At 38.7% G+C, this 72,089-nt stretch overlaps 3 protein-coding genes across 3 annotated transcripts; all 3 read right to left on the reverse strand.

Annotated features, from left to right (window-relative positions):
* Positions 1-12,813: 12,813 nt before the first annotated feature.
* Positions 12,814-13,368, reverse strand: LOC113324791. The gene has a single exon (XM_026573079.1). It carries the CDS (start codon positions 13,366-13,368, stop codon positions 12,814-12,816), a length of 555 nt encoding a protein of 184 aa, XP_026428864.1.
* Positions 13,369-50,278: 36,910 nt separating this feature from the next.
* LOC113324792 lies at positions 50,279-50,824 on the reverse strand. The gene has a single exon (XM_026573080.1). It carries the CDS (start codon positions 50,822-50,824, stop codon positions 50,279-50,281), a length of 546 nt encoding a protein of 181 aa, XP_026428865.1.
* Positions 50,825-51,243: 419 nt separating this feature from the next.
* On the reverse strand, positions 51,244-52,008 carry LOC113324793. The gene has a single exon (XM_026573082.1). The coding sequence runs from the start codon at positions 52,006-52,008 to the stop codon at positions 51,244-51,246; it is 765 nt and encodes a 254-aa protein (XP_026428867.1).
* Positions 52,009-72,089: the final 20,081 nt, after the last annotated feature.

A 72,089-nucleotide genomic window follows, 5' to 3' on the forward strand; every position in this document is an offset into this window, starting at 1 on the left:
TTGTTCAATACATGTGTAAAGAAAGAGGTTTGAGCACTCGTTATTTTCAAGTGGCCATCATTCCTTTGCAGGATCACGACACTAAATATAGGGTTTTACGATCTTGACCCTGAACTAAAAACCACCATCAACACCAGTGTATTCTCTTTAATGAGAAACCAAACCTTTGTAGAAATTCAAACAAGAATTTCCAACTGATGGAATCAAAAGCTTGAGTTATACCAATTTTGAAACCTACATTTCCTCCTCTCCTTTTGATATCCATTTCATTCACAAGTTCAGATGCTAAAACAATTTTTTCCTGAATGTTTCTTCCTTTAATGAATGCACTTTGTTGAATAGAAACCATTTTATCAATAATTATACTGATTCTTGTTGTAATTTTTCTTGTTATGATTTTGAAGTTGAAGTTTGCTAGTCCAATGGGCCTGAAATGTTCAGCTCCTTTTGCTCCTTGTAGTTTTGGAAGTAGAAATAGGAAGTTGGAGGTGAAACCTTTAGGAATGTAGTTGTTCCTCCATCAGAATTGTATGGCTTCTATCAGTTTTGTCCCAATTACATCCCATGAAAACTTGTAGAAGCATCCTGGAAATCCATTAGGTCCTGGTGCACTGTTAGCATTCATTTCAAAAACTGCATTTTTAATTTCAACCGATGAAGGAATAGCCTCTAGAAGTAAATTGTCTTCCTCAGTTAGTATTTTTGGTATTGATGCAAAGAGTTCTTCATGAAATGCAACACTTCTTTCTTCAAAATTATTTTGATATGATCGACTAATACTTCAGAAATCTGTTTTTGATCAGTTATTAAGTTTCCTTCATCATTCTCTATCTCAGCAATGTTGTTATGTGCTCTCCTAATTCTCATGTTTGTATGAAAGAAAGTAGTATTGGATCCACCTTATTTCACCCATTTAATTCTATATTTGTTCATTATCATTTCATTATATTGTTGATCCACAAGCTCATGCTTCCCTCTTGCAGTTATTAGTTTATCAAGCAACTCAATATTCTCAGGTGCTACATCAGAATCTAAGGCTGCAACCAAAACCTCATCTTCAATAGATTTTAGCTTTATTTTGAGGTCACCAAAAACTTCCCAATTCCATTTTTTTTTTAAATGTTCTTCAATCTTTTAATTTTGCTGATAAGTTGAAATGCAGGATTTCCATCACATACTTCTTCCCATGAGTCTGTTATCACTTTTAAGAATCCTGGATGAGTTGTCCATACTGATTGATATCTGAAGGGAGTGTTTATTGGTTTTGGAATAGAATTAACACCTCCTATCAAAGCACCATGATCAGAAGTCCCCCTAACTCCCACTTTATAACACCATCTTTCATATTTGTCTAGCCACTTAATATTGAAGAAAGCTTTATCCAGATCACATAATATCCTTCTTCTTCCCACTCTGTTATTGCACCAAGAAAATTTGATTCCAGTTCTTGTAGCTTGAATTAGATTACAGAATTCTAAACAGCCTCTGAATTCTTGCATTGGTATTCTAAGAGGATTTCTTCCTCCCTTCTTTTCATCATTAGATAACACAACATTGAAATCACCTATCACCAGCCAAGGTGCATTCCAAGAGTTAATTTGAACTAACTCATCCCATAAAGATCTTCTGTCAATAGTGAGACATTATGCATGTATTCCAGTAACCATTACATCTCCAACTTGTACTGTGATAGCTTGTCTTGTTGATGAAATCACATGAGGAGTTAGGGCTGAACATGGTATCAGTTAACCGTTGGAAACCGACCGAACCAGACCAATAAGCAAGAAACCGAACCAAACCATTTAGATTTGGATTGGTTTGGTAAAAAAAGTTGAAAAACCGACATTACTGGTTTGGTTTTGGTTTGACCTGAAAACCGAACCAAAAACCATTGGGGAACCGATTAATTTTTAAACTTAGTTTCTACCGTCGATTTAAAAGTATTAGATTCTACCCATTGATTTAGAGGATAAATAGAAACCCTAAATCTAATATTTCATTATGATACTCTCCCTCTTTCTCTTTCTCCTTCTCTCAGCCGCCTCCCTTCTCCACCCCCAACAACAGCTGCTGCTACTCGACTTTTTTCTTCCCGTCTTCCTTCTTTTTTATTTGTCAATAACTAAATTAAGATATATTATATATCTTCTTTTGATCTCTAGAATTAGAGTAAGCTTTAACTATTCTTGATTTATTTTTTTTGTCTGTATGTTTGTGTAAACCAATACTATCGGCAACTACGATTTTTTTATCTGTAAATTTGTGTATTTTTTTTTTGATTTGACATAATTATTGGTTAACCAAAAACCACTGGGACAAACCGAAACCAACTGGAACCATTTGGAAACCGAACCAATGGTTAATGGATTGGTTTGGTTTAGATTTTTAGAAACCAATAATATTGGTTTCGGTTTTGGTTTGGATAGAAACCGAACCAAAACCGACCATGAACAGCCCTATGAGGAGTAGATAAAGATGCATGCCACATTGACCAAATTTTTCCCTTCCTTCCTTGAGTGGAATTATGTATTAATAAATACTACTAGAAGCCTTTACTTTAGGCTCAGAGATCCAAAGCAAAGATGGACTGAAACTAGATACTAAATTTCTGAGTTTATCCTGAGCCTGAGTTCTCCTCACACCCTTAATATTCCAGTATAGAACTCTCATTGGGATTGAGAAGTGTTGAGACTTCCCACTCCAGTTTTAACTATATTGCTAGCATGTTTTCTTGTAGTGACATTGGGAATACCTTTAGTGCTCTTCCCTTTGACAGGTTTGCTGATAACTTTAGTGAAAGATTGATCTTGTTTTTCCACAACTTCAATTAGTGCATTAAATTTGCTTGGAGATATTAGTTTACTTCTATTTGCATTGTCTTCTGCTGAATTAAGTCTTCTGTTTTTGACAGCTTTTCCACCTACTTACTTCCAACTTAAATTGTCTTCATCACCTGAGTTTATATTAGATAAAACTTCTGCTGATAATGCTTCTTCTTCTGAAATAACTTTCTCAGCCACTTGAGTTAATGGTGGAATACTGGTTCCAATTTCTATGATTTTCTCTAATGATAAAGTTGGAAATTCTTTATGAGAATTTAGGATACCAGTAAAACCAATATCATTCTGAGAAGAATTCTTCAAAGTGAAATCCACCACTTCCTCTTGAATTTTATTTTGATTATCACCAAGGATGACAATTTCACCTTCTTCTATTTCATGAGACTGTGAAGTTCCTTCATTAGATGGAGTGTTACAAATATCAAAACCAATCACAGAATGTTGTTGAAATTTTTTAGGATTGTATCTCCATTTTTGTTGCTTAGTAGCAACTTCTTGTGTTTTCCTTTTTCTAGAAGTTCTACATTCTGCTACATTGTGTCCAATAGTTTTGCAGTGAATGCAGAATTTGGGAATATTAGAAGCTCTCACCTCCTGATCAAACTTACCATATTTAGATTCCACCCATACCTTGTTTGGAACTACATTTGTTAAATCTACTTCAACTAGGATGCTTGCATAATACCCAATTTATTTCTTCAGTGTTGTTTCATCTATTCTGATTGGTATGCCAATAGCATTTCCCATTGCCATTAAAATAGCTTCTTTCCAATATTCAATGCTTAGACCTGGAAATGTTATCCATGCAAAAGCAGTAAAAGATTTTTGAAGTTCTGGTTTGAAATCACTTTCCCAAAATCTCAATCTTAAAGCTTGGGATTCAATCTCCCAGTAACCCTCATATATATATTTCATATCATCACCATGATCAAGTTTAATAATAAAGAATCCCTTACCAATAGGTTTGAACTGACAGTTACCTTTGAGAGTCCATTGTTTTCTCAAATTTGCTTCAGCAACAGATAACTTGAGATTTACTAAATTCAAACGACCTATTAAGCTGAATCTCCATTCATTTAGACTTACATCAATTACTTCATCAGGAATAAAACTGAAGTGCTAAATTTATTGAGTCCGAAGAATTTTCCGATCTGAGATTTCGGTTCATCTCATTATCAAAGTTTTTTGGTTTTTCCAGACATATTTCTCAGATTTTAGATATAAGAAATCATCATTACTAAAATTATAAATCTCCTGAAGAGAAATTTTATGTAAGAACTGATTTGAATTTTCACCTGAGATGATGAATTCGACAAACTACTCACTAAAATCGAGAAGAAAAAATTCTCCGTTTTGATCGCAGGTTTGCAGAGCTTGACTCAGCCAATCCAAAAATCGACTCACTTCCAAAAATCACCAACAAAGATTCAAACTGACTCAGAGCAAAATACAAGAAAGATTCACCATATATCAACAACCTAAAGAGTTGAGGATCAACCCAAAAGAAGATACACAGAGACATCGACAGTCTTACACATGCACAACATGAGAGTGCATCTGCAGATGTACACGAGTTACCCCCAAACCAGAAATTTTCTACATATATGCTTTTGGACACAAGATCTCGCAACTGTAAGGGTACATCATGAACAAGGTCTAGTTCAAAGTGAACTATGTTAGGAACGGGCAGTGACACACATTCCAATTGTGGCTCCTTAAAGATGTTATATTTAGATGAAAAATGGTCTAAAAGAAATCGAGAAGCACACAGTTCTAGTCCTAGATTAAGTATTCTCAGAAAAGATGGTTTTACAATTTTGTTACAAACCAAATCTAGGTTGGGTGGAAGAGTCTCAGTTTGTGACTTAAGCAGGGATGTAGGAATATCTAAGTTGTTTTCATGTATAAGACCATCAGTACCATCACATACTCTCCCTAAGTCGGAAACATGAATAGCAGTATCATGCTCATAGTCATTGAATAAATCATCAAACCTCAATTCAGAATCATCATCGTCCAGAAATTTAGTCTCATGCATGGAAAAATCATGCGAAACTTCATATCGTGACCTAGGAACGGAATCAGACACAACAATTATATCATTAGTGTCGACAGACAATTCAACCTTCCCTAAGTCAGTCACAAGTTGTGTGTCATTCTCCAATAACCATATCACCCAAAAATTCATTGTTACAAATAAGAAAATCAGAAGAATCATTAATAGAATCTAATGCCTCAGAAACATGGGACTTCGTAAGAACATTCTCAGAGTATTCATGCTCTTCCAACATTAACTTATTATCATCATCATCATCATCCTCATCATCGTAACATGAATAGTTTATCCCATAAAAAAGCATAGTATTTCCAGTCCATTCATTTGTTTCTAAAACAGGTTCATATTTAATATCAAGTGCATGAGTAAGACTAGAGACACTATTTTCACAATTTATTTCATTAGGACAAACAAAAATTTTATCTTGAAATTCCACCCTTGCCTCATTTTGTAAATGAATCAGATTCAATTTTAAAAGCATATTAAGTTGTTCAAGGGGAGTACAAGATTGGTCAATTTCCCATTGTGGTGATTGGTCCATGTGTGCATAGCCATTAGGGTATGTATATGGAAGTTCAGAACCTTGAAAAGGTTGGTAATAATCCCTATAGTTATTGACATCATGATCTACTGGAAACTCATAACGTGAAGCATGATCTTGTGCAAGTTCTCTGATTGATATATGTGATGATTTTTCATCCCTAACACCAGTCCTAAATCCTGACATGTTTCTCTTTTTTAAGACAGAACATCAATCAGCTTTTTATAACAATTAGATAACCATGAAATTTGCATTACATGGAACACAATGCTTATGAGAATTCAAAAGTTGGTCTTTGGAAGTTATGCACACTGATTTAATACAGGACCAAGATGTTGTAATGATCTGGCAATCAACAATGCGTAAATCAGGAGATAACAACCTGTTGGGTTGTGTGTGCAGAAAAGTATGTTTCAGAAAATCGATAACCCACAATACACGCAGATTCAGCAGGTAAACATGCTTTCAAGTATCACAAATTCATGCACACAAATGCCAAGGCAATTAGTTCAAAAGACAGTTATGGCATGTCGCAGATTAATGCTTAAGAAAATGTCAATCAGTTCAGGGGCGAATGCACAGGATCTACCGAGATCAAGAGAACAGTCAGTGAGATAAAAAATTTAACAAGTAAATGTGTTATTCAAATTCACAGTAGTATGGATAGTGTTCAGTCAGGGGACTAGTTCATCATGACATTCAAGACAGATTGCTAAGAGTTCAGTGATTCGATGCTAAGCAATGAGGCTACAGTTTTAACATGCAAATATGGAAGTTTATCAGAGATAAGGTTCGAGACTGATACCGCCGGTATAAACCGGGTTTAGGCACTCCACAGATTGTGTTCTACTTCTCCTGTCCTTCCCTTCCTGGGTTCGCAGAGATATATTGCAGGTACTTCCGGTACAGGATCAAGTGTATACACGACAGACAAATGTGTTCTGCTCCTTTTCCTCCTTTTCCTTTTTTCTGCAACAGTATTGCAGGTACCTGGATACTCAAAAGAGAATATCAGTACAAAGAATTTTGCAGGTCAACAAATATAGGGAGTATCAATACTGCTTATAAACAACTCATAGGATTCTACAGCGTAATAAAAATTTGAATTACCATTCTGATTTGCTAACCAGAACAGACCAAGTTACCAGTGACAGGACAGTCCCAACGGAACCTGATGAAACTAACACAGACTACAATGGGTTTCAGAAAAATTTCAAAAGGAATAAAGATGCAGTACAATATGCTCACACACTGAGGTAGTTTGATGGAATTTGAAAACGTCAGCTAGGTAACACCTACTGCTATGCAAGAATCATCTAGTACAATGAGGATTTCAACAATATTAGAATGGATGCTACAACGAAACTGATATGGGAGTAAATCAGACTTCGCAGGCTTGAGTCAAAAGCTGTTAACTGAATTCTACAAATTGTAACTAAACTAAGAACTGAGTAAAGCAACAGGTGTTAACAAAGAAGCAGCACACAACACTTATAAAGAAAGACTTGGTTCCTGATGCATGACTGAGTATACTTTTTTTTTTAAAGATAAAGATGAACTACAAAACAAGTATTTGAACTGGTATTTGCAGGGATATGATGATTACACTACTACAGGGTTATGTGAATGAGAACTAAACACGAAATGCAGTTACAAACACGAATGAGATGTGAGAATGAGAGGACGGATATATCACAAGGAATGAAAGTCTAAACTAACAGTTAACCCAACAAAACCAGATTATGTTCTTAACCTACAAATACAAATTACATACAATAAGACTCAAAATTTAAGTTATGCTACAATATGCTCAACTAACTGAAGTAATTCAAGTGGGCTGGAAAGCTACAGATGCATACTAATATGATATGCAAACTAACAACGAGGTACAAATTAAACTGACCAAAACTAAAATTGACTTGCAGTAATGGTCTGATGCAGAACAACGATGCAAAGTTGACTAACTAACGGAAAATACTGAAAGAATGCAGGTATGTGACTGATATATAATGACTGAAACTACCAGAGTGTAGAGCAAATATGCATCTAAGAATGGGATGACTGAAAATTCACAAGCTACAGAAACTGATAAACAAACTAAGATACAACTAGCACTACATGAAAAGTATATATAGATGTATCAAAACAACTAAGTTATAACAATGACATATTAAAACAATACTTACGGACTCCTATATGCCTAAGTAACTGGAAAAAAAATTAACAAACAAAATACATGAATGAAATAGTTACAAGTGAAACTGACTCAGACTCTAAATGCAATTAACTGATTCAATTATCAGGGAAAACTAATGATCTACTACAACATATGTTTAATACAAATGAAAATCAATTGACTAATATAGAGATTATACTGAGATGCAGAGATTAAACATGAAAATAAGAGCTATTCTTTACCACTAGCATGAACATGCACAAACTCTAATTATGCTATAACTGATATGGTGAAAGATATAACAAACCTAACAAATATAAACGTTTACTAAACTATAGATATAGTATGATGCAGGATAATGATGCAAATGATTATGACAGAAGACTGAGGGAAGCCTAACTAGATGCAGTTATCTGAATGAAATTAAAAAGGGAAGAACAATATCTACAAAATCTAAACTAAAGAGATATGATAGGAAATGGTTCAAGGTGCAATGTTAGAATGCAAGCGCTATATAATACAATGACAGAAAGTTGTAAATGGAACAAGATGCAATAAACATGAAGATGCAGGCGACTGAAAAATTAAAACTACAACTAATACTAACAACATGATATAGATTACATAACAGATGGGTCACAGAGCAGAAAACAATAATCTAACACATATATACAAACACTAAACTAAGAATCGGTAAAGTAGAGATAGAAAACTTCAGCTACATCGCTACCGAGTCCCCGGCAGTTGCGCCAAAAACTTGGTAGGCTAGGAAAGATACCTACAATATTAAACTGCAAGTCCACATTGTCGATATGCAACACAGGGCAATCACTGGTCGATCCACAGGGACTTGGTGGATGTAGAGTTGAAGCTAGAGGAAAAATAAACTTGCTCCGGCCACTCCGGGATTGATTTCTTCATCACAATCCCCTCCCCATTTATACTCCAATTTCCCCAATTTCAATCCCAGTTTCAGTACAGCACAATAGAAAATTAGGGATGGGACATTTTATAAAGTACCCCTGTTTTGAAATGTACACTTCAAAAGTACCCCCGTTTTTTACAAATTTTCTAAAGTACCCCGTTTTATTCAAAAGGAAAATTTCATCCAGTTAAGTGCTAGGCGGCAGTTATCTTTCCTATTAAAAGTCCTATTTACCCCTGAACTACATCTCCTTGGTAGAGAGGATAATGATTCAACGATCCTGAAAGAGGGTGTAACGATCCTGAACTAGGCTCTACGAACCTGAAAGTGCTGCAACGACCCTGAACCGGGCTCGACTAATCAAGAAAATATTGTAGAAGATTGATTCTCCACCAACCAAAAACCCCAAGACACTTGGGAATGATGAACCCTTTCCGGGAATGATGAAACGAACCTGAAAATGATGACACAAATTGAAAAAATGATGTAGAAGGTAAACGTACTAACAAGTAAAGGGTAAAGAAGTAAACTTTAAAGAAAGTAAACTAGTGTTGACTAACTAGGATGAAAAAGTAAACAGTTGGGGCACTTTAAAAAATTTCTAAAAAGCAGGGGTAACAAAAAAACGAGGTCAATAAAACGGGGGTATTTTCTAAATTCTCCCTATAGGGATTTAGTATTCTTGGAAATCACCACTGATGGATTCTTAGTTTACAACCACCCTATTGTCTGACGATGTTGATGTTATAGAGAACAAGAAATTCAGACCTTCCCTTCGCCATTCTCACTGCTGTTGGAAACAAAGTCGCCACCCTATTGTTCCTTAAGTAACAACTATTGATATCTAGAGAAAGCTTGAAATGGATAAAAATAGTATGAGTACGAATTCGACATTTAATTGATTATGGGAAAGATGGATAAAATATGGGTTTGGGAGCTTCAGAGAGAAAGACAGGCGGTGCTGGTGGTTTAGCAATAGGGAAGAGGTACTGTTGTCGGGTAGAGACTAAGAAAGAAGATGAGTGTTGGTGCTGATCTTGGAAATGTTGATGGGAAGAATGATAAGGGGCAAGTTTTGGTGTTCAACAACAATACCCATCATAGGTATATGAGAGCTCAATACACACTTTCTTTTACAGTTCAGTCAATTTAGCCCATTAACCATAAATCACCACAGCTTCTTTATTCCACTCTTTTGATACTATTGTTTGATCCATCGACTCAGCCAATCCACTGATATTGTTGTCTGCATTCTGCTCATAGATTTCGCGCTTCATGGTGTACCATTCCACTCTCCGTAATGCCAATCAAACTCTCTTTATTTTCCTACGAATGCAAACAAACACCAATTATCAATATTTACAACAAAACAAAGATTATTGATACCTAGAGACGCAAACTACACAACTTGACTTAAAATATGACATTAAAGCACTTGAGATGTGATAAAAGACAACAAAATAATCTAGAAATATGAATTATTAGGCACCGATCAGTAACCTTATAAGCTAGGGTTGAGAGAGATAAGGCTAGGATTATTTTCAATGGAAAACGCAAACATCAAATCAATAGTTGCAGAGATGAATTAGAGTAGGCGTCTATCAGAAATCGTAATTTGAGTGAGTGGGTATTCTCTAATTTTCGAATTCATGAGATTGAGAAGAAACTGAGGTATAAATTGGGTTCTCGGTAATTTGTGTAATCATCCAATTCTAGCTGGATCAAATATCTTAATACAATTGTGTTTTAATCATCTTCATAATGTTCTAAATTAATCTGCTAGGGTGTATATGAAACCCTGGATTATGCTAAGTTAGTCAATTTCCTGTTTTTGTTTTTGTTGTGCTTCATTGCTTTAGGAATGATAGTTAGCTAATGGATCAAATTAGCCTATGATTAGTTGTACTGTAAGAAGACAGCTAATACTAGGGGTGAGTTAGTGAAATTAGTTGATAATTTATCCATCTGAGACCTTCAAGGAAAGGGACAAGAACATAACTTGAGTTTGTATTTCCTTAGTATAGGATTAGGACGTGGATTCAATCACCCTAGTGCCTCTCAGTCAGTTGTTTACAATCTTTTTATTGTATCTTTAAGTTGCAATCTGTTTACTTTTTGTTCACTACCAATATCTTGTAGTATCGACACCCAAAATAACTCTTTTTGTAACTTCATATTTGAATCAGTTTAGTAAAAACCTTAGAATCAACTCTACACCCACCTTGTCTCTTTGGGATCGACCTGTATTTTCTATGTCTCCAATAGATGTTGTGCACTTGCAGTTTGACATAGTCGTAGGTACTGTTTATAAGCCTACCACTTTGCAAAAGAAAATTTTGAAACGGCTCAATCTGAACTAGTTAAACAACAGGGGCGGACCAGTTACTTCGAGGGGTTTTCTGGTACTTAGGACGTGACCATGAAGGAATCCTCTAAAGAGGTGGAGCGTCTGAAGTCTTTGTTGACGAAGTATGAGATTAAGATCAATGTTATCACCGCCGAAGCTCATCGCCAGTTGGCCTTGGAAGTTAATAAAACTTTGGCTCAGATTGAGCAAGGGCTTTTGAAGGAGGGCATCACCAACAAGTACAAGCGTCGTCCTGTTCCGGAACCCTTCGTGACCACCTCTGATCCGTCATCTGGGAAAGCGTTCATTCGTCCCAAAAGGAGCGTCGTGACGATCATCCCGAAACTGAACCTTCGTTATAGAAGTAGGGACCTTGGCCTTCGTTACAGAATAGAGATTTGATCGCTGGTGATGACATAGCTTTGGGATATTTAATGTATTTTTTTTGGTAGTTTTTGTTTATTCTCCCCAAACTTGTAATCAACTTTATAAAATGGATCAACAGTCTTTTGGTATGTACAACTTTGATTTTCCTGTAATGTTACTTTATGCATTTTAATTTACTTGTGAAAAATAAAAATAAAATAGGAAAAGAGTGTGTAGAATAACGAAATTGTGTACCTTCCTTATTAATTTTGGACTTGTCACCCCGTCGTTCAGTCCTGGGCCAGAGGACTACCTGACGTTGGGGATTGAGCAGCGTTCTCGGATACGTGGTGCGTTATTGAATATTTACATACACCCGTTCCGCCGAACCACTGCCTGGTATTATGTTGGGCATCTCTTTCTACTGGAATCCTTCCCCCTGGTCATACACTCATAGACGCTGACAGGGGAGTCCTGAGAGATGGCATGCGGGTGCTTTCCCCAATATGAATGCGTAGGTGAGGGATCGTAACCAGATATCCCAGCTTTATGACTAGTATTTGAAAATTGTAACAAAAAGTTACTTCTTGATTGATGTAGTGAGGTCTGTTACTCCTCGTCCAGAGATAGAAACATGTCGAGGGGGTGCGCTCCCTTCTTCTCCTGGTGTTCTTCACGCAGATGCAGAACTGCGTTGCTTTCAAGGATAGTATGTTTTGAGGTATTTTGCATTCCACAGGTGCCTAAGGACTTCTCCTTTTAAATTCCGCAGGTAGTATGAGCCTTTCCCTGCAACGTCATGTATCATATATGGTCCTCCCAATGTTGGTGCAGGGTTTTTCCATTTCTTTTCTCGTTGATATTGTGGTATGGTCCATAACACATACCGTCCCGCTACAAAATTCCTAAGTTTGACCTTCTTATTATATTTTCTTGCTAGCCTTCGGTAGTAATTCTTCATCCTTTGTAACGCAATTTCCCTTCTTTCTTCGAGATCATCAAGTCTTTCGTGCATCATGTATGTGGTAAAATTCTTCTCCCATGCCTCAGTCTTTGCGGTAGGCATGATTATCTCCGTTGGGATTACTGCTTTTGCCCCATAAGTGAGTAGGAATAGAGATTCCCCGGTTGCCGATCTTCCTGTGGATCGGTACGACCATAGGATATTGTGCAACTGCTAGCACAAGCGTTTTCTTGAGGGTGAGAACGATGGTCTTGTTGGTAGCTTCGGCTTGTCCGTTACTCTGGGGGTAGATGGGTGTGGATTTGTTCTTCCTGATTTTGAAGGTATCGAAGAGCATGTCAATGTTTTTCCCTTGCAGCTGCTTGCCATTGTCAGAAACAATTTCTGTAGGTATACCAAATCTGCATATGATGTCTTGAAAAATGAAAGTGAATACATCTACATCTCTGATTCTTTCAGAGCTTTGGATTCTACCCATTTGCTGAAGTAATTCGTTGCTACTATAAAAATTCGTCTTTTTTTCTGTGGCTTCAACTAGTGGTTCGACGATATCAATTCCCAATTTTGCAAATGTCCAAGGGATTCCTACTGAATTTAGCTATGTTTCCGGCGCATGAATCCTCTTGGCGAAGCGCTGACATTCTTCACATCTTCTAGTCATCATATCAGCGTCCCATATCATTTGCGGCCAGTAATATCCTTGCATTTTGTCTTTGTCCGCCAACGACCTCATTCCGCTATGATTCCCAGCGTCTCCATAGTGGATGTCTTTTAGTATACGATTTCTTAGTAGTGACACAAGGAATGATTTCTTATATAGAATTCCACCACGAAGTTGGTATCTCCCCGCCTTTGGTTGTACTTTTCTTGCTTGCTTAACATCTGCGGGTAATGCACCTTGTTCGAGGAAAATATGGACTTCGGTCCGCCAATTTTCTTCGTTGCTGAAATCTTCATCTTCGTTTTCCCTTGATAGGATGTCATCTTCGGCAAAATCTTCGGCAGTGTCTTCCCCTACATCGTCTTCATGATCTATTATAGCGAAGTCTTGTTGTGGTATGCCCGAAGGTTGGTATACTCTCCCTACCTTGATGGCCTTGACGTTCTCGTCTTTTAGCATTGATGATATGTAGGCTAGAGCCTCGGCATACATGTTGTCTTTCCTAAATAGGTGTCAGAACTTGATATTTGGCACTTGTGACGCTAGACTTTGGACCAGACTCATGTATGCTGAAAGGGTTTCATCATAGGTGTTATACTCCAGTTTTATTTGTCAGATGACAAGTTGTGAATCGCTTGTTAGGCATACATCAGTTATTCCCAGTGAAAAAGCGAGGGTCTAACAACCACACCAAATATTTCGATTAGCAATCTGTATGGACTAACTCCAATATACTTTTAAGAGAATCAACTAGACAGTCAGACTCAATCTTAATAAAAGTATATCAAAGAGTTATATCTCTCTTTCTCGATTCAGTACTTACTCAAGCAAATAGAAATCTGCGAGTCTAATTGAATACAAGAGAAGCCACTTGAACGGTACCAAAGACCAATGTTCAAGTATCAATCAATTTTCATCAATTTCAATCAACAACCAAAGCTTGGATTTCCCAATTGATTGATTCAACGCACAACCTGTGATATTTCAATTATATAACAAAATATAATGCGGAAAAGAAATAACACAGATACCAGAAGTTTTGTTAACAAGGAAGCCGCAAATACAGAACAACCCCGGGACCTAGTCCAGATTGAACACACACTGTATTAAGCCGCTACACACACTAGACTACTACAAACTAACTTCGTTCTGGACTGTAGTTGAACCCCAATCAATCTCACACTGATCCAAGGTACAGTTGCGCTCCTTACGTATCTGATACCAGCATGATACTGTACACTTGATTCCCTTAGCTGATCTCACCCACAACTAAGAGTTGCTACGACCCAAAGTCGAACACTTTAATAAACAAATCTATATCACACTGAAAGATCTACGGTAATATATAAATCTGTCTCCCATAGAAATACCTACTAGTTTTGTTCCGTGTTTTGATAAATCAAGGTGAACATGAACCAATTGATAACCCGGACTTATATTCCCGAAGAATAGCCTAGTATTATAAGTCACCTCACATTAATCTTAATCGACTAGCGAAAGAATATATTGCGGAATCACAAACGATGAGACGAAGATGTTTGTGACTTCTTTTATATCTTGCCTATCGGAGAAATCAATCTCAAGCCAATCTTACGATTGTACTTAGTACGATAGAAACAGCAAGATCAGATCACACAACTACAAGAAAAGTAGTATCGATCTGGCTTCACAATTCCAATGAAGTCTTCAAGTCGTTAACCTACAGGGTCTCTGTAGAAACCTAAGGTTAAAGGAGAATCGACTCTAGATAATATAACTAGTATCACACAAGAGGTGTGGGGATTAGGTTTCCCAGTTGTTAGATTTCTCCCTTATATAGTTTTTCAAATCAGGGTTTGCAATCAATGTTAGCTTAGTAACAAAGCATTCTATATTCACCATTAGATGAAAACCTGATTAGATTTAGGCTAATATATTTGAACCTTTAGATCGAAACTTAGATTGTTACACGCAAATGAAATGCACGTTTATCTAGGTTTGTGTAACCGTATCCAAACATGTACATCTAGTTGGTTCAACAGTAGTTAACCAAATGGTTAGCCATATGAGTACTTTCATATCAACCATATTCTTCTTTACCATAACTAGTTCAAATGACTCAAATGAACTAGTTAGAGAGTTGTTCAATTGCTTAGATCTTTATAATAGACACAATTGAAACAAAAATGATTTGATTCACTCGAATCGGTTCATGAACTTTATAGCTACGGTTTGCAAACTTGCATTCTTTAGTTTATATAAGTTTAAGTTCACGAAGTTTTTAGGAAATAACCAACTTAAATATGCGGACTTGTACACGGACTTAAGTACCCGGAATAAGTTTGTTTTCAATTCACAAGCTCCAGCAGAAATTCTCGGGATGGGAACCTTCGACAGTAAGCTGACTTGGTACGCCGACTCTACTTCCGGTTTTCCTGAGCAGCAAAGTACGCATACTTTGGTTCAAGGTGTAACGACCCTCAATCACGTCAACGCTATTAGACTAGTCAAGAGACGATATAACCGCTAAAGACTTGATTAATTAGAAACAAGCGTTAATTAATAAAAATTAATCTAACAACGACATAAATACGAAATTAGTACCATTGAATAGATCTCGAATAGTTATTCGAAGTGGACTACTCAAACGCGTAAATCGGATACCGGACGATAAAGATACGAGACTCAGAAAATGAAGTAGGATTAAGTCAAACTGTGTTGACTCGCCGTTGACCTTGCTGATGACCGGTACCTTGGCCTTACCGTAACTTTTGACTATAGTTGACCGTACCTCTATATTTGATTGAACCTTTCACTAGTAAAGAGTTAACCCTTAGTAGACTATTAGACATGAAATATCGGAGCCCTTTTATATATTTGAACTTTGGAAACTAGTTTATCAGGAAGCTTATTTTCCCTCTTCTTTGCTTTGATTCAAGTAGGATCTGTGGTTCGTTGAGCTGGTCGAGATGAGTGATTAGAAGGTGGTGGTGTAATTGTGTAGGATTTAGTTAGAAGTTATATATGGAACTAGGAAGAAGAATTAGGGAGTGGAAATACCTTATGAGAACCTTAAGAAGAAAAATGGTAGTTGTAATAGATGATGATGTTAGAAATTAATAATAGCTCTGGGAGAGAAAAGAATTCCATTAGTAACTTAGAAAGGAAGACTACAAATACAAGAGACTAGAAGATGTGATAGATAGATGAGTTGATAATGAAAAATAAGTTTAATTAATGGTGGTGATGATTGATGGTTTTGTGTTGATGTCGCAAACTAGCTAAACCAACCAAGGTAAACCCTTTAATTGATTTCTAGTATGTTTATTTTAATTGAGTAGCTCTTAGATATGAAAAATAGTTAGAATTCAATAAAGTTATTATTATATGATAATCATGATTCTATGTAATTATTGTTTTCACTTATTTCTGATTTCTAGACATCCTATAGATTGAGTTGATCATGGTTTATACTTGTGAATTGTAGTATTTTGAATTACCGATCCATAAGAACTTAGTTTGTTCATTTTGGAGTTGATTTGAGTAAGTTATGTTGATTTTGGTGATGAGTATGAAATCTGGAAAATACTTGTTGTTGCGGTGAGTAGCCATGTTCATGAACGTATTAAGGTATGATAGAAACAGATTTAACTCTAGATCTAAACTAGAAAGTTGTAGTAGAAGATGTTATCTTCTGTTAAAGCCAACAACTACTTAATTTGGATAAGAAACGAATAACTTAAAGACCTCCAAAGTTAGACCCTCGTGCTGTTTACAAGGTGCCAGAGGTTGAAGATGAAGTGGGTTGACTCAGTGAGTCAGTCCGAGTCAGGTGAGTTGACTCAACGTTCCAATGAGTCAGATTAGCTGATTCATGAGTCAGACAAGTCAGACCAAGTGGGTAGTGGGTCGGGTCATGGGTTGATCCGATGGATTAGTAAATGGGTTAGTGGGATGGTTTAGTGGGCCGTGCCGGATTAGGCCCAATGGGATTGGGTTTAGGGCCAGAAACCTTGTTTTGTATTTTTGAACCACTTATGGTCCGAATTAGCTTCCGGTTTCTTCTGAAAAGTTGTAGGGCTTTCCGATGATACCCAATGTGACCCTATTTGGATAAGTATATATTGTTTTATACCACAATTACTTATTACCAGGTTATAGAACCATTAATAAAACGTAGAACCATTAGCTATTTCACTTAGTCTATAACTAAATAATTGTATGAGATTGTGTTATGAGCCTTGTATGAGCCTATTGGATAAATTCTTAGAGTTCTTGTGTGATTAACAGTTAGTCTTTATTAACAACGATCGATACAAAGGATGAACCAGTGGATTGAGGATCTCGAGGTAGGCGTGGCTTATCATCAATTCAGGTGGGAACTCTATAACCTTCTTGTAATCATTGATAATTCTTTATATTGCGAGCATGAAGAGTCTTTATTACTTTTAGCATGTTTGTGTGATTACTATCTATGTAAATGTTTGTATGCATCTTGATGTGCGTGTAATATGCGTTGTATGATTTCCCCGCAAGGAGTGTCTGTGATTACCCACGGCTCTTTGCTAAGTTAAGTATGGCGGCTTCTTCCCCTTTTTAATATTACTTAGTAGGGCGGCTTCTTCCCCGTTTCAATATATTAGTAGGGCGGCTTCTTCCCCGTTTCGATAGTATATAAATAATATATAGTAGGGAGGCTTCTTCCCCGTTATAATATTACCTAGTAGGGCGGCTTCCCCGTTTCATTATTATATATACTATTTTATTTTGGGGAAATCACTCTTGTGCATATTATGCTTGTTTGTCTAACTTTCTGATCTTGATAGTAATATTCTGAATCATGGTTTGTCTGGGAAATCTGTTTGGACGATGTTATTATTATTGATAAGGGTTGCTCTCGCGTTGTTTTCTCTAATGAGTTTGGCGAGGTTAGAGCGACACTTTCTTAATGATGCATCAACAGTTCGAATGATTAATTTTCTTCCTGTTCTTTCAATTTATAATCTTTAGATCTGTGAAGCATGTTAGTGATTACTTGAGAGTTATATTTTTTCATTGAGCACCCTTTTGGGATGATGTGCTCACTTGTTCCCACTTCAGTTTTCAGTAATCAGAAGAAAATGAGCGTTTGAAGATATATGTTTCGTAGCTTCGAGCTTTATCGAATCTAGTGTTGTTGTATATCTTACTACTTGTATTCTTTCTTATTTTGTGAACAACACATTAATATAGTTATATCACTGGAGAGATTTTCATCTATACAGTATTCAGAGAGAGTTTGGGTTTGATTTTTTAGCACTTTATGTAATTAGGATTCTTAAAGTCGGTAATCTAGTTTGATGCTTCAATTAGATTGTAATCCTATTATCTAAGCAGGTTCAAGAGTTGGGGCGTCACAAGTTGGTATCAGAGCTCACTATTAGATCTTACATGGGCAACAATAGATAATATCTAGTACCAGTTAGTGAACTAGATAATCTTAGAACGGGGCTGGGTTGTGAGATAAATATTAATCATTAAAAGCTATCAAGAACTAAAAGATTGTTGGTTGATTGATTTGTTTTTCTTGTTGTGTGCACATTCTATGAAGTTAAAAAAATGTAGGTTAAGCCAATTGCATTATGATTTAGAAGCTGTTAGAGATTAGAGAATAATTAGTTTAAATTTATGAACACGTAAACATCCAACACTAGGAAAATAACGAGGTTAGTATATTTGATAGATCCCAAATTCATTTAGAAACTCGTTGAGTACCGTTGTATTTATATAGAGCCATCAATTTATTGAGATAGGAAATTAATACGAAGAACTTAGACTTATTTATCTGTTACTGTTTAAATCAGTATAGTTGAGTTAAATAATTTGATTGATAGAGTATCTTCTCCTATAATTAGAACCAATAGAGTATTAAAATAGAAATTAGTCTTTTGAACCTAAAGCTACAAATTATAGATTTTAGTTGTACAAAACCATGTAGGTGTGTGTTTCATTTTTAATTGTTTTCAACTCATTTTAAATGAGTTGTTTTTTCGCGCGTTTGTAAGTATGAGCAGTACTTGCTTTTAGTCGAGAGATAGTATTTCTTTATAAGGTGGGGAGTTTCGAAGACCAGAAGGATGATTCGATTTTCGAGGACGAAAATGTTATAAGGTAGGTAGAATGTAACGACCCTCAAGCACGTCAACGCTATTAGACTAGTCAAGAGAAGATATAGCCGCTAAAGACTCGATTAATTAGATACGAGCGTTAATTAATAAAAATTAATCTAACAACGATATAAATATGAAATTAGTACCATTGAATAGATCTCGAAAATTTGTTCGAAGTGGACTACTCAAACGCGTAAATCGGATACCGGACTATAAAGATACGAGACTGAGAAAATGAAGTAGGATTAAGTCAAACTATGTTGACTCGCCGTTGACCTTGCCGATGACCGGTACCTTGGCCTTACCGTGACTGTTGACTATAGTTGACCGTACCTCTATATTTGATTGAACCTTTCACTAGTAAATAGTTAACCCTTAGTAGACTGTTAGACATGAAATATCGGAGCCCTTTTATATATTTGAATTTTGGAAACTAGTTTATCAGGAAGCTTATCTTCCCTCTTCTTTGTTTTGATTCATGTAGGAGCTGTGGTTCGTTGAGCTGGTCGAGATGAGTCATTAGAAGGTGGTGGTGTAATTTTATAGGATTTAGTTATAAGTTATATATGGAACTAGGAAGAAGAATTAGGGAGTGGAAATACCTTATGAGAACCTTGAGAAGAAAATTGGTAGTTGTAGTAGATGATGATGTTAGAAATTAATAATAGCTTTGGGAGAGAAAAGAATTCCATTACTAACTTAGAAAGGAAGACTACAAATAAAAGAGACTAGAAGATGTGCTAGATAGATGAGTTGATAATGAAAAATTGGTTTAATTAATGGTGGTGATGATTAATGGTTTGTGTTGATGTTGCAAACTAGCTAAACCAACCAAGATAAACCCTTTAATTGATTTATAGTATGTTTATTTTAATTGGGTAGCTCTTAGATATGCAAAATAGTTAGAATTCAATCAAGTTCTAATTATATGATAATCATGATTCCATGTAATTATTGTTTTCACTTATTTCTGATTTCTAGACATCCTATAGATTGAGTTGATCATGGTTTATACTTGTGAATTGTAGTATTTTGAATTACCAATCCATAGGAACTTAGTTTGTTCATTTTGCAGTTGATTTGAGTAAGTTATGTTGATTTTGGTGATGAGTATGAAATCAGGAAAATACTTGTTGTTGCGGTGAGTAGCCATGTTCATGAACGTATGTAGGTATAATAGAAACATAGTTAGCTCTAGATCTAAACTAGAAAGTTGTAGTAGAAGATGCTATCTTCTGTTAAAGCCAACAACTACTTAATTTAGATAAGAAATGAATAACTTAGAGACCTCCAAAGTTAGACCCTCGTGCTGTTTACAAGGTGCCAGAGGTTGAAGATGAAGTGGGTTGACTCAGTGAGTCAGTCCGAGTCAGGTGAGTTGACTCAATGTTCCAATGAGTCAGATTAGCTGATTCATGAGTCAGACAAGTCAGACCAAGTGGGTAGTGGATTGGGTCGGGTCATGGGTTGATCTGATAGATCAGTAAATGTGTTAGTGGGCTGTTTTAGTGGGCCGTTCAAGATTAGGCCCAATGGGATTGGGTTTAGGGCCAGAAACCTTATTTTGTATTTTTGAACCACTCATGGTCCGAATTAGCTTCCGGTTTCTTCTGCAAAGTTGTAGGGCTTTTCGAGGGCTTTCCGATGATACCAAATGTGACCCTATTTGGATAAGTATATATTGTTTTATACCACAATTACTTATTACCAGGTTATAGAACCATTAATAAAACGTAGAACCATTAGCTATTTCACTTAGTCTATAACTACAGAATTGTATGAGATTGTGTTATGAGCCTTGTATGAGCCTATTGGATAAATTCTTAGAGTTCTTGTGTGATTAACAGTTAGTCTTTATTAACAACGATTGATCCAAAGGATGAACCAGTGGATTGAGGATCTCGAGTTAGGCGTGGCTTATCATCAATTCAGGTGAGAACTCTATAACCTTCTTGTAATCATTGAGAATTATTTATATTGCGAGCATGAAGAATCTTTATTACTTTTGGCATGTTTGTGTGATTATTATCCATGTAAATGTTTGTATGCGTCTTGATGTGCGTGTAATATGTGTTGTATGAATTCCCCGCAAGGAGTGTCTGTGATTCCCCACGGCTCTTTGCTAAGTTAAGTATAGAGGCTTCTTCCCCGTTTTAATATTACTTAGTAGGGCGGCTTCTTCCCCGTTTCAATATATTAGTAGGGCGCCTTCTTTCCCGTTTCGATAGTATATAAATAATATATAGTAGGGCGGCTTATTCCCCGTTATAATATTACCTAGTAGGGCGGATTCTTCCCCGTTTCGTTATTATATATACTATTTTATTTTGGGGAAATCACTCGTGCGCATATTATGCTTGTTTGTCTAACTTTATGATCTTGATAGTAATATTCTGAATCATGGTTTGTCTGGGCAATATGTGTGGACGATGTTATTATTATTGCTTAAGGTTTCTCTCGCGTTGTCTTCTCCAATGAGTTTGGCGAGGTTAGAGCGACACTTGCTTAATGATGCATCAGCAGTTCGAATGATTAATTTTCCTCTTGTTCTTTCAATTTATCATATTTAGATCTGTGAAGCATGTTAATGATTACTTGAGAGTTATATGTTTTCATTGAGCACCCTTTTGGGATGATGTGCTCACTTGTTCCCACTTCAGTTTTCAGTAATCAGAAGAAAATGAGCGTTTGAAGATATTTGTTTCGTAGCTTAGAGCTTTATCGAATCTAGTGTTGTTGTATATCTTACTACTTGTATTCTTTCTTATTTTGTAAACAACACATTAATATAGTTATATCACTAGAGAGATTTTTATCTATACAGTATTCAGAGAGAGTTTGGGTTTGATTTTTTAGCACTTTATATAATTAGGATTATTAAAATCGGTAATCTAGTTTGATGCTTCAATTAGATTGTAATCCTATTTATCTAAGAAGGTTTAAGAGTTGGGGTGTCACACAAGGAATAAGGACTTATACATGTATGAGTTACCACACAATGATTATATCCAACCATGGTTATATAATCTAAACTCTCATTTCAATCATTGAAACATTCTTAGAGGACATTATATAGCTGTTGTTCACAAACCATTTTTCGTCAAAGCCATTTTCAAGTGATTGAAACTTAACATGACTTTCGTCACTAGTAAAGATGAACTTGGCCAAAGCGAAATCCTGCCAACACATATTTCGAGAAATAGATAAGCGAGATAAAATCGGCTCGAAATAGCAAATGTGTATAATCAAAGATTATATAGCAAAACGACTTTTGTCTCAAGATATGAGATATAGTAGATAGACTTTTGAGTGATAAATAAGTTCAAGTCTCCACATACCTTTTAGTCGATGAAGTTCCACCAGTTCCTTGAGTAGTTTTTCGTATTTGTATGATGATCGCCATGGAGTCTTGAGCTCAACTACACTTTCTATCCTAGTCCGAGACTTAGATATAAGTATACTAGAAATCAAGACTTATAGTTTTGATCACTAACATTGACAAACATGCTTGAGATAGCAACGCATGCGAGTTCGACCGAGCAGTGCTCTAACAGTCTCCCCCTTTGTCAATTTTAGTGACAAAACTATCAATACATATGGAATACAAAAATATATAAATAAACTTTTGTAGCTTCTCTTCCACATGCCTGATCTTCTTGGTTCTTCAACATTACTCGAAATCTTCGTCACTTCCAAGTACTCCAATGATCCCAAAGGTTGTAAGTTTAGTGTCACCGTAATTGAAAATCCGTAGTCATACCAATGAGAAAACAAGAATTCTAAATCATTTTTATACAGTGTCATAGTATTATTATACAACATCAAAGTTCATTTGTATCACAACTTCGACAACAATACTATGGTGATATGTATCACTCCCCCTTAGTCAATACTCCATCTCTCATGGAAACCACTCCCACTTACATAATGATCCGAAAACCATATGTATTTGTAGTGTGAACTACACATTAATTCTCCCCCTTTTTGTCAATAAAATTGCCAAAGGTACGAAAACTAGTGGGATCCTAATGAAATTTTCATAGAGACATTTCATGACCAAAAGAAAGCACATATCAACTTTTTAGATGCCATCATATAGCCGAAGCTAAATGCATTCATCAAGAAGTTTATAAAGATACAAGATAACCCCTTTAATATTCCACAGCCGCACTCCCCACAAAGATTTGGCATTTAAGCACAAGTTCAATTAAGAACTCTCCCCCGTAAAATGACATTACCGAAAGAACAACAAGAGCGACCTTACTTTCACAAGAAAAGAAGGATTTCTTTGGACATAACAAATCACATACGAATATGAATTTTAATCCAAAAATACTCAATTAAATTAACCACAAGTAAACCCATGATTAATTCAATCGGAATACACACCTAAATTACCACAAGAGTGTGATAAATTCAATTGGTCATGCTCGACATAAGAGAACTTACGGAGCCGCACAGTATATACATAAAATATGGATCAGGGAAGATCAATACTGCGGAATGGACAAGGATTCATTCTATTTTCCATCACTATTTGCACACTAACACACAATAGATATAATCCTCGTAATCAAAAGTTCATCCTATCTTCGATCAATACTTGCATAATGACATAATAGGCTTAAAACTTTTGTAATGTCAAAAGTTCATTCATTCTTTTATCAATACATGCATATCGACATACGAAAGACTTAACTTTTGACAAGGTATGGGACAATCATAGTTCACGGACGCAAACACACATATCCCATAACAAATTTGCAATATATAAAACCATAAAGATTAATACTGCAAAAATCATCTTCCAAATAAATTTTTAGAATTTAAACAAATAAACTTAAAAACATGAAGATGAAAACGTTGGATATAGCTATGTGTAATCACAATAATGGCTATTCCAAACACTAGTTATTCTTCCTAAAAAACACAAGAATAAAATTCTTATAAGAAGATTTACTAGAAAAATAACTCCTAGAAAGCATTTCACTTACTTTTAATAATCTTCTCATATTCCATGTATTCATCAAGCTCATCTTCAATCAAATCAATTCTAGATTCGAGATTCCAGATTCCCCATCTTTTCTTCAAGTCTCTTGGAAGAGGCTTCAATTTCACTTTTCATGGAACAAACTTGTTCTAAGACGAGATTCATGGTTAAGGAGAGCTTATCAAAATGAGAAACAGAGAAGTTCCCATCAAGAGAGGAACCGTGATTATCAGGGCTCATCACAACTTCTGAAGACTCAAACCGAATCTTCTTTGAAGGAAAAAGAACAATCCAAACATCACTTTCTTTACATGAAATACTTGAAGAGGACATGATAGAAGGATAGATGAAATGTTTATGTTAAGGAGAAAATTTTCATCTTAAAAAGAACTGAGGATAGGTGATAAATATCCAAAATAACCTTTGACCAAAAAAAAAAAACCTAACTGAATTTGGTTATCCTCAGAAAAAGTCTTAAAGGAGAAAACTGTTTGTAAACAAGAAACAAATCAAACAATAATAGAAATGGTTCATCACAACCCTCTTGAAGATTATGATTTTTGTCTAAGAGGGATAGGAAAAACTCACCAACACAAATTACAAGATGTAATTTTTCCAATCCACTACAGGATTGGGTGACTTCTTACGAGGGGATGAAGTATTTATTATTTCTTGGTTCTGTCTTGTTTTTAAGAAAGAAGAGTCGTGTACATAATTCTTTCTTCTTTTAAGCACAGTTTTGAATACCTTGATTGCTGATTTTCGCAAACTATATAGTCTTTTGGAAATCTCTTTTACAAGGAATGAGGGTTTTGTACGAGATTCCTTTTTCTTCTTCTGCAAATCATGTTTGACAGAGGGGCGCTTCTCCTGTTTCATAGTGCTACAAGTTTTAAGATGATCCTGATATTCACATGAGAAAATCACAAGATTAGGTACATTCTTGTGGTTTTCCGTACAATCCTTATCATCAAGATGGCTTAAGAATGATATAGAATCAGGAGGAATTTGCTGACAATTTTTAGAATCACGATTGCAACTGATCACTTCCAATTTTAAATTAAACAGTTGGTATTCCAGATCTTCAATCTTTTAAATTAAAACTTATTTTTTTGGAGAACTAAGATTTTTTATCATGGAATGATCAGGACTTTTGGGAGGACAAACGTGATTATTAGCAAAAATATTAAGAGAAGCAACACATATATCATCCTCATGACAGTAGTCAAGAGTGGCCATCCATGCTTTAGTTATCTCACTCAACTCGGTATCAGGAATTTTAGAAGTATCATGGACACTTCTATAGCACTTGAAACTAGTTCCGCTAACATAGTTTTCTGAACCTTTTTATTGATTGACTGATCTTTCTTTTGAGATTTTCTTTTACTCTGTCTAAGAGTTTTCTTAAGTTGTCGTATAAACAGTGACAGAGTCGAATTAAAGCAATTTTCATCCCTTCTATCAATCAATTTAGGATGTTGAGGTTTACTATCAGATGCAGCAACATGGTTGCTAAACTGGCGACGCTTCTCTCTTTGTTCAAGTTCAAGATCAAAATTTTTTAGTTTTCCAGCTAGGGAATTTCTGGAAAGTGTATCAAGGTTATTTCCCTCAATGATAGCATGCTTCTTAGAATCGTATCTAGATGGCAACGATATGATAATTTTCATCACAATGTCCCTTTCAGGAATGGTCTTACCCAATGCATAAGATGCATTAACAATTTCAAACACTTTGTGATTAAACTCATCAAATGTTTCTTCATCTGCCATACGAAGGTTTGCCCAATCAAAATTTAGGTTTTTAAGCCTAACTTATTTCTCACTGGTATTTCCTTCAAATACGGTTTCTAAGATATCCCAGGCTTCTTTAGACTTAGTGCACGTAGTCACATGGTGCAGAAGATCTGGGGTAATGGCATGTATGATATCATTTAAGCCGTCAGAATTTTGCTTTGCAGCAAGGATTTCTTCTAGACTATATCTACCAATATCCTTAGGTATAGATACATCGCCTTCTGTATTAAACGGAGGATCATAGCCATTAACAACACGTACCTATGTTTGAAAATCACGAGCTTAAAGAAAAGCACGCATAACAATGTTCCACCGTAGGTAGTTTGAGCCATCGAAAACTGGTGGTACGTTTATGGAGATAGAATTTTTGTCCATAGAATAAGATTGCTACAAACACAGACTTGTAAGGTCTTTAAACGTGTTTGCCTGCTCTGATACCAATTGAAAAAGCGGGGGTTTAACAACCACACCCAATATTTCGATTAGCAATCTGTACGGACTAACTTCAATATACTTTTAAGAGAATCAACTAGACAGTCAGACTCAATCTTAATAAAAGTATATCAAAGAGTTATATCTCTCTTTCTCGATTCAATACATACTCAAGCAAATAGAAATCTGCGAGTTGAATACAAGAGAAGTCACTTTAACGGTACCAAAAACCAATGTTCAAGTATCAATCAATTTCAATCAACAACCAAAGGTTGGATTTCCCAATTGATTGATTCAATGTACAACCTGTGATATTTCAATTATATAACAAAATATAATGCGGAAAGAAATAACACAGACACCAGAAATTTTGTTAACGAGGAAACCGCAAATGCAAAAAAAACCCCGGGACCTAGTCCAGATTGAACACACACTGTACTAAGCCGCTACAAACACTAGCCTACTACAAACTAACTTCGGTCTAGACTGTAGTTGAACCCCAATGAATTTCACACTGATCCAAGGTACAATTACGCTCCTTGCGTCTCTGATCCCAGCAGGATACTAAGAACTTTATTCCCTTAGCTGATCTCACCCACAACTAAGAGTTGCTACGAACCAAAGTCGAAGACTTTAATAAACAAATCTGTATCACACAGAAAACTCTACGGTAATAGATAAATCTGTCTCCCACAGATTATCAATCACCTCACAATAATCAAGGTGAACATGGACCAATTGATAACCCGGACCTATATTCCCGAAGAACAACTTAGTATTATCAATCACCTCACAATAATCTTAATCGACCAGCGAAAGAAGATATTGAGGAATCACAAACGATGAGACGAAGATGTTTGTGACTTATTTTATATCTTTTCTATCGGATAAATCAATCTCAATCCAATCTTACTATTGTACTTAGTATGATATAAAATGCAAGATCAGATCACATAACTACAATAAAAGTAGTATCGGCCTGGCTTCACAATCCCAATGAAGTCTTCAAGTCATTAACCTACAGGGTCTCGGTAGAAACCTAAGGTTAAAAGAGAATGAACTCTATCTAATACAACTAGTATCATACAGGAGATGTGGGGATTAGGTTTCCTAGTTTTTAGAGTTCTCCCTTATATAGTTATTCAAATCAGGGTTTGCAATCAATGTTAGCTTAGTAACAAAGCATTCAATATTCACCATTAGATGAAAACCTGATTAGATCCAAGCTAATATCTTTCAACCGTTATATCGAAACTTAGCTTGTTACACACAAATGAAATGCATGTTTATCTAGGTTTGTGTAACTGTACCCAAACATGTACATCTAGTTGGTTCAACAGTAGTTAACCAAATGGTTAGCCATATGATCACTTTCATATCAACCATATTCTTCTTACCATAACTAGTTCAAATGACTCAAATGAACTAGTTAGAGAGTTTTTCAATTGCTTAGATCTTTATAATAGACACAATTGAAACAAAAACGATTTGATTCACTTGAATCGATTCATGAACTTTATAGCCACGGTTTGCAAACTTGCATTCTTTAGTTTATATAAGTTTAAGTTCACGAATAATCGTTTTTAGAAAATAACCAACTTAAGTACGTGGACTTAAGTACCCGAAATAAGTTTGTTTTAAATTCACAAACACCAGCAGAAATTCTCGGGATGAGAACCTCCGACAGTACGCAGACTGGGTACGCGGACTTGGTACGCAGACTCTAGTTCCGGTTTTCCTGAGCAGCAAAGTACGCATACTTTGGTTCAAGGAATAAGGACTTATACATGTATGAGTTACCACACAATGCTTATATCCAACCATGGTTATATAATATAAACTCTCATTTCAATCATTGAAACATTCTTAGAGGACGTTGTTGATGGTGGTTTTTAGTTCAGGGTCAAAATTATAAATTCCTGTATTTAATGCGCTGTCATCCTGCAAAGGAATAAAGGCCATTTAAAAGTAATGAGTTTTCAAACCTCTTTACTTATATATGTATTGAGCAATTCAACATATTTATGAAATTTATCAGAATGGTACGTGAAGCAACAATCCCAGATATTCTATAAATTTCAACCTATCGCATTATTTACTAATGCATGGCCCGCCTAGTATTCTCCTATGTTGTGTTCCCCAGAGAAACTTTTAATTTTGGCATGACATGACGATTGATGTTCACTCACAGCAGAGTAACACGAATCTCCCCAAGTGTCAGTGTTGAAATCTGCATGAAAAAGCTCGCGTAGGCTACACCACCCTCTGACAGAGAGATTAGCGTGTTTACACACCTTTTAATTGAAATTTAGGGCGATTGAACGAGTTTAAATTTCTTAAGGAAAATCTGGATTGTTCATATCAGTCTCAAAAATAATCACGGGCACACGATTTGGCCGCGCAATTTAACAAGCTTAGACTACTCCTAGCAGATTTTGGCAATCACCATAGTAACCAACGGTGGGCCCACTAGTTCCCTAGTCGATCGAGTCCTATTTTTCTCATTCACAAGTGCTTCAAACGCCAACCCAAAAATGGGTATTCACTATGTATAAAACAAGCTGAAACGAGCTAAGACCGACAAAAACGGTCTCAAAAACCCATCACATTCGTCCAACTTAGCCAGCCTAGTTGGACGGCTTAGATCGCATCTCAAGCAATCAAAGAGGTGTCAACGTGTTCGTTGTTGGCCCAACTTCTCCCTTGGTCGATCGACCTGTGCACGGAAAGACCAGAGAACATCAAATCGTTTTCCCAAACTCGAGAAAACACATCCGTCGTAAATCGATCACATCCGTCCAACTTAGCCAGCCTAGTTGGGCGGCTTAGATCGCGTTTCAGACGATCAAGGAGGTGCACATGAGTTCACCACCGACTCAATTCTCTTCCTACTCGATCGACTTGCCCAAGGGAATTCAATGACACATCAAACCGCCTGATCAAACTAGGGAGAATGCGGCCGTCTCTAAACCCTAATTGGCGTTTGCGGCAACACACAACTGTCGCAAATCGATCACAACCATCCATCTTCACTGGCCTAGTTGAAAGGCTTAGATTTATTTTCAGGCAGACCTGAAGATGTCAACGTGATCATGTCGGCTCACCTTTACATGTGACCAACCGGCCTGCTCGAGCTAACGCACGATGCCTCGAATCGCATACCCAAAGACGGTTGGCCGCGTGGCCCTCTAAAACCTAAAGTTGCGTCAATATCAGTATACAATTTCCGCAAATCATCTCGTCCATCCAACTTCACCAGCCTAGTTGGATGGTGTAGATTTATTTTTAGAAAACCAACAAAGTAAAATTGTGATCACCGACCATCTCTCCTCCACAGGGAGTGATCGACCAAGAGACTGCTCGACCATAGGGTCCTCAAACAATTATCCAAAGATGGCCAGTCGTGCCACTTTTAAGACGCTTAGTCCGTGACTGATTTGATCGAGCTCAAAAAGAGCGATGCTTCTAACACATCGATTATTTTCAGCTGCTTATTCGAAACCGATGCTTTACATACATCGATTATATGCAATGCTTTATAAATATCGGTTTTACAAATAATTTATTATTTGACCTAAAAGCACCGTGTGCTACTTTCAGTGACGAGTCCCATGACTCGACCCACTTACTCGAGACATCAAACATGTCACAAACTAGGGGATACTCACTGGGGTATTGTTCTGGCGGTTTACAGCGTGCGGCGTGCAACACGCCCATTACGAGAACGTGTTAGGAAAGAACGAAGGGTTAACAACAATGAGATAGTGGGTAAAAGCGTGACCAATTTCCCTTCATAGTGGAAACGTGGTGATCACCATTCTTTACACAATTATACTCCTCCATTTTCCTAATCACCTCCACTTCCTACGAGATCAGAGTGTGTTCGAATATGACTTGTATAAATAGGTTTTCAATCTATTTCGACAAAGGGGGAACACAAGTGTTATCAACATAAGTATCCAGAAACCATTTTCTGATACAAGTCATAAACGGCCACACCTTCATAATTCAACATTCTGATCTCAAATACCTTCTCCGCTTCCCTCCCTAAGATCAACCCTTCTCCTCCACCTTGTGACCGAATTGAATCTGGAACAACCATTTCTTGGTTTAGGCTAGAGTCTTACAGATTGATCTATAGAACTCACAAGTACTCCAGTCCAGTGCATTTTTTTAGGGTTTGAATTCATTTCTCATCAACACACCCCAAATTTACCAAAAACAGCAGAATCAGTTTTTTGCCCTCAAACAACTGGTGACCACAGCGGGAGATTAATATCTCGGTTACTAGATCAATTTTCAATTTCATTTCAATTTTTTCAAATTCAATATAGTTGGTCTTAGGATCAATTTAACCCCAAACTCCAAGCAGAATCCTTCAAATGACGATGCTCTTCCTTCCAACGCTCTATCTGATCGCACAACCCTGATGGAATTGGCTCGAGTACATGAAATACACACGAGGAACATGGACGTGACGAAAGAGACGATAGAAAAATACTAGACTTCCTCGTCAAGCTAACATCGGATTTGAGCGGCTTCTCTGCTCCGGAGATTCCAACAATGAGGACTAACTCTCCAACCCACGATCGTCCTCAAGTCAATAGCTTCACCACCAACCAGCGTCCAGTGGACCAGGAGGCGGCTTCTTTAATGGAAAAATTATGCCAGCTTTTTCACCTCTCAAAAGATAAAAGGGCGGAGACGTTTGCTGCAATCAATCAGATAGATCTAGATGCACGTTTGGCTCCTTCGCGCAATCAAGCCTTAAAAATATCAAAGATGTCCATAAATAATGTCACGTTCACTAAAAATGACATGATGGCAGAGGAAGGTCATAACAGAGCCATGCATGTTACTGCATACATCAAGGGTTCGGAATTCAAAAGGGCTCTTATCGACACGGGAGCATCCTCGAATGTCATTACTCTTAAAACTCTCAGGACAGCCAGGGTTCGACCAGACAAAATCATACGGTAGCCTACCATGGTGACGGACTTCGAAGGAAACCAAACCAGCACGTAAGGGTATGTTAAACTGAACATATCAGTAGGACCTGTCCAGTCGAAAGTAAAATTTGAAGTAATGGAGAAGGAGCCAGACTACTATATGATACTAGGGAGACCATGGATTCATGATAAAAAGATTATCTCCTCAACGTATCATAAATGCTTGAAAACCATGCTGAATGAAGAAATTGTTCACATCCCTGCATCATTGTCTCCTTATGCACCGATTTGCAGCGTGGAACTGTTCGAGCCAAAGGATAATTCACAAGGTTCATCAAGCATGGTTTACTGCACTCCGCTACCCACATGGACGTCAATCGAGGAGGAAGACCGGATCACATCACTGAGTAGAGAGACCAAGTCTTGCGGCACGCCTCCGCTAACATGACGCACTAACTCTTATTCATCAAGCAAAGGTTCAGCTCACCTCCATACTAAGAGGGAACATACCTTTATAGAAAGTCGTGACTAGAAAGGGAAAATGGTATATCGTTGCCGTTGTTAGCAATTAGCAGGGGAGTCTATCACCCAGTCTCTCCGCCCAATATAATGAAACTACAACGAAAAGCTGCAAGAAGGAGTACCAGATGCTCCGCGACAGTTACAGGACGACACCGACTCCACAACAGATGAACTTGAAGTCATCAATATCGGGGAGGAAGAATCTCCAAGGCCTATCTCCATCAGTTCGACTCTGTACGCGGACGAACGCACAAAGCTCGTGAATCTTCTCAAGGAGTATCAAGATATATTTGCATGGACATATGAGGAAATTCTCGGTTTAGATTAAAAACTGGTCACTCATCATCTACATATAATACCTGGATCCAGACCGATCAAACAATCTCCAAGATAGTTCAGGAACGATGTGGAGGATCAAATCAAGGTTGAGATTCAGAAGTTGCTGACTGATGGCTTCATCAAGCCCATTCACCATCCTACCTGGTTAGCCAACGTAGTTCCTGTGAAAAAAAAGCGTCCAAATTAGATGTTGTGTTGATTTCAGAGATCTGAACAAGTGTTGCCGCAAGGACGATTTTCCCCTTCCAGCCATTGACATGCTAGTAGAAGCTACCAGCGAACATGGCATGTTTTCTTTCATGGATGGATACAGCGGCTACAACCAGATAAATATGTATGAACACAACGCAAGTAAGACAGCTTTTCGAACTCTTCTCGGAAAATTTTACTATACTGTGATGCCTTTCGGTTTGAAAAATGCTGGTGCTACCTATCAACGCGCCATGACTGCAATTTTTCATGATATGATGCATAAGCAAGTTGAAGACTATATAGATGACATAACGGTCAAATCGAAGACTCGAGCAACCCATACGGACATCCTGCGGCAAGTGTTTGAAAGGTGTCGCGAGTACAAATTGAAGATGAACCCTCTGAAATGCATTTTCGGAGTCTCTTCCGGCAAATTTTTGGGATTTCAAGTCACTTCTGAAAGAATCAAGGTTGATCCAACCAAACCCCAAGCTATTCTCAGGATGCATCCTCTGTAAACTGTGAAGGAACTCCAGAGCTTCATGGGGAAGGTAAACTATATCCGACGTTTTATACCTGGTTTGCCTCAGCTTATCGCTTCATTCACCCCCTTGATGAAGAAGGGAGCAAGTTTCATTTGGAGAACAAAGAAACAAGCAGCGTTTCGAAAGATCCATCAAATATTGTCATCACGCACTGTCATGAAATCTCCCATACAAGGAAGACCGTTATGCTTCTACACTGCCTCTAGCGATGCTGCCGTTGGGGCCCTCCTTGCTCAAGAAGATGATGAGGGGATCGAACACCCTATATACTACTTCAGTCGTACTTTGAGGGACGCTGAACTCAGATACCCCAAAGCGGAGAAAGCATGTTTAGCCCTAGCTCACGCTGTGCAGAAATTCAGACATTATCTACTATCGAACAAAGTGGTGTTAATATCCAGAGCTGATCCTATCAAGTTCTTATATCCAGAGCTGATCCTATCAAGTTCTTACTCTCAAAACCGGCCTTGATAGCCAGACCGGCCAAATGGATGCTCCAAACGTCAGAGTTTGATATAACGTGCGCTCCTCTGAAAGCCATCAAAGGGAAGGCGGTAGCAGATCTGCTAGCGGCATTTCCAGGAGAAGGAACTGCCGCACTGCATGAAGGCCTCCCTGGGGAATTTCCAGAAATCTCTTTTGTCAAAGAGGAGGCGTGGATATTATATTTCGACGGTTCTGCTACTCCTAGTAGTAATACTGAAGGAGCGGGTATAGTTCTAGTGTCTCCAACGAGCGAAGTTTTTTCAAATTCTTTCAAGCTGGACTTTCATTGCACCAATAATTTGGCGGAATACGAAGCTTTCCTCATAGGATTGTCACTAGCCAAACAAGCAGGAGCCACACATCTGGAAGTATGAGGCGACTCTAAATTTCTAGTCAATCAGATGTATGGAGTATACTCACTCAAAGAGGTGACGCTGGCCCCTTATAGATCCGAGGCACAAAAGCTATTGAACTACTTTGTTGATGTGACCATAACCCATATTGTCCGCCGATATCCTAGCTACATTAGCCTCGAAGCTGCAATTCGAAGGTATGGAAGAAACTTTGATCATGAGGAGACGTACTGTGGGGTCAAGTTGGCTCTCACAATCTAAAGAGGATGAATCCAACGACTGGAGAACTCTGATTGTTCAAGAGCTAAACAGTTCGCTCTCCCAAGGAAAGGTCAGTCTCAATACCCTGCAAAGCTTTTTCATGCTTCATGGAGTGTTATATCACTGGAATCCAGATGGGTCTCTGTCAAGATGTCTCGGAGACGAGGAAGCACAACTACAACTCAATTGTATCCACGAAGAGATCTGCGGACAAACATTGGTAGTGACTCTTAACCGACGTCTTCAACGATTTGTCTACTACTGGCCGGATATGGAGACTCAATCCCGATCGCTCCAGGTTTCTTTCTCTAGTTGTCAGGCGCCACCACATCAATTGGAGGTCTTTAACGTTGGATATGATGGGGACTGGCGAGAACCATACATCAACTATCTTCGCGATGGTGTGTTGCCTGCCAACAAGAAGGATGCATCCAAATTGAAACAAAAGGCCAAAAGATTTGTATTTCATGAAGAAATCCTATACCTTAAAAGTTTTGGAGGAAATATGCTACGATGTTTGGCAACATCTGAAATCCCAATTATGTTAAAGGAAACGCACGAAGGAGAACACCAAGGAAAGAAGAAGTTGTTCCTCCAAGTACACGAAAGGTATTACTGGCCAACTATGGAGGATGATGCAGCGGTGTTTGCTCATAAATTCCGTGAATGCCAGACTCACAGGAATATCATTCACGTGCTTTGCACCCCGTTTCACTCAGTAAGTAGTCCATGTCCTTTATACAGATGGGGACTTGATATTATTGGAAAAATCAATCCAGAGTCCTCAAAACAGCATGAGTGTATCATAACTGCGACGAAGTACTTTACCAAATGGGTTGAAGCCATTCCTCTTCGAGGAACCACTGGAGCGACAATTGCAGCATTTACCAAGGAATACATCATTTGTCGGTTTGGCATACCCAAGCACATCATTACTGATAACGGTACCCTCTTTGCAAACAAGCAAGTACAGGAGTTGCTTGAAGAATATGGAGTTAAACAGATTTTCTCAACTCCTTACTACCCTCAAGGGAATGGACAAGCCGAAAGCACTAACAAGACTCTGATTCGAATTCTCAGTCGAACGGTGCACGATAATCCCAGGACATGGAATAAGAAACTACCAATGGCGTTGTGGGCGTATCAGGCAGCACCTAGGAGCTCTACAGGCGTCTCTCCTTATTCACTTGTCTATTGCGCGGATGAAATCCTCCCAGCAGAGATTAAAATCCCATCAGCTAGAATTGCAGCAGCGAGTGGAGTTCAATGGAATGAGGCTGAAACATCGAGTTCCAAAATTTCAGAATTGGATACTTTGGACTCCAGGAGGGCTAAAGCGGAAGAACATGCTCGAGCGTACAGGAGAAGGATCTCGAGAGCCTACGATAAAGTTATAAAGCCACGAGTTTTTAAGGTAGGAGATCTGGTGTTGAAGACTGCTAAACACATTCAGCAAGACATGTCCGCACCAAAGTTCTCTCCAAAATGGGAAGGTCCCTACGGGATCACTAAGGCTTATAACAATGGTTACTACAAGATCATCAAAGAGGATGGAGGTAAATTGGAAGCAGTCATCAGTGGAAAGTGGCTCAAGGCATACTACGCATGATTGTCATTCACAACGCAACAATAAGGCATTTTCATTCCTTTCACATCTTAGTTATCAAATTCTCCATTAGTTAGAGCATATTAATGTAAACTCCATTCGCTTAACAAAACCCAATGCAATTCATTTTCCAAAACAAGGTTCAAACCCCCCCCCCCCCCCAAAAAAGACGATCAAAACGTCATTATGCCTACTTATTCAAGAACAATAAATATAAGCACGGCTCAGAAAGTCCATCCAACAAGTTATAGTTCCTTGAAAGCATCATTTTCGCCTGTTCCACCTTCTCAGATTCCACAGCCAGGGCTTTTTCCTCTCGCAACAGAAACGACATTGGCGATGATACCAGATCGATCAACTTTGATAATATCAAGGCGATGCCGCAACCATTCCACGTTGAACTCCATGGATTCGCAGGTAGATATCATGTCTTCCCACTTTTCGATAGTTGATTTAGCAATATCACGTATAGATGTATCCCCCATCTCGGCAATCATGGGTAGGAGACAGTTCACCGTGGTAACTAAATCATACGATCAGTGCCGCACCATGTTCCTAGTTGCAATATGGCCGTACCTTCTCCATATTTTTGCATACAGGGGCATGAACTCCTTCCTCACTAGAAAACCGCCAACAACCCGGTAACTAGAAGATAAACATCTCATGTGAACATCGAAATGCAAGCCCGCATTAGGGTACTCGTAGGAGGAGATACCCAAATTAGCGTTTTCCAGGTCAGCAGCGGGCGAGTTTGAGCTTGAAGGGAGAGGAGTGGTTAAATCATCATCGTCAACCACTGTTACACATGTTCCAGAAGGGTACCTCTGCAAAAAAAGGGGGGGGGGAGAAGATATCGTCACCTACTGGCCATGACAGATGAATACATATTCACCAGTGGAAAATATACCGGTATGATCTTTTTGACTCGAAGGATTCAGATAGGAGAATCATTACAAGGCTCGAGGATTCAGACGTAAAAGAAAAGGATGATTAGACGTCAAAGAAAGGAAGAATTAACACTTTAAAAGCAGAAAATATTTAAAGTCATACTCTGGATACAAGCCGCTTGCGTTTAGTAGAAGGATCTGGCTGAGTTAAAGAAGATGATCCACTTCTGTATGATATGATGAAAGAAGATGGAATCGACAAAGAGAGTCCTTATCCTAAAGTGATGAGAGCTTTTCAGTTTCTTCTGTATATGTATATGCACGGCAGAAACCCTAAAAGAGGACTGAACGACTACAACAAGATTTGTCCGTTGAACAAGGATTCAACACCGAAAAAGTAGTGGTTCTTATTGAAACCCTAATTAAGAACCAGGAAAAGACCGTTGGATGGTCAAAGAAAGATTGCGTTCAGCCCAGCTCCAGGTCTTGGCGTGACACAACTGACATATCTGGAAGATGCAAGGCAGTAGTTGTTCCAAGTTCAGAGCAACGACCACTTCCCTGGTAATATTTATTTACTTTAACCTGATAATTCTATTGCTTTTATTGTCACCATCTAGTGCCTACCCCACAATAGCGTCACTATTACGTGCTAAGCAGGGGACTTAATGTTGATGGTGGTTTTTAGTTCAGGGTCAAAATTGTAAAATCCTGTATTTAATGCGTTGTCATCCTGCAAAGGAATAAATACCATTTAAAAGTAATGAGTGTTCAAACGTCTTTACTTATATATGTGTTGAGAAATTCAACATATTTATGAAATTTATCAGAATGGTGCGTGAAGCAACAATCCCAGATATTCTATAAATTTCAACCTATCGCATTATTTACTAATGCATGGCCCGCCTATTATTTTCCTATGATGTGTTCCCCAACGGAACTTTCAATGTTGGCATGACATGATGATTGATGTTCACTCACAGCAGAGTAACACGAATCTCCCCAAGTGTCAATGTTGAAATCTTCATGAAAACACTCGCGCAGGCTACATCACTCTCTGACAGAGAGATTAGCGTGTTTACACACCTTTTATTTGAAAGTTAGGGCGATCGAACACGTTTGAATTCCTTAAGGAAAATCTGGACTGTTCATATCAGTCTCAAAAATAATCACGGCCACACGATTTGGCCGTGCGATTTAACAAGCTTAGACTACTCCTAGCAAAACTAGGCAATCACCATAGTGACCACCGGCGGGCCCACTAGTTCCCTAGTCGATCGAGTACTATTTTGCTCATCCACAAGTGCTTCAAACACCGACGCAAACATGGGTGTTAGCGCTGTATAAAACAAGCTCAAACGAGCTAAGACCGAAAAAAACGGTCTCAAAAACCCATCACATCCGTCCAACTTAGCCGGCCTAGTTAGACGACTTAGATCGCATCTCAAGCCATCAAAGAGGTGTCAACGTATTCGTCGTTGGCCCAACTTCTCCCTTGGTCAATCGACCTGTCCACGACAAGATCAGAGAGCATCAAATCGTTTTCCCAAACTCGAGCAAACACGCTATTTCAAAACCCTAAATTTTGGGTTGTGGCAGTATACTACTGTCGCAAATCGATCACATCCGTCCAACTTAGCCATCCTAGTTGGACGGCTTAGATCGCGTTTCAGACGATCAAGGAGGTGCACATGAGTTCACCACCGACCCAATTCTATTCCTACTCGATCGACTTGCCCAAGGGAAGTCAATGACACATAAAACCGCTTGACCGAACTAGGGAGAATGCGGCCGTCTCTAAACCCTAATTGTCGTTTGTGGCAACACACCACTGTCGCAAATCGATCACAACCATCCATCTTCACTGGTCTAGTTGAAAGGCTTATATTTAATTTCACGCATCTCCGAAGATGTCAACGGGATCACTGTCGGCTCACCTTTACACGTGACCAACCGGCCTGCTCGAGCTAACCCCCGATTCCTCGAATTGCATGCCAATAGAGGGTTCGCTGCGTGTCCCCCTAAACCCTAAAGTTGCGTCAACAACAGTATACAACTGCCCCAAATCATCTCGTTCATCCAACTTCTCCAACCTAGTTGGATGGTGTAGATTTATTTTTATAAAACCAACAAAGTAACATTGTGATCACCGGCCATCTCTCCTCCACAAGGAGAGGTCGACTAAGAGACATCTCGACCATAGGGTCCTCAAACGATTATCCAAAGATGGCCGGTCGTGCCACTTTTAAGACGCTCAGTCTGTGACTGATTCGATCAAGCTCAAAAGAGCGATGCTTCTAACACATTGATTATTTTCAGCTGCTTATTCGAAAAGCGATGCTTTACATACATCGAGTATAAACAATGCTTTATAAATATCGGTTTTACAAATAATTTATTATTTGACCTAAAAGCACTCGACCCACTTACTCAAGACATCAAACATGTCACAAACTGAGGGATGCTAACTGGGGTATTGGTCTGGCGGTTTACAGCGTGCGGCGTGCAACGCCCCCATTACGAGAACGTGTTAGGAAAGGACGGACGGTTAACATCAATGAGATGGTGGGTAAAAACGTGACCAGTTTCCCCTCATAGTGGAAACGTGGTGATCACCACTATTTAAACAATTTCACTCTTCCATTTGCCTAATCACCTCCAGTTCCTACGAGATCATAGGGTGTTCGAACATGACTTGTATAAATAGATTTTCAACATATTTCGACAAAGGGGAAACACAAGTGTTATCAACACAAGTAGCCAGAAACCATTTTCTGATACAAGTCATAAACAAACACACCTTCATAATTCAACATTCTGATCTCAAACACCTTCTCCGCTTCCCTCCCTAAGATCAACCCTTCTCCTCCACCTTGTGACCGAATTGAATTTAAAACAACCATTTCTTGGTTTAGGCTAGAGTCTTACAAATTGATCTCTCGAACTCAAAAGTACTCCCGTATAGTGCATTTGTTTAGGGTTTGAATTCGTTTCTCATCAACACACCTCAAATTTACCAAAAACAGCAGAATCAGTTTTTTTCCCCTCAAACAGACGTTATATAGTTGTTGTTCACAAACCATTTTTCGTCAAAGCCATTTTCAAGTGATTGAAACTTAACATGAATTTCGTCACTAGTAAAGATAAACTTGGCCAAAGCGAAAGCTTACCAACACATATTTCGAGAAATAAATAAGCGAGATAAACTCGGCTCGAAATAGCAAATGTGTATAATCAAAGTCTATATAGCAAAACGACTTATGTCTCAAGATAGGAGATAGAGTAGATAAAATTTTGAGTGATAGATAAGTTCAAGTTTCCACATACCTTTTAGTCGATGAAGTTCCACCAGTTCCTTGGTTAGTTCTTCGTCTTTGTATGATGATCGCCATGGAGTATTGAGCTCAACTACACTTTCTATCCTAGTCCGAGACTTAGCTATAAGTAGACTAGAAATCAAGACTTATAGTTTTGATTATTAACATTGACAAACTGCCTCGTATTCCACAATGTTGTTGGTATATTCTTCGAATTCCAGACTCAGCGCATGCACCATTTTGTCACCAGTAGATGTTGTAATGACGATCCCTATTCTTGCACCTTCCTTGTTCGTAGATGCATCGATGAAGACTTCCCATCTTCGTTGGTTAGAAGGTTCGAGCACATCTGTGGGATCTTCTTCCTCTTATTTTTCCCCTGGTAGGCACTTCACTTCTTCGTCGTTATCTAATGGTAAATCCGCTAGGAAATCCGCCAAGACTTGCGATTTTTGAGCAGTTTGGATCTCATGTACGATGTTGAACTGTTCTAACTGCGCATTCCACTTGGCTATTCTTCCCACTTTTCCTGCGTTCTTGAGAATAGATTCTAACGGGGCCTTTCTTGGGACACGAACATAGTGAGTCAAGAAATTGGTTCTCGGCTTCTACGTCGCAAATACTACTGCCGGAATAAGTTTCTCAATCTTCGTGTAATTTCTATCAGCTGTATTGATGATTTTACTGACGTAATACACCGGTTGTTCCACCTTCGTGTTGGTTCTGACACAACGCTGACTGCATCTTCGGTTGCAGCTATATATAATGCTAACACCTCATCAGGCTCGGGTTTCCGGAGGATCGGGATCGTCGCCAAATATTATTTGATCTTTTGAAAAGCTTCTTCACACTCAGGGGTCCATGCAAACTTATGCTCTTTCTTTAAAATGTTAAAGAAGTATTTGCATTTGTCCGACGATCTCGCGATGAATCTTCCATGGGCCGCTATGGATCGGTTGAGTTTTTGAACTTCTTTCAAATTCTTTGGGGACGACATTTCCACGATGGACTGAATCTTAGCGGGATCAACTTCGATACCTCTCTTCTTACTAAATGTCCGAGGAATTTTCCTGACGTAACACCGAAAGTGCACTTTTCTGGGTTCACTTTCATGTTGTATTTCCTCATCGCATTGAAGATATCTCTTAAGTCCCGAAGGTGATCCCTGTGCAATTTGATTTTGACGAGCATATCATCGACATAGACCTCTAGAGTTCGCCCGATCCACGGCTTGAAAATTGCATCAACGATCCTATGGTATGTTTTCCCTGTATATCTTAATCCAAAGGGAATACGCATGTAGTAATAAAGTCCATGTGGAGTAAAAAATGTCGTATGTTGTTGATCTTCTTCTGTCAGCGCTATCTGGTTGTAACCCGAATAACCATCCATGAATGATAGTTCTTCGTGGCCCTCCACCGCTTCTAACAACTGATCGATGCTAGGGAGTGGGTAGCTATCCTTCAGACATGCTTTATTGAGGTTAGTGAATTCGATGCATATCCTTACCCCACCTTTATTTTTTGGCACGATGACCATGTTCGAGATCCACGAAGGGTACCTGATGAAAAAACGGGGGGCTAACAATCACATCCAATATTTCGCTTAGCAATCTGTATGGGAAAACTCCAATATACTTTTAAGAGAATCAACTAGACAGTCAGACTCAATCTTAATAAAAGTATATCAAAGAGTTATATCTCACTTTCTTGATTCAATACTTACTCAAGCAAATAGAAATCTGCGATTCTAATTGAATACAAGATAAACTACTTGAACAGTACCAAAGACCAATGTTCAAGGATCAATCAATTTCAATCAACAACCAAAGGTTGGATTTCCCAATTGATCGATTCAATGCACAACCTGTGATATTTCAATTATATAACAAAATATAATGCGGAAAAGAAATAACACAGACACCAGAAGTTTTGTTAATGAGGAAACCGCAAATACAGAAAAACCCCGGGACCTAGTCCAGATTGAACACACATTGTATTAAGCCGCTACAGACACTAGCCTACTACAAACTAACTTTGGTATGGACTTTAGTTGAACCCCAATCGATCTCACACTGATCCAAGGTACAGTTGCGCTCCTTACGTTTCTGGTCCCAGCAGGATACTAGGCACTTGATTCTCTTAGCTGATCTCACCCACAACTAAGAGTTGCTACGACCCAAAGTTGAAGACTTTAATAAAAAAATCTGTATCACACAAAAAAGTCTAAGGTAATAGATAATTATGTCTCCCACAGAAATACTTACGAGTTTTTGTTCCGTCTTTTGATAAATCAACGCGAACAAGAACATATTGATAACCCGGATTTATATTCCCGAAGAACATCCTAGAATTATCAATCACCTCACACTAATCTTAATAGACTAGCGAAAGAAGATATTGTGGAATCACAAACGATGAGACGAAGGTGTTTGTGACTTCTTTTATATCTTGCCTATCGAAGAAATCAATCTCAAGCCAATCTTACGATTGTACTCAATTACGATAGAAACAACAAGATCAGATCACGCAACTATAGAGAAAATAGTTGGGTCTGGCTTCACAATCCAAATGAAGTCTTCAAGTCGTTAACCTACAGGGTCTCGAGAAGAAACCTAAGGTTAAAGGAGAATCGACTCTAGCTAATACAACTAGTATTACACAGAAGGTGTGGGGATTAGGTTTCCCAGTTGCTAGAGTTCTCCTTTATATAGACTTTCAAATCAGGGTTTGCAATCTAAGTTACCTTGGTAACAAAGCATTAAATATTCACCGTTAGATGAAAACCTGATTAGATTCAAGCTAATATCTTTCAACCGATAGATCGAACTTAGCTTGTTACACACAAATGAAATGCATGTTTATTTAGGTTTGTGTAACCGTACCCAAACATGTACACTTATTTGGTTCAACAGTAGTTAACCAAATGGTTAGCCATATGAGCACTTCCATATCAACCATATTCTTTCTTCTTTACCACAACTAGTTCAAATGACTCAAATGAACTAGTTAGAGAGTTGTTCAATTGCTTAGATCTTACAGAAGTATACAAGACACAATCAAAGCAAAAACGATTTTATTTACTCGAATCAATTCATGAACTTTATAGCCACGGTTTGCAATTATGCATTCCTTAGTTTTATATAAGTTTAAATTCACGAATAATTGTTTTTAGAAAATAACCAACCTAAGTACGCGGACTTAAGTACCCGGAATAGGTTTGTTTTTAGTTCACAAACTCCAACAGATTTTCACGGGACGTGAACTTTCGATGGTGCGCGTACTGGTACGCGAACTTTAGTTCTGGTTTTCCTGAGCAGCAAAGTACGCATACTTTGGTTCAAGGAATAAGGACTTACACACATATGTGTTACCACACAATGTTTATATCCTTCCAAGGGTATATATTATAAACTCTCATTTCAATCGTTGAAACATTCTTATAAGACGTTATATGATTGTTATTCACGAACCATTTTTCGTCAAAGCCATTTTCAAGTAATTGAAACTTAATATGACTTTAATCATTGGTAAAGTTGAACTTGGAAAAGTGAAAGCTTACCAACACATATTTCGAGAAATAGATACGTGAGAAAAACTCGTCTCGAAATAGCGAATGTGTATAATCAAAGTCTATACAGCAATACGACTTTTTTCTCAAGCTAGGTGATAGAGTAAATAGAATTTTGAATGATAGATAAGTTCAAGTCTCCACATACCTTTTAGTCGATGAAGTTCCACAAGTTCTTTGAGTAGTTTTTCGTCTTTGTATGATGATCGCCATGAAGTCTTGAGCTCAACTACACTTTCTATCCTAGTCTGAGACTTAGCTATAAGTAGACTAGAAGTCAAGACTTATAATTTTGATCACTAACATTGACAAACATGCTTGAGATCAACCGAGCAGTGCTCTAACAATCTTCCCCTTTGTCAATTTTAGTGACAAAATTATCAATACATATGGAATACAAAATAAATAAATTAACTTTATAGCTTCTCTTCCACATGTTTGATCTCCTTGGTTCTTCAACATTACTCGAAATATTCGTCACTTCCAAGTACTTCCATGATTCCAAAGGTTGTAAGTTTAGTATCATCGTTGTTGAAAATCCGTAGCAATAACAATAAGAAAACAAGAATTCTCAATCATTGTTAACAGTGTCATAGTATTATTACACAACATCAAAGTTCAATTGTATCACAACTTCGCCAACAATACTATGGTGATATGTATCACTCCCCCTTAGTCAATAATCCATCTCACATGGAAACCACTCCCCCTTACATAATGATCCGAAAACCATATGTATTTGTAGTGTGAACTACACATTAATTCTCCTCCTTTTTGTCAATAAAATTGGCAAAGGTACGAAAACTAGTGGGATCCTAATGAAATTTCCATAGAGACATTGCATGACCAAAAGAAAGCACATATCACTTTTTTAGATGCAATCATATAGCCGCAGCTAAAAGATTTCATCAAGGAGTTTATAAAGATACAAGATAAATCTTATAATATTCCACAGCCGCACTCCCCACAAAGATTTGGAAATTAAGCACAAGTTCAATTAAGAACTCTCCCCCATAAAATGTCATTCCCGAAAGAACAACAAGAGCGACCTTACTTTCACAAGAAAAGAAGGATTTCTTTGGACATAACAAATAACATACGAATACGAATTTGAATCCAAAAGTACTCAATTAAATTAACCACAAGAAAACCCATGATTAATTTAATCGGAAATGCTCAACATAAGAGAACTTATGGAGCCGCACAGTATATACATAAAAAATATGGATCAGGGAAGATCAATACTGCGGAATAGACAAGGATTCGTCCAATTTTCATCACTATTTGCATAACATACAATCGACAAAATCCTCGTAAACAAAAGTTTTATCCTTTCTTCCATCAAAATATGACATAAAAGGCTTTTAACTTTTGTAATGTCAAAAGTCCATTCATTCTTTTATCAATACATGCATATCGACATATGAAAGACTTAACTTTTGACAAAGTATGGGACAATCATAGTTCACGGACGCAAACACACATATCCCATAACATATTGCAATATATGAAACCATAAAGGTTAATACTGCAAAAATCATCTTCCAAACAATTTTAGAATTTAAACAAATAAACCTAAAACAATGAAGATGAAAACTTTGGACATAGCTATATGTAATCACAATAATGGATATTCCAAAAACTAGTTATTCCTCCTAAAACACAAGAAATAAAATTCTCATAAGAAGATTTACTAGATGTTAAGACCTTTGAATAATTCTTTATCGTCCCTGAACTCCTTGTCGTCAACAACCATTGGAACATAAGGTTCATGAACATAGGAGTTAATATCAATAAACCTTCTTGACTGATGTCGAACCAGGGCCTTCTAAATCTCATAAGTCTTAAGCACAAACGACTTTATCTGTTGAATCTCCTTTCGTGTCTCCTTTAACACTTCAAGAACATCAGAAAACTTCTGAGAATTTGAAGGAACAACCCTTGGCTTCCTCGCATTCCTTATTTTCCTTTTCAAAGTTCGAGACAACGTAGATTTCTCTTTTTCCTTCATGATTGGTGGCTTAACAATCATATTAACATCTTTTCCATCAGAAGACATAATGCTTGGAGTATCCATAAGATTATGGGTTTGTGAGAGGAAATCACAATTTAAACTCAACAAGTAGTCTTGGAAAGAGTTTCAGAGAAGGAAAAATGAATGTGGGGTTACGCAACTTTTAACAGGTTCGTGCACGCACAACTCTGAACCCTAGAAAGAGTAGAATTGTCGATAATAACCCTCTTTTATTGATAGACAGGGATTTTCAAAAAAATAAAACTAAGAAAAGAAGAAAACAAACTTTTCCTAAAGCGTGAGAGGTGCACAACCTTGTCTCTTTCGATCAGGCACATGAGACAAGATACACAAATCAACACAATCAAGTTGTGTCGCGGTGAACAACAATCTGTCCACCATGTTCCTTTTGAGAGGAATCCATAGATCTCCGTCTATCAAAACGATTGGACCATACTTTCTTCTCTAATGGTCTTGTTTTATCCTTGGAAACTAACTTCTTAGATGAAGATAAAATCTTACATACCTCAGCGGTCTTTTGAGCAAGTTTAAGCTTGCTTGCTAATCGATTTGCTCTTCGTTGAAGTTTGTTGACATGTCTCAATTTGTGTTTGTACTTATAACACTTTGATAGTTCATGACCTTTGAGTGAACAATATGAGCACGTCAATCTTGGATATAATTCAGGCATCTGAGATGTGCAGGCTGCTAGACACACACTGATACGTACCTGAAACGTCACACACAGAGTTTCCAATCCAAATTGGTTGAGTTTTCTTCTGAAAGAATATAGAGATTGATGTATGTATTGCTGCACTTATCAAAATCAATATTTTCACAAAGAAGTGCAACACTTTGATAGTTCATGACCTTTGAGTGAACAATATGAGCACGTCAATCTTGGATATAATTCAGGCATCTGAGATGTGCAGGCTGCTAGACACACACTGATACGTACCTGAAACGTCACACACAGAGTTTCCAATCCAGATTGGTTGAGTTTTCTTCTGAAAGAATATAGAGATTGATGTATGTATTGCTGCACTTATCAAAATCAATATTTTCACAAAGAAGTGCAACACTTGATTTTTCGTCCTCATTAGAGTCATAATTGTCCCTATTTCTTTCCAGCAAGACCTTTCTTCCCAGTGTATTTCTTTCGATTTGGACACTCATTTGAAAAATGACCAAAACCTTTACACTTAAAGCACTGAGGCATATCCTCGTCATCAGTTTTATCATTATCCCTATTTTTAGGAAGAACACGATTATGAGGCTTATCTGATGACTTAGATTTATCTCTGGAGAACCGTTTACTTCTCTTCAAAAGAAGATCCCTAAACTGTGTTGTGATCATCGAAACTGACTTGTCAAGATCTTCATCTGATGAATCACCCTCAGAAAGATCATCTTCAGAGATGTACAAATTTTTAATTTTATCAAGTAATTTAGTGTTCTTTAGTGCTTTGAAAGCAACATCCTTACTAGACTTGGAAGTATGCTCATGATAAAAGATATTTAGCTTCCCAACCAGTGTATTTCTGGATAGTGTTGCGAGATTATTCCCTTCAATGATGGAATGCTTCTTAGAATCGTATCTAGATGGAAGGGGTTTGAGAATTTTCATCATAATATCCTTTTCAGGAATAGTCTTACCCAATGCAAAAGATGCATTAACAATTTCAGACACTTTGTGATTAAACTCATCAAATGATTCTTCATCTGCCATACGAAGGTTTTCCCAATCAGAATTTAGGTTTTGAAGCCTAGCTTCTTTCTCACTGGTATTTCTTTCAAATACGGTTTCTAAGATATCCCAGGCTTCTTTATACTTTGTGCACGTAGTCACATGATGCTGAAGATCTGGGGTAATGGCATGTATGATAGCATTTAAGCTGTCAGAATTTTGCTTTGCAGCAAGGATTTTTTCTGCACTATATCTACCAATATCCTTAGGTATAGATACATCGCCTTATGTATTAACCGGAGGAACATAGCCATTAACAACACGTACCCATGTTTGAGAATCACGAGCTTGAAGAAAAGCACGCATAGAAATTTTCCACCATAAGTAGTTTGAGCCGTCGAAGACTGGTGGTACGTTTATGGAGATAAAATTCCAATCCTTAGAGCCAGATCGCTACAAAGACAGACTTATAAGGTCTTTAAACGTGTTTGCCTGCTCTGATACCAATTGAAAAGGCGGGGGTCTAACAACCACACCCAATATTTCTCTTATCAATCTGTATGGACAAACTGCAATATACTTTTAAGAGAGTTAACTAGACAGTCAAACTCAATATTAATAAAAGTATATCAAAGAGTTATATCTCACTTCTCGATTTAATACTTACTCAAGCAAATAGAAATCTGCGAGTCTAATTGAATACAAAAGAAACTACTTGAGCGGTACCAAAGACCAATGTTCAAGGATCAATCAATTTCAATCAACAACCAAAGGTTGGATTCCAATTGATCGATTCAACGCACAACCTGTGGGATTTCAATTATATAACAAAATATAATGCGGAAAAGAAATAACACAGCCGCCGGAAGTTTTGTTAACGAGGAAACCACAAATTCATAAAAAACCCGGAACCTAGTCCAGATTGAACACACACTGTATTAAGCCGCTACAGACACTAGCCTACTACAAACTAACTTCGGTCCGGACTGCAGTTGAACCCCAATCAATCTCACACTGATCCAAGGTACAGTTGCGCTCCTTACATCTCTGATCCCAGCAGGATACTACACACTTGATTCCCTTAGATGATCTCACCCACAACTAAGAGTTGCTACGACCCAAAGTTGAAGACTTTAATAAACAAATATGTATCGCATAGAAAAGTATACGGTAATAGATAAATCTGTCTCCCATAGAAATACCTACGAGTTTTTGTTCCGTCTTTTGATTAATCAAGGTGAACAGGAACCAATTGATAACCCGGACTTATATTCCCGAAGAACATCCTAGAATTATCAATCACCTCACAATAGTCTTAATCGACTAGCGAAAGAAGATATTGTGGAATCACAAACGATTAGACGAAGGTGTTCGTGACTTCTTTTAATCTTGCCCATCGGAGAAATCAATCTCAAGCCAATCTTACGATTGTACTCAAATACGATAGAAACAGCAAGATCAGATCATACCACTACAGAGAAAATAGTTGGGTCTGGCTTCACAATCTGAATGAAGTCTTCAAGTCATTAACCTATAGGGTCTCGAGAAGAAACATAGGGTTAAAGGAGGATCGACTCTATCTAATACAACTAGTATCACACAGAAGGTGTGGGGATTAGGTTTCCCAGTTTCTAGAGTTCTCCATATGTAGACTTTCAAATCAGGGTTTGCAATCTAAGTTACCTTGGTAACAAAGCATTCAATATTCACCATTAGATAAAAACCTGATTAGATTCAAGCTAATATCTTTTAACCGTTAGATCGAACTTATCTTGTTACACACAAATGAAATGCACATTTATTTAGATTTGTGTAACCATACCCAAACATGTACACTTAGTTGGTTCAACAGTAGTTAATCAAATGGTTAGCCAATGAACACTTCCATATCAACCATATTCTTCTTTACCACAACTAGTTCAAATGACTCAAATGAACTAGTTAGAGAGTTGTTCAATTGCTTAGATCTTATATAAGTATACAAGACACAATAGAAGCAAAAACGATTTGATTCACTCGAATCAATTCATGAACTTTATAGCCACGATTTGCAATTATGCATTCTTCAGTTTTATATAAGTTTAAGTTCACGAATAATCGTTTTTAGAAAATAACCAACCTAAGTACGCGGACTTAAGTACCCGAATAAGTTTGTTTTCAGTTCACAAAATCCAGCAGATTTTCACGGGACGTAAACTTCCGATGGTGCACGTACTGGTACGCGGACTTTAGTTCCGGTTTTCCTGAGAAACAAAGTACGCATACTTTGGTTCAAGGAATAAGGACTTATACACATATGTGTTGCCACACAATGTTTATATCCTTCCAATGGTATATATTCTAAACTCTCATTTCAATTATTGAAACATTCTTAGAGGACGTTATATGATTGCTATACACAAACCATTTTTCGTCAAAGCCATTTTCAAGTAATTGAAACTTAATATGACTTTCGTCATTAGTAAAGATGAACTTGGCCACAGCGAAAGCTTACCAACACATATTTCGAGAAATACATATGCGAAATAGCAAATGTGTATAATCAAAGTCTATACAACAATACGACTTTTGTCTCAAGATAAGAGATAGGGTAGATAGACTTTTGAGTGATAGATAAGTTCAAGTCTCCACATACTTTTTAGTCGATGAAATTCCACAAGTTCCTTGAGTAGTTCGTCGTATTTGTATGATGATCGCCATGGAGTCTTGAGCTCAACTACACTTTCTATCCTAGTCCGAGACTTATCTATTAGTAGATTAGAAATCAAGACTTATAGTTTTGATCACTAACATTGACAAACATGCTTGAGATATCAACGCATATGAGTTCGACCGAGCAGTGCTATAAAACCTGACTTCCTTTATGAATCCTGCTTCCATGAGTTTGTTTAGCTCCTTTTCCACTGTCTGGTGGTATTCCGGTGCCACCTTGCATAACTTATGCCTGAATGGGTTAGTGCCTGGTTTTATTCGAAGTTCATGATGTATGATCTTGGGATCGATTCCTGGCATATCTTTTAACTTCCATGCAAAAATTTCCGCATACTCCTTGAGTATTTGGATTAATGCCTCTTCTCGGTCCTCATCTAGTAAAGTCTTTATATTTATCATCTTGGGGTCTTCTTCCATTCCTATGTTTATTTCTTTATTAGACTTGATTGAAGTGAACGTTGGCTTGGGGTCGCCTAGATGAGGGACGTTCTTCAATTACTATTTGGAGGAATCCTAGCAAGTATTTCAGCGTATCCTGAAATACTTGCTTCGGCATTCATGGTTGTGCCACTTTTTTCTAAGCTTTTTCCTGAGATTTCATCAAGGTACTGATCAACTACTCTGTCTTTGGCTTCTGCTTTGTTTTTGCCCCTTTGGGATCTACGTTGTTCTTCTTGTTCAATGTTGAGTTGGTTTTCTGAGCTTGGCATTCTCGTGCGGTAATTTGATCTCCTTTGATTTCTATTTCCCCTTTGGGAGTTGGGAACCTTAGGTACTGGTGGTATGTTTCCGCTACTCCCTTGAGTTTATGCACCCACCGTCGTCCAATGATGGCGTTGTAAGGTGATGGTGCATCTATTACGATGAATCTGGTACTTACTTTTATCGGCCTAGCCTTGACTTCTAGAACGATGTCCCCCAGAGGATTTGTAGCTGCTCCGTTGAATCCATAGATATTGTAGTAGGAAGACATCAATTGTTCATCGTTTAACTTCATTCGTTTGAAAGTATCATAAAATAAGACGTTGACTGAACTCCCCTCATCAATCAAGATCTTCTTCACATCCCATCCTGAGATGGGTAATGTGAACAATAATGGGTCGTTGTGATCTTCCATTTCTTCTTCTACATCGTCGACAGAAAAAGTCAGTGGTACATTCATTTAATATTCATGTTGATCAAACTCCTCTCCACCTTTCTTGTAAAGTTCACAATAGTACTCGAATTGTTTCCTCAATCTTTTCCCAATCTGACCAGTCAACGATGGACTGTTGTGTTGATCGTTCTGTGATTCTCAGGTAAATGGATTTGCTTGGATCTGTTGTTCCTTTCTTCTGGTTAGGGATTTTGAACGTACTGTTTGAGATCTCCAGCATCAATCAGCTTCTAGATCATTATCTTCAGGTTCTTGCACTTTTCCGTTTGGTGACCGTTGAATCAGTGATACTCACAGTAGTCCCTTGATTTTTCAGATCTTGGAGGTTGCTTCCCCTTTGACCAAGGCCATTCGAAGTTGGTTTTGTCCTTGATTTATCGTAAAATACGAACACAGCTCGTGTTAAGCTTCGTGTAGACTTGATCTTATAATTTTTGATCATCGCGCCGAGGATCATCTCTTCGTCCTCTCTTATCTTCGTTGAAGCGTTCGGTAGAGTTCATCCTTTTTGAACCGCTGGCTCGCTCTGCTGAATTTGTCCAATGAGACTTTTGCATCTGCGCCTTGGGATTCTCCCGCTGGATTTCTTCCAACCTGGCATGTTTTTCAATGATTACCCGAAGATCTCCTTCGGTTGTAGGGTTACTTCCATGAATCTCAACGAATAGTGGGCTCATCATGTTCAACCCCCATTTGTAGCATTTGATGCTGACCACAGGGATAACATTCCCTATCGCTTGAAAAATCTTATGCCACCTATAGGTGTACTCTCTAATTGTTTCTTTGAGTCCGACTGCTAGTGAGAAAAACTTGTCCATGTCTGCATTAACAGTCTTGTTGTACATGTAGGTTTCCAAGAATACTTCGGTGAGACGGCTGTAAGAATCAATGGAATTAGGGGGTAGGTTGTCAAACCATGACAATGTCGATACCTTCAGACTCGAAGGAAAGTATCTGCACATGGCTACATCATCTCTCTCCCATCGGGCCATTGTTCGGTTAAAATAACGAAGATAAGCTGCAGGGTCGCTGGAGCCATCATAACATTCGAACGCTGGGATTGGGTACTTCGGGGGGATGAGAGCTCTTGCCAGGTGCGTAGCTAGTGGTGTAATAATGGCTTGTCTCATTACTTCCTCCAATCTTCCTCCTCCTTGCTTTGCCTTCAACTGCTTGATCTCTGACGCCATCTCGTTGCGAAGATTCTCCATTGCAAGGAAATGATCGTCCCAAATTTCCACTCGTCCTGGCCTTTGGGATTCACTGTCGAAATAGTCAGAATCTCCTGGCACGTAGTCGGGATCAGACTGTATGTGGTACGTTTATTTAATGATTCGGGATTGTTTAGGTTAACCACAATCATTCTTCGATCACGGTTTGGCTCCGGTGCTTCGGAGTTGGCTTTGTCATATTGGTTTTAATGGCTGTCGTAAGTGCAATCAAATTAATAATCTTATATCCACACAATAACTGGTAATATAATGGAAGCAAGGATCGTTCCCACGAAGAGGAGTGAGTTTTAGTTGTCAAAGTGTCACAACGGGGGGTTTTGTTTTAGATTGTGAACAAAATAAATAATAAAAGCAAATAAATGTTGTATTATAATCAATAGAGAGAGATATGATCAAGGAATATTTCTTCATTAATAAACCGTCAATGAGTTATTATAATTGCCTACTCGTCATTAATCATAGATTATCACCAACCGTGGAATAACATATAGCTCAGTGTTGTTCCCTAAATTCCTTTTATCACTGAGTACGGAAGCTCTCCAATACCAGATTCTATTCGTCTAAACCACCTAATAGTAGCTCACTCAAGGTGTAATTTGTCGAATGCTTTATCTTTTGTGAATTTACAGGTTGATCCTAGTAGTTAGACTCTTAGATCAAGGTCGACTTTCTGGTGTTGTTTATACACACAATCGCTCCACAGAATCCCTCTGAAAGGTTTTATGTTCTCTACTTGTGTACAAGTTATTCGACGATTACTTATCTTCTAACTCAATACTAGCAATAGATTGAATCAACAAATCAATTTAGTTGGCCACCTAAACAATCTATCAATCAATCATAAATATTCATTATAGTATAAACAAACGATAATCATATGAAGAACTTCAAAGTAGATTAATATAATAATTCAAGTCTTGTTTACAACTTAGAAGTTCATCCTCAATCAATAGGTGTTTATCTACTCATGGATTTAGAAACATCCATGGTATACATATGAGAAAAGTAAAGAGATAACATTACGAAAAAGGAATCGCTCTGAAACCTTAGCTTTCGCTCTGTGTGTTGTTTCTTCTCTCCAAAACCTTACAATTTCGTGACTTATTGATATCCTCCATTTTACATAACCTAATACCTTTTTGTAGGTTTACATTACTTGGTCTTTAAGTATCTACTTCGGTTCAAGAACCCGACCCGAAAATACGAAATAAAGACCCCAAACGTGAACTTTGGCCTTCCATGATATGCATACCCGTACGCATACCTAAAAAGTCAGGGACTTAAGTATGCGTATGTGTACCCGTACACATACCTCAAAATCTTCGGTATTCGATCAAGAGCTTTTTTTTCCCTCAACTTCTTCGTCCGAACTCGGACTTACCTCATTCTTTTTTTTTTTGCATTATTTTTATATTTCAAATGTCTTCAAGATGATGATGAGAAATACTTTTTTGAATGAGTTAAGATCGGTCTTTGTCCCATCTCTTAATTTTGAGCGTTTTGCTCCTTTTCGTCGCACTTCTTCCACTTCTCTTGAACTTGGGCACTTGGAATATTTCTCTTCATATATCTTTTCAGCACTTTGTAGATACTTTTTGTATGATTCACCTAATAGAGACAAATAAGAGAAAACAAGAGTAATAATACGAAAATATGCAAGAATAATAGCTTAAACAAGTATGGAATGAATACTAAAATCATATGAATTATGCACTTATCAAATTCCCCCACACTTAGCTTTTTCTAGTCCTCGAGCAAACTAAATAAAATTAATCCTAAATACAACAACTCCATGTCGTTGGGAAAACGGTTACACTTAGCATGTATAACAAGCCTTTAAACCCCTCGGTGTCCCTAGTGGACGATTTACAGTCTCGAGAGGGTATACAAGAGGTATACCTAAAAACCTACTTCAATTTCTCTCCTTGGAAGAACCACTAAGGATAGACACAAAGTATAAAGCCAAATAATTAGCCTGCACAAGTTCTTTAGCTGCAAACATCCCACTTACATTCCAATCATCACACATAAGCAATTACTTACGTGTGACATTCAACCTGATTGCAAAACTCTACTAAGATAGTCACCGTACTTGTTGCAACGTTTGTCACAACACTCGCATGCATACTGAAATCACATGGATAGATAAGAGAATGAAAATAGAAAAGTGAAGTGTGCAAATGTTGACTAAAGTGAAAGATGTTACCCACAATACTTGTATGAATATCGTCAAAGGATTCTTATTTATAGTGCAATAGTTAAGAGAAGCACCCAATTAACTCGACCACATGATTAGATACTCTAAGCGCGTGTTCTTTTTCAGTAAGTATGTGATAGTTTCCTTGGATCCTGTGTTCCGCGCTTGTTTAGGCGACGGAGACAGGGACAACGTTTCACACACACTGCTATCCAAGTGTCAAGAACCTCATCAATAGTCTTTTTGACTTGCTATATAATGATGATATGGTTTTTGTTTTCATCGACTACATGATTAGTCCGCAATTCCGGACCTATGATTTATTAGTGTCGATAAATGAATAGGAGCCTTATATATATGTTTTTTTGTTTATTTTTTTATTTTTTTTATTTTTTTCCGGCTCACTCTTTATGAGTGTAAGACAATTATCTATAGGGCTTTTATATATTCAACCAATTATTACATTTCTACAACATACATGGCAGTATCAGGATCCCACCAAATCATTTTAGAGAAACATATAACTGCAAAAATAAAAAGAAAGTGATTCAGTAATGATTAATTGCGAGGATTGGTCTTTCAAACAACTACCATGCTATTTCTAGCAACTGAGTTTCTCAATCAATTATGAACGTATATATAATTAAGAATTGTAGAATGACAAAGTGATCTATAGCCGTAAGAACTGTTTCAACTTAAAAAGGTTTAGAGTGTCATCCTAAATAGCTCAAAAATTTACTTCCAAAATATGAAGTCTCAAGAATGCAAGAAACCAAAGAGTATTATTTATTTTTATGTGTATATGCATGCATAAAGTATGGTACTAAATGCTCCCGCATATTTAAACTCAACATTGTCCTCAATATTAGAAACCGAAAATTCTGATTTTTGATATAACATAACTGAAAAACTCAAAAATTGTACCAATTGGTAGGGAACTAGGAAAAATATGTTAAACGAAAGGTGTTCGCCTACGTCTTTTCTATAACATGTGAAAAGGGCACAGTGTTTCGATAAACGGCATGACAGTTACGGCATCCATACTGACAGACATGCAATCTGAAAAAGTTCTGGAAGAGTACCGAACTCGAATATACAGGACTGTCGCTCCAACCTAACAGAGTCCAAATTCATATTTTCTTTTTCTAAAATAAAGGTGAGTCTGTCCTCTTTAAAATTTGGGGTTAACCACTCAAATCGGACTCTGTGTGAAGTCTCAAGATCTATTTTGCTGACAAGTGCGCAGTCAGAATTTTTCTGACGAAAATAGTATCGTCAAAACTTTCATTATAGATATAGGACTTTGCAAAATCTAAGATGGGAAGGCAAGATATGATATGAAAAACTAATAAAATTAAAAACAAAAGTGATAGAGATACAAAATCGATGGGTTGCCTCCCATGTAGCACTTTGTTTAACGTCCCCAGCCCGACTTGGCATTCCTTTAAACTACTTCTCCAGAGAAAGTAAATCATGAAACTCAATTTCTTACATATTGTTTTAGGGAAAAGACCGATTCTTTTGGTTTTGGTAAAGCCACCGAGAAACGAATTTAAACCCTGAACAAATGCACTGCACGGGGGTACTTTAGATTCAAGAGATCAATCTATACAATCCTGGCCTAAACCAAGAAATGGTCGTTCCAGTCTTGCTTCGGTCACAAAATGAAGGAGAAGGGTTGATCTTATGGAGGGAAGCGAAGAAGGTGTTGAGATCAGAATGGTTAACTCTGAAGGTGTGGTTATTTTATGACTTGTATCAGAATATGGAACTGGCTTGCGGAACGGAAGCTATCAGTTCTTGGTATTTTTCTAGATACTTGTGTTGTTAACCAAAACTCTGTTGGTTGGTCGAAATAGGCAGAAACCTATTTATACAAGTCATAATTGAACGCACCCTGATCACGTAGGAAGTGGGAGTGGTTGAATGATGGAAAACTGGGGTAATGTGTAAATGCTAGAAACCACGTCTCTACTATGAGGGGAAACGGGTTAGTTTACACCCACTACTTCTTGCCGTCACTAACTGTCCACTTTCCTGATACTTTCTTATAATGGGCGTATTGCACGCCGCACGCTGTAAACCGCCAGACCAATACCCTGATGAGCATCCCCAAGTTTGTGACATGTTTGATGTCTCGAGTATTTTCGTGGAAAATGTGCAGCAGATTGCTGATTGGGTCTTGTGTGCAAGAACTGGTTATTCTGATTAATCGTACACCAGCTAGGTGGCGGACAATCATGTGTGGCAAGTCAAGTCATGAGACTTGCTGCAGGAAAATGGCATATGACGCTATTAGGTTAGTCTTGGTTGGTCACCTAAGACTTATCATAGGCCGATTAATTCCATGGCGAAGCTGAACGACCGAGATTGCAATATATGAGAGAAGGTGGCCGTTGATTATGGCCACATCCCGTTGGCACCTGGTAATGGCATAGTGGCGCGATTAACACATGCCAGTGGTATAGTGGCACGATTGGCGCATGTCAGTGGCATAGTAGCGCGAATAGCATCTGGCATAGCCGCGACCACTATATCTTGGCATATTGGTGTTAGGTCCAAATATGGCTCAAAAATATTGGCTCTAGTTGTCGTATCAAACTTAATTCCCTAGGTGGCATTATTTGGCATGGTTGGCGTAGCGGCCCTATCCAAATTAGGGTTTGGCATGCCAAAAACCTAATTAGCACGTGCGGCTTGTGGCCGCGGCACGGTGACGTTTTTTGTGCGGATAGTGCCATGGTCGCGTCAAAGGAATTATGGCAGGGCCATAATGTGAGAACGACCATAGGCGCAAGGATATACATGGGTGGCTATAGCATGGCGCCATTTTTAGGGGTTTATGGGTCCCACATGGCTTGTGGCATGTTGTAGGGCCGAAGCGGCATAATTTAGGCCACGACTAGGAATTAGGGTTTCGACTTATGCCACTAGAACAAGAGTTGTATTCTGATCAGAATACCCTAATTGGAATTTGTTATGGCATTGGCCGTGAACGAAAAGTGGGTTATCATGCAGCTGCGCTATTATGGCATGTTGCTGCCGTAGAATGGCAGGCTGGAGCGATTTGGTAGGTTGGCTAGCCAACCATCATGGCGCCTGCGATAATCACTAGGCGCGGTTTGGAGAAGCCGTGTTGGCACGTTGCTTGCGGTGGCATGGTGATGCCTATTTGGGCGCATTGGGAGCGACTAAGCTTAATAAATCAAGTGGCCAAATCGTGCGGCCGTGATTTTTTGGAGATGGCTTGGGCCGTCTATATTAGGTTCCTAATGAAATTAGGCGCACCGACCAACTAAATTCCAACTTTATTAAAAGTGTGTGTGGCGGGTTTTGAGCTACCTGATTGGTCGATGGAAAAAAGAGGGGGCCAACATGGGGCCGGCCTCATTCCTAATTGAAAAGGCGGGGGTCTAACAACCTCACCCAATATTTCGATTAGAAATATGTATGGACTAACTCCAATATACTTTATAGAGAAACAACTAGACAGTCAGACTCAATCTAGATAAAAATATGTCGAGAAGTTAATATCTCAATCTCTTGGTTTGATCTTTACTCAAGCAAATAGAAATCTGCGAGTCTTTATCAAATACAAGGATAAAAATTTGGATGGTACCAAAGACCAATATCCAAGGATCAATCAATTTCCAATCAAAAATCAAAGGTTGGATTTCACAATTGATCGATACAACGTGCAACCTGTGATATTTCAATTATATAACAAAATATAATGCGGAATAGAAATAACACAGACACCAGAAATTTTGTTAAAGAGGAAACCGCAAATGCAGAAAAACCCAGGGACCTAGTCCAGATTGAACACCACACTGTATTAAGCCGCTACAGACACTAGCCTACTACAAACTAACTTCGGTCTGGACTGTAGTTGAATCCTAATCAATCTCACACTGATTCAAGGTAGAGTTCCGCTCCTTACGTCTCTGATCCCAGCAGGATACTACGCACTTGATTCCCTTAGCTGATCTCACCCACAACTAAGAGTTGCTACGAACCAAAGTCGAAGAATTGATAGACAAATCTATCTCACACAGAAAAGTCTATAGAATTGAATAAATCTGTCTCGCACAGAAATGCCCAAGAGTTTTTGTTCCGTCTTTTGATAAATCAAGGTGAACATGAACTAATTGATAAACCGGACTTATATTCCCGAAGAACAACCTAGTATTATCAATCACCCCACAATAATCTAAATCGTATGGTAGCGAAACTAGATATTGTGGAATCACAAACGATGAGACGAAGATGTTTGTTATTTATTTTTATCTTTCCCTATCGGAGATATAATCTCAAGCCAATAATTCAATTGAACTCGTACGATAGAAAATGGAAAGATCAAATCTCTCAACTACAAGAAAAGTAGTTTCGTCTGGCTTCAGAATCCCAATGAAGTCTTTCAGTCGTTAACCTACAGGGTCTCGAGAAGAAACCTAAGGTTAAAGGAGAATCGACTCTAGCAAACCAACTAGTATCACACATGAGGTGTGAGGATTAGTTTTTCCAGATGCTAGATCTCTCCTTTATATAGTTTTCAAATCAGGGTTTGCAATCTAAGTTACCTTGGTAACAAAGCATTCAATATTCACCGTTAGATGAAAAACCTGATTCAACCAAGCTAATATCTTTCAACCGTTGGATCGAAACTTAGCTTGTCACACACACAAATGAAATTTATTTATTTAGGTATGAGTAACCGTACCTAAACGTGTACACTTAGTTGGTTCACAAATAGTTAACCAATGGTTAGCCATATGAGCACTTTCATATTAACCGTATTCATCTTTCTCATAACTACTTCAAATGATTCATAAGAACTAGTTGAAGAGTTGTTCAATTGCTTAGGTCTTTATTCATAGACACAATTGAAACAAAATCGGTTTGATACACTTGAATCAATTCATGAACAATATAGCCATGGTTTGCAAAGATTGCATTCCTTATAATTTATTGTTTTAAGTTCATGAACTACCGATTTGAGATATCACCAGCTTGAGTACGCGTACGGGTATGCGTACCTTAGCTACCTAATTTGAGCTTATAAACTCAGCAGAAATTTTCGGTTCGAAAACTTCCGTGAGTACGGGTACGCGTACCTAAGGTGACTGGTTTACTAGTTTGCAAACTTACAAACTCTAGCAGAAATTTTCGGTATGAAAACTTCCGTGGGTACGCGTACTCAACCTGTCTCCTTCACCAATACCGCATGCACACATATGCACGCACTTGGCTTCCGGTACATGGATTTATACACTAATGTGCGAACACACTATATGCTTATATCCATAGATGGTAATCTCAACTCTACATTTCAATCATTTAAACATTCTTTTATAATGTAATAACAATCATTATTCACGGCTATCTTCATCAAAGCTATTTTCAAGATTGAAACGTCATCATGACTTTCATCACGGGTAAAGATGAAAATGGTTAAACCGAAAGCTTACCAACACATATTTCGAGAAAAAGATAGGCGAGTAAACTCGGCTCGACATAGCAAATGTGTATGTATGAAAACTATCATACTTAAACGACTTTGTCTCAAGAGTAGGAGATAAAATATACTTTTGAGTGATAGATAAGTTCAATTCTCCACATACCTTTTAGTCGGATGAAGTTCCACCGGTTCCTCGAGTAGTTCTTTGTCTTCGTAAAATGATCGCCATGGAGTCTGGAGCTTCAACTACACTTGACTATCCTAGACCGAGACTTAGTCATAAGTAAACTAGAAATCAAGACATATAGTTTTGATCACTAATATTGACAAACATGCTTGAGATAGCAACGCATGCGAGTTCGACCGAGCAATGCTCTAACACTAATGGGAGTGGCGCATTTCGAGTGACCTGATTGGTCGATGGGAAAGAGGTCCGTCAAGCAATGTGGGACCGGCCTCATTCCAAATGCGTGTGATGCATTTAGAGAGACCTAATTGGTCGATCGGAAAGAGGGCCGGCAAGCAATGTGGGTCCATCCTCATTCCAAATGTGTGTGACGCATTTAGAGCGACCTGATTGGTCGATATAAAAAGGGGTTGGCAAGGGCAACATGGAGCGTAGACAGCGGCCACAGGCGGCGCCTGTTGGAACGGATCGTCTATTTATGTGGCTTGGCCGCGCCTCCTTTTTCATTGCTTCTATTTTCCACAGTTCCTCTTTTGTTTCTTGTTTTCTGGTAGGGCTTTGTACCTACTAGCTCCATGGCGGATCGGTTTCCTAGCTTTCCTAGGTTTGGCCTCGACCAATATGGTTCGAGATATTTGCACAAGGCGCAAAATACCTAATGTTTGCAAATTAATTAGGCCGAAAACTTGAATCTTGTGAGTTAACACAAAATTAAACAAATTTAACAAATTCTGTGTTGACACAAAATTCTTTTATTCTCATAGAGCAGTTAGTGCGTCTCCTGATTGAGCATTTTCATGTAGACCTTAATTTTGATACTTCGGGAAATTCTTGCTACTCAGCTGCGAGTGAACACTAATTTTCATGTCATACCAATACTAATGGTTCAGCTGGGGAACATAGCATAGGAAAATACGTAATAAACCATAAACTAATGAGTAATGTAGGCGAGAGTTTACAGAATGTTTGGGATTGTTACTACATGCACCATTCTGAATAAATATACTGAGTTGCTCAATACATGTATGAGTAGAGAAGCCCAGGCACTCATTACTTTTAAATGGCTCAGTCCTTTTGCAGAGGCGCATTAAACTAGGGTTTTATATTTTTATCCCTGAACTAAAAACCACCATCAATATTAAGTCCCCTGCTTAGCATGTAACAATAACATTGTTGCGGGGTAAGCACTAGATGGTGACAGACAAAGCTAAAAATCAAAAAGGCAAGACATGTAGAGGTTACCAGGAAAAGTTCTACCGAACTTTGGCAGCAATTACGAGCAGCTGGTGATCTTTGTACTGGCGCGCTGCTAGCTTGGCCACTAAGCGTTGCAAGTTGAGCGGCTGGCTTGGCCACGGAACGTTGCAGGTTGAGCGGCTGTCTTGGCTATGGAGCATTGCAGGTTGAGCGGATGGCTTGGCTACGGAGCTTTGAAGGTTGAGCGGATGGCATGTCCATGGAGTATTGCAGGTTGAGCGGATGGTTCGGTCATGGAGGTTGGTGCCATGGAGCGTTGGCGCCTCGGGCCCAACTGCCTTCTTCCGTGCATGGTCCAAAAGTAAAACACTCCTCTACTCGAATTCCAAAAGTGTTATGCATATAAAAGGGCGTGCTAACTTCCTCCCCTTTTATTATTCGCTCGTCTGCTTCTTGTGTTCGTTTGCAGTAACTCGAACATATGCGTGCCAATCGTTAGCGACAAGGTAAGTTCATCTTTCCTTTGTATTTTAGCTGTGAGTGTAATATCCATGAGTAGTTGATCAAACTTGGACATTTAGATCGGTATGAATGACTTTCTTTGTTAGCAGCGTCAACGACAACAAAGCAATCTTCAATAGTTATAATCAGCAGAAAGGCGAGCCAAGAGAACTCAAGATAGGTGCTCTTTTCTATTTTGCGCATGTAGCCACCCAACAGTACCATCGATCTTCTCCAGAATGTGTAATAAGGTTCTGACTCCAGAAGAATGAGCATCTATCCTCTCCAGTGGATTTCAAAATTTACCAAACTCCATTGCACTCCTGGGATGGATGGATGAAATATATTCTCGGAAATGATCATGTCATGGCTAATCTTGGAGAGTGTAGCTGTGTTGTGGATCCGTCCTTGACTTTAAGTTATTTGGTGTCTGGACTGCTGAGCCGGTGTCTAGAAGGTTTATTCTTGCCATTCTGATTGCGATGATAATATGATGTGGATGCTTGTATGGTAGAAATATTCCGAAGCCGTTGGGTGAAGTAGACGAGCTGAGAGGCGTTCCGTCGCCGACGTGCTTCTATCAAGTCTTCAAGAACTTCATTTCAAGCTACATCCTTTGAACCATTTTCTGAATCTTGGACTATTATATCGAATGGGATGCGATGAGAAGTCCCCAGTTATACTTTTGTCTGGTCATAGATCCGATGGCGTAGCCGGATATGTGAATATCTCTGCGGCGTGCTTTTGGAGTCTTCGATGCACGTGTATGGCTTCATGTGAGAAATTCTTGCGGGTCGTAAAGCTTCAACAGTGATCATGTTGACATCAGAAATAACCTGGTTGAGGGAAGTGAAGGCATCCCATGCTGGTAGTCCCCATGTGTAATTATCCTGAGCCTATTTTCTCGTGGAAGATGTCTAATGCGTTCGCCGGTAAGGTGGTGTGACTGCGTTTAAACTTCTAAAACTGAAGGAGGCTTCAGTCCCCAATTATAGCCTACTTTGATTGTATCACCTTGAATCTACGCCTATGGGATTTGATACAAGCTTATTACTCTCCTGGATGCGATGCTGGGATGCTTGGAACATCACATGGAAGAAATATTATGGATAACGAATAGGTAGAAGTGAGAGAGTTATGTTGTTAATCATGGCTTCCCCTGTTTCTTCAAGAAAAAAATGTTTCAGCCGCGTCTATGGAGTTATATCATGAATATTTAATTGTTGTCAGGGATGGACTGCAATGAGCAGCCCCCAGTCACACTTCTATTTAGTTATTGAAGTTGTTTTCTCTGGGTAGGCTTGGGATCCGTCACGTCCTCGTAAAGTGTTGCAGGCGCATTCTTGACAGAGATGTAATGATATCCTTATGCTACACCTTTGAAGAGTAGATGACCTTGTCGTGGCTATGAATTTTTGGTTGACCGTGTCTTCTGAGCTGTGGTAGTCAATGGATTCCGTGTAGAGCCTCAGTCCCCAAGTATGGTTTACATGTTTCTATCTTGTATGGTCGGTGGGTTGACCATGATAAAGATGTCACCATCTTGCATCTGTACTGGTGACTCTATTACTTCTTCCATATGAAACTAAAATATGGAGAAGTACGAATTACCTTTGTAGTGGTTGTTGCTATGGTGAAGCTCTGGACAGTATCAACAAACGAGCAGCAAACATTCTTGGAAGCAACTTGGCTGGCTGCGATCACGATCCTTGACAGGGAGGAGTGTGGCAGCTACAACATGATCCTTGGTAGGAAGGAGTGGAGGCTACGAAATGATCCTTGGCAGGAAGGAGTGGAGGCTACGGGCACGAACCTTGGCAGGAGAGAAAGTGGCGTCTACGGGCACGATCCTTGGCAGGAATGAGTGGCGGCTACGGGCACGAACCTTGGCAGGAGGGAGTGGCGGCTATGGAAATATTCTTGGCAGGAAGGAGTGGAGTCTATGGCACGATCCTTGGCAGGAAGGAGCGGCGACTACGAGCACGAACTTTGGCAGGAAGGAGCGGCGACTACGAGCACGAACTTTGGCAGGAAGGAGTGGAGGCTATGGAACGATACGATCCTTGGCAGGAAGCAGTGGTGTGGCAGCCGCGGAATCTAGTAACACGCAAGGATTTTCTCGGACATTATGGCCCAAAAGAAGGATTCCTCCTTTTAATATAACTCGTGTCCGTGAGGTTATTTCTTCTTATCCTTCTCTTTTTTTATTTCAACGAAGTAGCTCTTCCATGATTCTCTGTGTGCGGCAGCATTCCTGCGACCTTAGTGTATTGACTTGATAAAAATTTCAGATTCATGTCTTCTTGCCAAAACGACCGTAAAATACCCGTCCTATATCGGAATGAGGTGATTGACCCCTCATTCTTTTGCTAAGAGGAAAGTATGACTTTTGCGAAAAGAATTTATTCATTCGGAGTCCGTTTGGTGGGTGAAAAGTACCTGACACCGAGAATTCAGAACTTTCCAGGAAGAATTATGTAGTTTTTCAGCTGTCATGTAGTCGAGAGTTTCGGCTTCTATTTGTAGCTCATTCATAGGATTGATGTGCCCTTTTAGTATGTTGTAGAAGATTTCCATACAAATCGTTTGGTATATGTATCTCTCCCATATTCTTCACCAATTATCACGAGTTTCAATTCTTCCAGAGTCCAGTGTAAAAATGTTTCTGACAGAGTTCTTGCAAAACGACCCATAACCTTTCTAAACCACGTGCCATGTCCGTGGGTGATGCTGCTGATGAGGTGTCTCTCTTTGTGAGTTATCTGTTGATGTGTTAGCACCATAAGTATACTTGGAAATCGAGGGCTTGAATTCTGGATCTCTTGACGTAGTCATCGAGATGCCTGTTATTTTACTGGAACATCCCGGTGTAGGTCCTTCCGGTAGGAAATTTGGAGAACTCTTCAGCATTACCCGCTTACCTGGGTAAAGGAAATATGGGAAACGTGGATCCTTTTGGTGCAGCAACTTCTTGAATCTTCCTCTGCGTGAAGTTATCTCGGTTGCGGATTCTTTCCTGACATGATGGTGCGGGCACCATTATCTTCTTGAGGATGCTCTCTTGACGTGTCGACTCCAGTAGATCTAAATATGTCCCGGGCTTGCTCTTGCTTGGGTCGGTATAATAGGCGAACCCCTATGAATGATTTGAAGATGTGTCAAGTCTCCTCTGTTATTGTAGATGTACGAATTCCCAGAACTGCGCCATGGTTTGGATCTACACATTTTGCTGATGAAGTGATAGTGGATACTCCTGACCATAAAATGGTAGTAGTGGTGGAATGGAGATAGACCCTTGCTTTCGTGATCTTTGTAGGTGCCTTTCTAGGAATCGACTGGTTTTGAGATTTTTTGTCGACTATCTCCATACTGGAACAACCACTATGAGAATCTTCCTTTTATCTCTCTGAGTGTGGACCCTGAAGACATTAATATCGGTGATAACTTTGAGACGTTTCCGTTTTGCTCCATATAACACCTATGGTGTTGCAGATGTGGCTGCTCCATTCAGACCTCGAGAGAATCCATTGTGCCCTCCTAAGTAGTAATCACGTCTTCATGTGTATTCTTGCGGCTTTATGGTCCTTTCATCTGGGAGATTTACTGGTGCTCAGCTATCTAAGGCATTTCCAGTAACATTGCTTGAAATAGCATTTTTGTGAAGCTTCTTAGCGAACGGAACACCGGAATTGAAATTGGATGTTGAACCTAAATTGAGTTTAATGATCGAATTGGATATAAGATCCACCCTTTTGAAATTGAGAAAAATGGAATGAATCCTGAGAAACTTATTTTGCAACCGAGAGATTAATCTCCCACTGTGGTCGCCAGTTGTTTATAGGGTAAAAACTGATTCTCCTGGTTTTGGTAAAGCCGCCGAGAAACGAATCTAAACCCTAAACAAATGCACTGCACGGGAGTACTTTAGATTCGAGAGATCAATCTATACAATCCTGTCCTAAACCAAGAAATGTCCGTTCCAGTCTTGCTTCGGTCACAAAGTGAAGGATAAGGGTTGATCTTAGGGAGGAAAGCGAAGAAGGTGTTGAGATCAGAATGGTTGACTCTGAAGGTGTGGCTATTTTATGACTTGTATCAGAATATGGAACTGGCTTGCGGAATGTAAGCTATCAGTTCTTGGTATTTTTCTAGATACTTGTGTTGTTAACCAAAACTCTATTGGTTGGTCGAAATAGGCAGAAAACTATTTATACAAGTCATAATTGAACGCACCCTGATCACGTAGGAAGTGGGAGTGGTTGAGTGATGGAGAAGTGGGGTAATGTGTAAATGTTAGAAACCAGGTCTCTACTATGAGGGGAAACGGGTTAGTTTACACCCACTACTTCTTTCCACCATTAACTGTCCACTTTCCTGACACTTTCTTATAATGGTCGTATTTCACGCCGCACGCTGTAAACCGCTAGACCAATACCCTGATGCGCATCCCCCAGTTTGTGACATGTTTGATGTCTCGAGTATTTTCGTGGAAAATATGCAGTAGATTGTTGAGTGGGTCTTGTGTGCAAGACCTGGTTATTCTGATTAATCGTATGCCAGCTAGGTGGCGGATAATCATGTGTGGCAAGTCAAGTCATGAGACTTGCTGCCGGAAAATTGCGTATGACGCTATTAGGTTAGTCTTGGTTGGTCACCTAAGACTTATCATAGGCCGGTTAATTCCGTGGCGAAGTTGGACGGCCGAGATTGCAATATATGAGAGAAGGTGGCCGTTGATTATGGCCACATCCCGTTGGCACCTAGTAATGGCATAGTGGCGCGATTGGCATATGCCAGTGGTGTAGTGGAACGATTGGCGCCTGTCAGTGGCATAGTGGCGCGAATAGCGTCTGGCGTAGCCGCGACCACAATATATTAGCATATTGGTGTTAGGTACAAATATGGCTCAACAATATTGTCTCTAGTTGCTGTATCAAACTAAATTCCCTGGGTGGCATTATTTGGCATGGTTAGCGTAGCGGCCCTATCCAAATTAGGGTTTGGCATGCGAAAAACCTAATTAGCACGTGTATTATGTGGCCGCGGCACGGTGACGTTTTTTGTGCGGATAGTGCCATGGATACGTCAAAGGAATTATGGCAGGGCCATAATATGGGAACGACCATAGGCGCAAGGATAGCCATGGGTGGTCATAGCATGGCGCCACTTTTAGGGTTTTTTGGCCCCACATGGCTTGTAGCATGTTGTAGGGCCGATGCGGCATAATTTAGGCCTTGACTAGGAATTAGGGTTTCGACTAATTCCACTAGAACAAGAGTCGTATTCTGATCAGAATACCCAAATTGGAATTTTTTATGGCGTTGGCCATGAATGAAAAGTGGGTTAGCACGCAGCTACGCTGTTATAGCACGTTGGCATGTTGCTGCCGCGGAACAGCATGACCTGCCAATTGGCACGCTGGAGCGATTTGGCAGGTTAGCTAGCCAATCGTCATGGCGCCTGTGATAATCACTAGGAGTGGTTTGGAGCAGCGGTGTTGTCACGTTGCTTGCGGTGGCATGGTGATGCCTATTTGGGCGCGTTAGGAGCGGCTAAACTTAATAAATCAAGTGGCCAAATCGTGCGGCCGTGATTTTCTGGAGACTGGTTTGGGCCGTCTAGATTAGGTTCCTAATGGAATTAGGCGCATCGACCAACCAACTTCCAACTTTATTGGAAGTGTGTGTGGCGGGTTTTGAGCTATCTGATTGGTCGATGGCAAAAACAGGGGTCCGGCAAGCAACATGGGGTCGGACTCATTCCAAATGCGTGTGGCACATTAAGAGCGACCTGATTGTCGATGGGAAAGAGGTACGTCAAGCAATGCGGGGCCGACCTCATTCCAAATGCGTGTGACGCATTTAGAGCGACATGATTGGTCGATGAGAAAGAGGGCCGGCAAGCATTATGGGGCCGACCTCATTTTAAATGCGTGTGACGCATTTAGAGAGACCTGATTGGTCGACAGTAAAGAGGTTAGGCAAGCAATGTGGGTCCGGCCTCATTCCAAATGCATGTGACGCATTTAGAGCGACCTGATTGGTCGATATAAAAAGGGGTTGGCAAGGGAAACATGGAGCGTGGCCAGCGGCCACAGGAGGCACCTGTTGGAGCGGATCGACCGGTTATGTGGCGTGGTCGCGCCTCCTTTGTTATTGCTCCTATTTGCCACATTTCCTCTTTTGTTTCTTGTTTTCTGGTAGGGCATTGTACCTACTAGCTCCATGGTGGATCGGTTTCCTAGCTTATCTAGGTTTGGCCTCGACCAATAGGGTTCGAGATATTTGCACAAGGCGCAAAAGACCTAATGTTTGCAAATTAATTAGGCCGAAAACTTGAATCTTGTGAGTTATCACAAAATTGAAAAAATTTAACAAATTCTGTGTGTTGACACAAAATTCTTATATTCTTAGAGAGCAGTTAGCGCGTCTTCTGATTGAGCCTTTTCATGCAGACCTTAATTTTGATACTTCGGAAAATTCGTGCTACTCGGCTGCGAGTGAAAACTAATTGTCATGTCATGCCAATACTAAGGGTTCAGCTGGGGAACATAGCATAGAAAATACTTAATAAACCATACATTAATGAGTAATGTAAGCGAGAGTTTACATAATGTTTGGGATTGTTGTTACATGCACCATTCTGAATTAATATACTGAGTTGCTCAATACATGTGTGAGTAGAGAGGCACGGGCACTCATTACTTTTAAATGGCTCAGTCCTTTTACAGACGGCGCATTAAACATAGAGGGTTTTATATTTTTAGCCCTGAACTAAAAACCACCATCAACACATATTCACATAAGCAATGTTTTCATAATATGGCTTCAATCTATGGCCATCCACCTTTAAAGTTGTTCCATCTCTGAGACTAGAAATTTCAACTGCACCATAAGAGAAAACATTAGTAACAACAAACGGTCCAATCCATCTGGACCTTATCTTCCCAGGAAATAGTTTAAGACGAGAATTAAACAAAAGAACTTTTTTCCCCACAACAAAACTCTTTCGAGAAATCATCTTGTCATGGAAAAGTTTTGTTTTCTCCTTATAAATACGAGAACTCTCGTAAGCATCATTATGTATCTCTTCTAGCTCGTTAAGTTGTAACTTCCTTTGTTTCCCCACATTTTCATAATCCATATTGTACATATTTATCGCCCAATAAGCCTTGTCTTCAAGTTCAATCGGAAGATGACAAGCTTTGTCATAAACCAACCGATATGGAGACATACCAATCGGTGTTTTGTACGACGTTCTATGTGCCCATAATGCATCATTAAGCCTATAACTCCAATATTTCCGTGTAGTGTTCACGGTTTTCTCAAGAATGGATTTAATCTCAAGGTTCGAGATTTCGGCTTGCTCACTAGTTTGTGGATGATACGGCGTACCAAACTTGTGCGTTATGTTGTACTTCTTGAGTAAAGCATGGAAGGATTTCTGAAAATGGGAACCTCCATCACTGATAACCACTCTTGGTGTACCATGTATAGAGAAAATATATTCCTTCACAAACTCACAAGAACTTGAGAATCATTAGTAGGGGTGGCTTTAGCTTCCACCCATTTTGAAACATAATCCACAACAAGAAGTACACAAAATTTTCCATTAGAATTGACAAAAGGACCCACAAAATCTATACCCCACACATCAAAAATCTCTACAGTGAGAATATGATTGAGTGGCATTTGATTCGAGCACCTAGATTGCCAGTTCGTTGACATCTATCACAAGATTTGCAAAAAATATATGCATCCTCAAATAGGGTATGCTAACAAAATCCACTTTCAAGTACTTTGAACGTGGTACGTTTAGAGCCAAAGTGACCACCACATGCATAAGTACGACAAAAAGTAACCTTTTGAAAATTAGACATCGTACTAGGTACTTGCCGTATTTCCACAGGTACGGCTCATCCCACACATACTGCTTGGATATTTTCTTAAGATTAACCTTCTGAAAATTAGACATCGTACTAGGTACTTGCCTTATAACCAAGTAGTTTACTATGTCCGCGTACCAGGGTGTTGAATCTTCAATTGAGAATGTTGTTCGTCTGGGAAACGATCTTGTAAAGGAAGTTCTTCTTCGGAAACAACAATTCTACTAAGATGATCAACAACAATATTTTCAACACCTCTTTTATCCTTTATTTTGTAATCAAATTCTTGCAATAGTAGTATCCACCGTATAAGTCTTGGCTTAGCTTCTTTCTTCTTTAATAGGTGCCGAAGTGCTGCATGATCGGAATATACAATCACTTTTGTACCCACCAAATATGATCTAAATTTTTCCAGTGCAAACACTACAGCCAAAAATTCTTTCTCAGTGGTAGAATAGTTGATTTGCGCATTGTTTAGGGTCCTAGATGCATAATAAATCACATGATACAGCTTGTCTACTCTTTGACCCAAAACGGCTCCAACTGCATAGTCACTTGCATCACACATTAATTCAAATGACAAACTCCAATCTGGTGACTTGATAATTGGTGCAGTTGTCAAAAATTCTTTCAATCTATCAAAGGCATCCTTGTACTCCTTGTTGAAATCAAAAACAACCTATTTTTGCAATAATTTGCACATCGGCATTGAAATTTTGGAGAAATCCTTAATAAATCGCCTGTAAAAACCTGCACGACCAAGGGACGAGCGAATTTCCCTCACCGAAGTGGGATATTGTAAGTTTCTTATTAAATGTATCTTTGCTTTGTCAACTTCCAGCCCTCGAGAGAACACAATATGACCGAGCACTATTCCATGGTTTACCATAAAATGGAATTTCTCCAAATTAAGAACAAGGTTAGTGTCCACGCATCTTTTTAGCACAACTTCAAGATTTTGTAAACAAATATCAAATGAATTGTCGTAAACACTAAAATCATCCATAAATACCTCAATGATGCGTTCCACGTAGTCAGAAAATATACTAACCATACACCTCTGAAAAGTGGCTGACGCATTGCAAAGACCAAACGACATCCGTATATAGGCAAACATACCAAAAGGACAAGTAAAAGTAGTCTTCTTCTGATCCTCTGGCGCAATAACAATCTGATTGTACCCCGAATAACCGTCCAAAAAACAATAATGTGAATGTCCCGCTAACCTCTCTAACATCTGATGAATAAAAGGTAAAGGAAAGTGATCCTTTCGGGTTGTTGTATTAAGCTTCCTCTAGTCTATGCACACTCTCCATCCTGTTTGAACTCTTGTAGGAACAAGTTCATCATCTTGATTTCTAACAACAGTGACACCTGATTTCTTAGGCACCACTTATACTGGGCTAACCCATTTGTTGTCAGAAATTGGGTAAATCAACCCCACACTTAGCAATTTGAGGATCTCTTTCTTCACGACCTCGATCATTGGTGGGTTAATCCTACGTTGAGCATTACGTACCGATTTAAAATCATCTTCCATTAAGATTCTATGCATGCAAATGGATGGACTAATGCCTTTGATATCAGGAATTGTCCAACCAATAGCCGTTTTGTACTCTTTCAGAACTGTAAGTAGACGTTCTTATTGTATTGGGGTGGAGTTCTTTGCAATAATCACTGGAAGTTCTTCTTTATCGCCCAAGTACGCGTACTTTAAGTGGTCCAGAAGTGGCTTTAATTCTAGTTTCGGTTCCTGTACAATAGAAGGTAACAGAACCTCATTAGTTACGGGTAAATAAATATAAGAAATATTACCCGTTTTTGCTTCTTGTAGTGTTGTTAAGGCACCACACATCTCGACCAGTCCTTTGGCTAAGTCAACATCCAGGTTCGGCTGTCCGTGAACGTCCAAATCAATATTGTTCCGTAACACAACTCCAAGTTCATCTTCACTATTCAAATCAAACATTTGTTACCCTAACGAACCAATAACATCAATGGAAAAAGCGGAGTGCACATCACTAGGATAACGCATGGCCTCAAATATGTTGAAGCGAATAATCTCTTTATCAAATTCCGTATTGAGTGAGCCACTATCAACATCAATCTTCGACTTTGCAGTTGTTGATGGTGGTTTTTAGGTTAGGGTTAAAATCGTAAAACCTTACATCTGACATGACGTCACTACGACCACTAGCACATTTATTGAATCATTCAACATGACTGCGTAAAATTACCGGGGTACCTTTTATATGTATATGCCATGCTCCACGGCAGAGCCCTAGGTACTGACCGACATCATCTCTACACATGCCAGCCGCGCATGCTAGCCAAACGTGCCAATGGCATGCCATGCCAGCCACATCTCTGCGCCAAAGGAATGCAAACCATGCCAGCCGCACCACTGTGCCAAAGGCATGCCATGCCATCCACATCTCCGTGAAAAAGGCATGCCAACCATGCCAGCCGCAGCACTGTGCCAAAAGAATGCCATGCCAGCCACATCTCCGCTCCAAGGCATGCCGACCATGCCAGCCGCACCACTGTTCCAAAGGCATGCCATGCCAACCATGCCAGCCGCACCACTGTGCCAAAGTCATGCCATGCCAGCCAC

This window comes from Papaver somniferum, chromosome 11 (assembly GCF_003573695.1).
Source record: "Papaver somniferum cultivar HN1 chromosome 11, ASM357369v1, whole genome shotgun sequence".
Taxonomy (NCBI): Eukaryota; Viridiplantae; Streptophyta; class Magnoliopsida; order Ranunculales; family Papaveraceae; genus Papaver; species Papaver somniferum.

Bases quoted from the DNA above. Each gene is read 5' to 3' on its own strand.
- LOC113324793 (XM_026573082.1), bottom strand. From the start codon at position 52,008: ATGGCGTCAGAGATCAAGCAGTTGAAGGCAAAGCAAGGAGGAGGAAGA.
- LOC113324792 (XM_026573080.1), bottom strand. From the start codon at position 50,824: ATGAATGTACCACTGACTTTTTCTGTCGACGATGTAGAAGAAGAAATG.
- LOC113324791 (XM_026573079.1), bottom strand. From the start codon at position 13,368: ATGTATGCCGAGGCTCTAGCCTACATATCATCAATGCTAAAAGACGAG.